The sequence below is a fragment of the Pistacia vera genome, unplaced genomic scaffold (assembly GCF_008641045.1).
Source record: "Pistacia vera cultivar Batoury unplaced genomic scaffold, PisVer_v2 Contig640, whole genome shotgun sequence".
Taxonomy (NCBI): Eukaryota; Viridiplantae; Streptophyta; class Magnoliopsida; order Sapindales; family Anacardiaceae; genus Pistacia; species Pistacia vera.
In genome coordinates this window covers 234549-306637 of record NW_022196491.1, presented here as the reverse complement: position 1 = coordinate 306637, position 72089 = coordinate 234549, and the positions used below count along the sequence as shown (strand labels likewise).

Genomic DNA, 72089 nt, shown 5'->3' with positions numbered 1-72089 from the left:
GGAACTCTTGAGGATACCATAGATCCTCGCATCCATAAAAAAGAGCCCGTAGCAGGGCCGATGGAAGAGCTGTGAGAAATATCCGTCAGCAAGGAAGATCTAACTTGCATATTGAAGGTCAGCAGCAATCTGAGCAAAGAAATGGCTAGACTAACGGGGCTCAAACCCGTAACTTCTGCCTTGACATGGCAGTGCTCTGACCGATTGAACTACAATCCCAGGAAAATTCGGCCTAAAAATTCTTATTATTTTTTCTTTCATTCAAACCATTCATTTCGTTTCGTTGAATCTGGTGGAGGTTCTAAAGAAAAACCTAGACGTGTTCATATGGGTGCATGCGGATATGGTAGGGATCAACCTTGAGGTAATGTGCCACAAATTTAAGATCAACCCAACAACTCGACCAATAAGACAAAAAAGAAGGTCTATGGATGCAGAACACTTTAAAGTGCTAAAAAAATGAAGCTAATAAACTCCTGAACATCAACTTCCTCAAAGAAGTAAAGCTCCCGAATTGACTCGCTAACCCAGTCTTGGTTAAGAAGTCGAATGGCAAGTGGCAGACTTACGTCGACTTCACGAATTTAAATAAAGCCTATCCCAAAGACAGCTTTCCACAAACCCGAATCGACCAATTAGTAGATGTGACAGTTGAAAATGCACTACTCAGCTTTATGGATGCATACTTGGGATACAACCAAATTCCGATGTATAAGCCCGATGAAGGACATACCTTCTTTATTATTGACCAGGGAATTTATTGTTACATGGTTATGCTGTTTGGCTTGAAGAATGCTAGGGCGACCTACCAGTGCTTGGCGAATAAGATGTTTGCCGACCAAATTGGTAAAACTATGGAGGTGTACATCGATGACATGCTCGTCAAGTCAAAAGTCATCAAAAGCCACATTGAGCACCTGGGAGAAATGTTTAACATCCTCGGTAAATACAGAATGAAACTCAACCCTTTAAAGTGTGCTTTCAGAGTAACCTCGAGAAAGTTCCTAGGGTTCCTTGTAAATTAGTGAGGTGTTAAAGCCAACCCAGAGAAGATTCAAGCTTCTTTAGACATGAAAAGCCTAACCAGCATAAGGCTGACTGGGCGTGTGGCCGCACTTAGTAGGTTTGTTTCCCGAGCCACGGACAGGTGCTTACCATTCTTTGAGACCCTGATAGGGAAGAAGGGTTTTAAGTGGACAGAGAAGTTTGAGAAAGCCTTGCAAGAATTGAAAAAACATCTATGACAACCTCCTTTATTGTTAAAGCTCGTCCAAGGTGAGCCACTGCTGTTATATTTATCGTTATCAAAGTCCGCCATTAGCGCAGCTTTGGTATGCAAAAAATGCGGAGTGTAGTAGTCAGTGTACTATGTGAGCAAAAGGTTGCTCGACACGGAGACAAGATAACCTGAAATGGAAAAGCTTCCCTATGCCATTGTCATTGCCACCAGGAAGCTGCGGCCTTATTTCCAAGCACACTCCATTCATCTACTGACAAACTTTCCATTGAGGAAGATAATGCAAAAGCCCAAGGCATCGAGCAGATTGATCCAGTGGACGATAGAAATGAGTCAACATGATATCAAGTACACCCCAAGAACGGTTATCAAAGCTTAGGCTTTGGCGGACTTCATAACAGAATTCTCTTATCAACCAGAAGGGGAAATAAGCCTGCCAAGGGCAAGCACCTCAGGGGAAGCAAACAGCAAAAGCCAAAGCTCGACAACCTATGGCAGTAGACTTTGTATGTACATGGGTCCTCGAATGATAAAAGGGTAGGAGGGTGGCTTTTACTCGAAAGTCCCGAAGGAAACCCGGTCAGAGCCACAGTAAGGTTCGGGTTCGCCGCTTCAACAACGAAGTTGAGTACGAGGCATTGCTCACGGGGATCTGATGCGTTGTAACTACAACATGCATAAATAGCAAGTGCACTTGTCACACAAAGTAATAAAGTGATGAGTGAGTATCATTCCCACGAGGATTGGTTGTTAAGCACTAAATTTCCTAACTATTTTCAAGTTGGAGGAACCGAATGTGTTTGGATTAATGGGAGAGATTAAATCTAAAACTAAAACAAAACTTACTAAGTATTAAAGACTAATTAATGGAAGCAAGAATTTAAACGCGAGAATAATATCAATTTAACAAACGGTTAGGGTTTTGACTTCATTCGAACTGAATGACACGATGGCAACGTGTATACTTATAAAGCACGGCTGGTTGCCAAAGGTTTCAACCAAATTCATGGCATTGACTATGAAGAAACCTTTTCGCCGGTTGCCATGATTAAATCTTCGGATTATGCTTGCATTGTTGCATATCATGACTATGAGATTTGGCAAATGGATGTCAAAACTGCTTTCCTGAACGGAAACCTTGAGGAGGATGTGTATATGACACAACTTGATGGTTTCGTTCTTGATAGTCAAGCTAATAAGGTATGCAAGTTCAGAGATCCATTTATAGACTCAAGCAAGCTTCAAGGAGCTGGAAAGTTCGTTTTCATGAAGCCGTAAAGAATTCAGTTTTATCAAGAACAAACAAGCCCGTGTTTACAAGAAAGTGAGTGGGAGCGCAGTAGCATTCCTAGTGTTGTATGTCGATGACATACTTCTGTCGGGATGATATATCGAACTTGCAGTCGGTAAAGACTTGGTTATCCAAGTGCTCTCTATGAAGGACTTAAGGGAAGCATTCTACTCTTTGGTATAAAGATCTATCGTGATAGATCGCGTAGGTTGCTTGGCCTAAGTTAGAGTGCATATTGTGACAAAGTACTGAATAGATTCGGTATGAGAATCCAAGAAGGGATTTCTTTCGATGTCACATGGTGTTTATCTCTCTAAGGAATTGTGTCCTAAAACACAAGATGAAAGATAGAATGAGAGGATCCCATATGCATCAGCAATTGGATCCATCATGTATGCCATGTTATGCCTCGGATTGATGTCTCATGTTTTTTTGAGCACTTGTGTAGATATCATCGGATCCAGGTGAGCGTCACTGGATGGCTGTCAAGAATATTCTTAAGTACCTGAAGAGGACTAAGGATATGTTCTTGGTTTATGGAGGGGAAGATGAGCTCACTGTTAGAGGAACAGTGACGCTAGTTTCCAAACAGACAAAGATTATTATCGATCGCAATTAGGGTTTGTATTTTGTCTCAATGGCGGTGCAGTGAGCTGGAAGAGCTCCAAGCAAAGCACTGTAGCAGACTCTACAATGGAGGCTGAGTATATTGCATTGCATAGCGGCCAAGGAGGCAGTCTGGATTAAGAAGTTCATTACTGAACTAGGTGTGGTTCCCACGATTGTTGATCCTATAAGACATCTATTGTGACAACAATAGAGCAATTTCTCAAGCCAGGGAACCACGGTCTCATCAGAAGTCTAGACACATACTCGACGATTCATCTCATCAGAGAGATAGTTGAGAGAAACACTAGCCTAACACAGTTCTTTTCAGAGTTGTCAATACAGTAGTGATTGGCTGCATCATGGAGTGTATCAAGACTATGTGGATAGAAAAGGATTCATCACTCCGGGTATGGGAAAATTATCTCACGGCGCAATTTAGTATAGGGCAATGACACTAAACTGTGGCCATAGTGGGATTGAGTTGTTGCTCATATCCAGTTTATAATACAGGTCATTGGTCCAAACTAAATACATAATCGAGAGTATCGAAGGTTGACACTATTTCTATGCCTTTGTCTCGTCGAGATAACGTATGATGAAAGGATCGAATTGTACGGTAACCATATCGTTGACAGGTAGCTACTTTGTTGAATCCGAATCTATCAGGTGGCCATGATGCCTTGTTAGGGGCCAATCTTGGTCTGTGTATTATGTGAGACGATAATTGGTGTTAATCACGATACTATACATTGCCGGTATATGAGGAGCCTATGGGTCACACACATAGAAGATAATTTAAACTCAGGAAGAAAGAAGGCGTTTTTGTCTTTTTGGCGCAATGGTATTTTGGTAATTTCATAGTGCAATTAATTTGCTGAGGTGGTAGCCTTTATTTAATTTGTTAGAAAAATTAAATAAGTGAAATTACATTTATAAAAGAAAAGTTTAATTGAGAGAAAAGTTAAGTCCTTCATTGTAAAAGGAAAAGCTACAGCCCCATTTCCTCTCCCATGCTATTTTTTGGTTTTTGCCTAAAAATCAAATACATTTCATTTTTCTTTCTTTGTTCTTAAGGCTAAGGAGGATTTAGCAAAACCCTATTTATTTCCTTTCGCTGAACAGTTGAGGCCAGAGGCGGATATTCATACTTCATCACATTTACTGATGATTTCAATAGATATGGTTATGTCTACCTTATGAGACATAAATCTGAAGCCTTTGATGAATTCAAGGAATTCAAGAATGAAGTACAAAATATGTTGGGCAAAAGTATTAAAGCTCTTCGGTCGGATTGAGGAGGTGAATACTTAAGCTCAGGGTTTTCAGAGTACTTGAAAGAATGTGGGACAGTATCACAACTCACCCCTCCTTATACATCCCAACACAATGGAGTATCTAAAAGGAGGAACATGACCTTACTTGACATGGTTAGGTCCATGATGAGTTTTAGTGATTTACCTGCATTGTTCTAGGGTTATGCCCTAGAGACTACGACTCACATTTTGAACTATGTGCCGTCAAAGTCTGTAGATAAGACTCCATATGAGCTATGGAGTTGGAGAAAGCCCAACTTGTCTTATCTAATGATTTCGGGTTGAAGCTTTTGTTAAGAAATTGACTTCAAATAAACTGGGCCCAAAATCCTGTAAATATATACTTGTGGGGTATCCAAAGGAGACCAAAGGATACTATTTCTACCACCCAGAAGAGCGCAAAATTTTTGTTGGTCGATCTGCTGTCTTCCTAGAAAAGGAATATTTTCTAAGAAGTACTAATGGTAGAAAAGTAGAACTCGATGAAGTTCTAGAACCACAAGATATACTTGACGAAGGATGGGATGATGTGCCACAAGAAGTGGTTGAACATCATGAGGAGGTTACTGCACAACTTGTGGATCAAAGTGAACCACCTCAAGTAGCACAGGAGCTACGTAGATCTGGGAGAGTACGCCATGAGCCCGAGAGATATGGTTATCTCGTGACTTAACATGGTGACGTACTAGTCTACCAAGACGATGAACCCAGAACCTACAAAGACTCTATATCGGATCCAGATTCTATTAAATGGCTTGAAGCCATGAAATCTGAGAGGGACTCCATATACCAGAACCAAGTGTGGTCTCTGGTGGAACCACCTAAANAAATGTCCATTTTGGCCTGAAACACAAAATGTAAAGAATTAAGTAGCAATTCAGGAAAAAATGAACTAAGAAGTATCTACAATCCGGCCAAAAAGTCTAATAAAAACAGTATAATTCTCGGATTATCAAATACCCCAAACTAAAGACATGCTCGTCCCTGAGCATCAGGTACAAAACACAAAGAAAGAAAAACAACAAACGCCCAAAACAACGCAAAATAATAAAACTGAAAATAAAATAAAACATTAGACTCAACTCAACACAACAAACTGCCTAGAATTTAAACAAGTCTCAAAGATCGTAAAAAAATTATTACTAGAAAAATGTCCAACACTCCAAGAAGTTATAAGTTGCATCAATTATCTTTCTCTATTGGTCCCTCGAGTAGGTAATCCCCACTTCAATCCATATTCCGACTTCCCGGACTATTTTTATGCAGAAAAACAAAGTTTATCAAATGGCGGCAGACTCCATAAGCCTAAGTATCGAACTACTCTCCACTAATGAGGATTAGACATTACGAATGATCAGAAGGTCTTTACAGGCTTGTAACGTTAGACTCGGTTAGTGGGCTTAAAAGAAACAGACAGGATTAACAAAGCAAGAAAACTCAGTTTTCTTTAAGCAAACATCAAGACTCAAATCAACTTCCATTTTCTTCCTCATCCACCCCTACAAAGTCAACCAATTTATAACCCTCAAGCATGTGGACTTCTCATTTTTTTTCAAGTGCATTGCAATTCTCAAATTCTGGTTTTTTTTTCCTTTGAAATAGCAATAATCATTTTATTGAGGTTAATTACCCCTTTTATTCTTCTTGCCCTTCTCACAACCCCCAAACTAATCTTTTAGTTCATTCACACAACTCTCCAAGCTCTTTGTGTTTGCATTAGGGTTAGAATTCTCTTAAAGGTTACATACGTGTTTAGGGTGAAAGGTTCAGGCATTATTGGTTGCACAAGAACACAAAAAGGGACAATGATGATTTCATAAGGTTCAAATGGATAATAGGGATAGAATTCATGATCGGCTGGAAAGGCTCAAACGTTCCGAAAATCGCCTAAATCACTTCCTTAATAATGTTTATTCCTAGAATTTCGCCTCAAGCATTTCTAAACTAGGTTCTAGAATCTACCAACATTATCAAGACTTTACCTAACCACATAAAATGAATCTAAGCATGCCAAAATAATGAAAATGGTGGCTGAACCACTCAACGAACCTCAATAAAAATTCAGTCAATCAACATAAACTTGAAGCAATGCTTAACATTTTTCAACAATAAAATCCCAACAATCCTATTCTCATCATAGACTTATGTAATTCATCATTGGCATACACAACAAAACATGACAACAACTAAACAAAAATAAAAAAAAATTCAAATTTTTCCCTACCCCTAAACTAAAGATGACATTGTCCCTAATGTCACATTATGCACGAATTAGGAATAGAAAAAAAAAAAAAATCTACAAAGGTACAAGATAGTTCCCTGATTAATCTGTGACGTTGAAGTTTCGCTCAACAGCATGCACACCCGGTCCTTAGATTCTCATCACCATATCTATAAAAACAATTGAAATACTGTGGTGTCCATTGTGTTAGAAAAATTCAATGACTCATATGAAAATATTACAATCCTAATCTCGCCTTTTCAACTACTAGGAAACAAAAACAAAATTTAAACAATCCAAAACAAAAAACAAATTAGTTCACTGTTTGAAATGAAAATACAAAAACAACTAAAACAAGGAAAAATAAAATACAAAAACAGCTGTTCAAGTTCATTCTTCGGCCTCCCCCTCTCCCTCGATATCATCCTCTTTTGAGTCGGAGCCCATCCATTCTTCTGAATCCCAGTCAGCCCATTGGAATTCCGAAGTATCAACATTGAGTTTGGTGAAGCAACTGTGCTGCATGTCATACATCATCTGGATCTACTTTGCTAGCCAATCCTGACATTTTGCCATCTGTTTCATCTGACCCGGCATCTGCTGCATCATTTCCTTCACAGTGGCTGTGGAATTGGATGACGTGGCAGTGCCTTGTGTGGTTCTCTATCGTTTTGTCCTGGCGCTTGGTTGCTCACTGGCTGGACGTTCAAGATGCTTGTGATGATAGTCTGAGTTGAGAACTGGGGCAGCATGGATAAGTGGCTCATCATTAGTTGCCTCGACTCCTGTTCGAGTGCACAACTCTGTAATGAGATGTGGGAAAGGGAAACTCCCTCGCCTTGGTTTGGCTACATGTTGAATGTTAGTCAGGATAATGTTCCCCACATCCATTCTCTTTCCTGTGGCAGTAGAATAGAGCAATAATGCCTTCTCATAAGTCACTATACTATAGTGTGTCTCTGGCATCATCCTCGCATAAATAAAGTACTGCCACAACCGAGCCACTGGTGTCAAATTAGTTCCGTTGATGCTCTTCCTGCCCTTTTTTGAAATCTCCCAAGTGGTATCTGGTTTTGTAATGACCGAAAGAATAATATCATCCTCAAATTGTGTCTTCCTAAATTCCACATAATCATCATGGTCAATGTGAGGAAAGTTATAAAACTCATTGATGACCTTCGCATCGAATGCCACATCAGTACCTCTCACAAACACATAACCAGATTCACACTCCGGGAGGTTGGCATAAAACTCTCTCACTATCGGCTCTACTGCTGCATGTGCTGGTTCACCCACAAACAGTTCCTAACGTCTCCCTCGACTCCACTCCTTAGCCTTGCTCGCGATCAATCCACCCTCAACAATAAATCCTTTGTCTTTCCTTTGGATTGCCCCTTCATATCGTTTCCGAGCCTTGTCATTCACAAATCGGTTGTCCACTTTTTTCCTTTTCCTTTCCCTTTCCCTTTAGACAACACTTTGAGCGGTATTTTTCCAACTTACAAATCAGCTCAATAATTCAACTCTAAGCACCCTACGAACAACCACAATCAATCCTGCAAAACCACAACACTTCCAAAAATCGCACCTAGACCCCCAAAATTACTCTTCTTCCAAAATCAACCAAACACTCCAAAATTCAAAACCCAAACTCCTCAACACCACAACAATCAAGATCTACACTTCTTAAATCACAATCAAAGCACAACCACCACAAAAAATTCCACAACTCACGCAACAATCAAAATCTCAGATTCAACTAAAAAAAAATCGAAATTGATCAAGAAAATGTTTGGAGAACTCGAAATCTTACCAATCCCAAGAAGTATCAATTTAACAACGGTTAGGGTTTTGACTTCATTCGAACTCTATGGCTGAATTCTACGGACTATGTTAATTCCACACTACATGCACAGATTGTAAATCGAATTCTCTAAGTTGTCAAACATACCTTCTCAGGCTATGAATTCCTACTTTTTCCTATAAACTCCGCACCCAACAAATTGAAGAATAATAGATCCAAGTTCATTAAGCTAATGGAATCCTAGATTGATTTCATTGATTCTCAAATCATCTCTAGCATTCAATACTACAATGGTGATTACCCAAGAAGCTCAACATGATTCATTTTTCAATCTATCATATTCATCAAATAAATTCCATTAAAAATAGAATAACCAACAATCTATGCACTAGAATATGGAAATAGCAATAATCAATTCATAACCCATAGAAATCCAAACTTAATCAAAACCTAACCCAAAATGGGTTATTTCATAACTAAATCAAAATCACAGCAAGAAAAACAATAAACACAATGTTCAACATATTGAAAGCAGAGAAAAGGTAGAGATCTCCCCTAGTTGAGAATCCACAAGATTCAAGCTAAATCTTCTATCTAAATATCAAATCTATTCCAACTCAATGAGAACAGACGAAAATTGGACGACCCCTATGAAAATGGTAAAGTTTTTCTTTTATACCTTGCCCAAAGACCTAAACTTTCCTAAAACAAGACTTGCGTTTTGGAGAAGCTAACATTCGTAGACTTCACCGGCGAACCTTCATGAAAAATTTGAAATTACGAATTGACCTCCACTTGCTTCTGTGCTTGAATCTTCGATCTTTGATGGTCTCCCATGGGAACAAGCTCATAGTGCCTTCACTTTGCTTCAGAACTTCTCAACTTCTGAGATCGCTTACTTCTGGGTCCAGAAACTCCAATTTGCTCATTATTTGCTCAAAATGTCCATTTGGCCTGAAACAAAAATGTAAAGAATTAAGTAGCAATTCAGGAAAAAATGAACTAAGAAGTATCTACAATCCGCAAAAAGTCTAATAAAAACAGTATATTCTCGGATTATCAAATACCCCAAACTAAAGACATGCTCGTCCCTGAGCACAGGTACAAACACAAAGAAAGAAAAACAACAAACGCAAAACAACGCAAATAATAAAACTGAAAATAAAATAAACGTTAGATCAACTCAACACAACAACTGCCTAGAATTTAAACAAGTCTCAAAGATCGTAAAAAAATTATTACTAGAAAAATGTCCAACACTCCAAGAAGTTATAAGTTGCATCATATCTTTCTCTATTGGTCCCTCGAGTAGGTAATCCCCACTTCAATCCACATTCCGACTTCCCGGACTATTTTTATGCAGAAAAACAAAGTTTATCAAATGGCGGCAGACTCCATAAGCCTAAGTATGAACTACTCTCCACTAATGAGGATTAGACATTACAATGATAAAAGGTCTTTACAGGCTTTAACATAGACTCGGTTAGTGGGCTTAAAAGAAAAGACAGGATTAACAAGCAAGAAAACTCAGTTTTCTTTAAGCAAACATCAAGACTCAATCAACTTCCACTTTTCTCATCCACCCCTACAAAGTCAACAATTTATAACCCTCAAGCATGTGGACTTCTCATTTTAAATCAAATACATTTCATTTTTCTTTCTTTGTTCTTAAGGCTAAGGAGGATCTAGCAAAACCCTCCTTATTTCCTTGCGATTGTCTTCGTGTGGACTACATCGGTTCGATCCTGCACTTGGGTTAGTAGCAAAACACGTTCAGAGACAAAGTTGGAGGAGCCTCCAAATGTGCGTATGGTTTCTTAAAACCTTGAACTGATTTTTTTTTCTGCAGATTTAATTTATATATTGTATAAACTGTGATTTTTGTACCCGGATCTTGGTTCTAAGGAACGATCCATGTTGTTTATGATTTTTGTTTTCCGCTGCGTAAATGGGTCATTTACTAACAAGGACAATGGTCGTTATAGAATCTGAGCCGCACCTCGAAACTCTTGAGGATACCATAGATCCTCGCATCCATAGAGAAGAGCCCGTAGCAGGGCCGATGGAAGAGCTGCGAGAAATATCCGTCAGCAAGGAAGATCTAACTCGCATATTGAAGGTCAGCAGTAGTCTGAGTAAAGAAATGGCTAGACTGACGGGGCTCAAACCCGCAACTTCCACCCTGACATGGCAGTGCTCTGACCGATTAAACTACAATCCCAAGAAAATTCGGCCTAAAAATTCTTATTATTTTTTCTTTCATTCAAACCATTCATTTTGTTTCGCCGAATCTGGTGGAGTTTCTAAAGAAAAACCTAGACGTGTTCATGTGGGTGCATGCGGATATGGTAGGGATCAACCCTAAGGTAATATGCCACAAATTTAAGATCGACCCAACAACTCGACCAATAAGACAAAAAAGAAGGTCTATGGATGCAGAACACTCTAAAGCGCTAAAAAAATGAAGCTGATAAACTCCTGAACATCAACTTCCTTAAAGAAGTAAAGCACCCGAATTGACTCGCTAACCCAGTCTTGGTTAAGAAGTCGAATGGCAAGTGGCAGACTAACGTCGACTTCACGGATTTAAATAAAGCCTATCCCAAAGACAGCTTTCCACAACCCCGAATCGACCAATTAGTAGATGTGATAGTTGAAAATGCACTATTCAGCTTTATGGATGCATACTTGGGATACAACCAAATTCCGATGTATAAGCCTGATGAAGAACATACCTTCTTTATTATTGACTAGGGAATTTATTGTTACATGGTTATGCTGTTTGGCTTGAAGATTGCTAGGGCAACCTACCAGTGCTTGGTGAACAAGATGTTTGCCGACCAAATTGGAAAAACTATGGAGGTGTACATCGATGACATGCCTGTCAAGTCAAAAGTCGTCGAAAGCCACATTGAGCACCTGGGAGAAATGTTTAACATCCTCAGTAAATACAGAATGAAACTCAACCCTTTAAAGTGTGCTTTCAGAGTAAGCTCGAGAAAGTTCCTAGGGTTCCTTGTAAATTAGCGAGGTGTTAAAGCCAACCCAGAGAAGATTCAAGCTCTTTTAGACATGAAAAGCCTGACCAGCATAAGGCTGACTGGGCATGTGGCCGCACTTAGTAGGTTTGTTTCTCGAGCCACGGACAGGTGCTTACCATTCTTTGAGACCCTGAAAGGGAAGAAAGGTTTTAAGTGGACAGAGAAGTTTGAGAAAGCCTTGCAAGAATTGAAGAAACATCTATGACAACCTCCTTTATTGTCAAAGCTCGTCCAAGGTGAGCCACTGCTGTTATATTTATCGTTATCAAAGTCCGCCATCAGCGCAGCTTTGGTATGCAAAAAAGGCGGAGTGTAGTAGTCGGTGTACTATGTGAGCAAAAGGTTGCTCAACACGGAGACAAGATAACCCAAAATGGAAAAGCTTCCCTATGCCATTGTCATTGCCACCAGGAAGCTGCGGCCTTATTTCCAAGCACACTCTATTCATCTACTGACAAACTTTCCATTGAGGAAGATAATGCAAAAGCCCAAGGCATCGAGTAGATTGATCCAATGGACGATAGAAATGAGTCAACATGATATCAAGTACACCCCAAGAACGGTAATCAAAGCTTAGGCTTTGGCGGACTTCATAACAGAATTCTCTTATCAACCAGAAGGGGAAATAAGCCCGCCAGGGGCAAGCACCTCAGGGGAAGCAAACAGCAAAAGCCAAAGCTCGATAACCTATGGTAGTAGACTCTGTATGTACATGGGTCCTCGAATGATAAAAGGGCAGGAGGGTGGCTTTTACTCGAAAGTCCCGAAGGAAACCCAGTCAGAGCCACAGTAAGGTTCGGGTTCACCGCTCCAACAACGAAGTTGAGTACGAGGCATTGCTCACGGGGATCTGATGCGTTGTAACTACAACATGCATAAATAGCAAGTGCACTTGTTACACAAAGTAATAAAGTGATGAGTGAGCATTGTTCCCACGAGGATTGGTTGTTAAGCACTAAATTTCCTAACTATTTTCAAGTTGGAGGAACCGAATGTGTTTGGATTAATGGGAGAGATTAAATCTAAAACTAAAACAAAACTTACTAAGTATTAAAGACTAATTAATGGAAGCAAGAATTTAAACGTGAGAATAATATCAATTTAACAAACGGTTAGGGTTTTGACTTCATTCGAACTCTATGGCTGAATTCTACGGACTATGTTAATTCCACACTCACATGCACAGATTGTAAATCGAATTCTCTAAGTTGTCAAACATACCTTCTCAGGCTATGAATTCCTACTTTTTCCTATTAAACTTCCGCCCCAACAAATTGAAGAATATAGATCCAAGTTCATTAAGCATGGAATCCTAGATTGATTTCATTGATTCTCAAATCTATCTCTAGCATTCAATACTCAAGTGTGATTACCCAAACAGCTCAACATGATTCATTTCAATCTCATCATATTCATCAAATAAATTCCATTAAAAATAGAATAACAAACAATCTATGCACTAGAATTGGAAATAGCAATAATCAATTCATAACCCATAAAATCCAAACTTAATCAAACCCTAACCCAAAATGGGTTATTCATAACTAAATCAAAATCACAGCAAGAAAAACAATACACCCAATGTTCAACATATTGAAAGCAGAGAAAAGAGTAGAGATCTCCCCTATTGAAGAATCCACAAGTTCAAGCTCAAATCTTCTTCTAAATATCAAATCTATTCCAACTCAATGAGAACAGACAAAATTGGACGACCCCTATGAAAATGGTAAAGTTTTTCTTTTATACCTTGCCCAAAGACCAAACTTTCCTAAAACCATACTAGGCGTTTTGGAAAGCTAACATTCGTAGACTTCCCGCGGCGAACCTTCATGAAAATTTGAAATTAAGAATTGACCTCCCTTGCTTCTGTGCTTGAATCTTCGATCTTGATGGTCTCCCATGGGAACAACTTCATAGTGCTTCACTTTGCTTCAGAACTCTCCCAACTCTAGAGATCGCTTACTTCTGGGTCCAGAAACTCCAATTTGCTCTTATTTTGCTCAAAATGTCCATTTTGGCCTGAAACACAAAATGTAAAGAATTAAGTAGCAATTCAGGAAAAAATGAACTAAGTATCTACATCCGCCAAAAAGTCTAATAAAACAGTATAATTCTCGATTATCAATACCCCAAACTAAAGACATGCTCGTCCCTGAGCATCAGGTACAAAAACACAAGAAAGAAAAACACAAACGCCCAAACAACGCAAATAATAAAACTGAAATAAAATAAACTTTAGACTCAACTCAACACAACAACTGCCTAGAATTTAAAGTCTCAAAGATCGTAAAAAAATTATTACTAGAAAATGTCCAACACTCCAAGAAGTTATATTGCATCATATCTTTCTCTATTGGTCCCTCGAGTAGGTAATCCCCACTTCAATCCAATTCCGACTTCCCGGACTATTTTTTATGCAGAAAAACAAAGTTTATCAAATGGCGGCAGACTCCAAGCCTAAGTATCGAACTACTCTCCACTAATGAGGATAGACATTCAATGATCAAAAGGTCTTTACAGGCTTTAACATTAGACTCGGTAGTGGGCTTAAAAAAGACAGGATTAACAAAGCAAGAAACTCAGTTTTCTTTAAGCAAACATCAAGACTCAATCAACTTCCATCTTCCTCATCCACCCCTACAAAGTCAACCAATTTATAACCCTCAAGCATGGGACTTCTCATTTTTTTCAAGTGCATTGCAATTCTCAAATTCTGGTTTTTTTTTTTTGCTTGAAAGCAATAATCATTTTTGAGGTTAATTACCCCTTTTTTCTTCTTGCCCTTCTCACAACCCCCAAACTAATCTTTATTCATTCACACAACTCTCCAAGCTCTTTGTGTTTGCATTAGGGTTAGAATTCTCTTAAAGGTTACAACGTGTTTAGGGTGAAAGGTTCAGGCATATTGGTTCACAAGAACACAAAGGGACAAGTGATTTCATAAGGTTCAAATGGTAATAGGATAGAATTCATGATCGGCTGGAAAGGCTCAAACGTTCCGAAAATCGCCTAAATCCCTTCCTTAATAATGTTTATTCCTAGAATTTCGCCTCAAGCATTTCTAACAGGTTCTAGATCTACAACTTATCAAGACTTTACCTACCACATAAAATGAATCTAGCATGCCAAAATAATGAAAATGGTGGCTGAACCACTCAACGAACCTATAAAAATTCAGTCAATCAACATAAACTTGAAGCAATGCTTAACATTTTTCAACAATAAATCCCAACAATCCTATTCTCATCTAGACTATGTAATCATCATTGGCATACACAACAAAACTGACAACAACTAAACAAAAATAAAAATTTCAAATTTTTCCACCCCTAAACTAAAGATGACATGTCCCTATGTCACATTATGCACAAATTAGGAATAAAAAAAAAAAAAAAACTCTACAAAGGTACAGATAGTTCCCTGATAATCTGTGACGTTGAAGTTCGCTCAACAGCATGCAACCCGGTCCTTAGCTCTCATCACCATATCTATAAAAACAATTGAAATACTGTGGTGTCCATGTGTTGAAAAAATTCAATGACTATATGAAATATACAATCCTAATCTCGCCTTTTCAACTACTAGGAAACAAAACAAAATTTAAACAATCAAACAAAAACAAATTAGTTCACTGTTTGAATGAAAATACAAAAACAACTAAAACAAGGAAAAATAAATACAAAACAGCTGTCAAGTTCATTCTGGCCTCCCCCTCTCCCCTCGTATCATCCTCTTTTGAGTCGGACGCCATCCATTCTTCTGAATCCCAGTCAGCCCATTGGAATTCCAAGTATCAACATTGAGTTGGGTGAAGCAACTGTCTGTCATGTCAACATCATCTGGATCTCTTTGGCCACCAATCCACAACATTTTGCCATCGTTTCATCTGACCTCGGCATCTGCTGCATCATTTCCTTCAGTGGCTGTTGAACTGGATGACTGGCAGTGCCTTGTGTGGTTCTCTATGTTTTGTCCTGGCCTGCTTGTTTGCTCACTGGCTGGACGTTCAAGATGCTTGTGATGATAGTCGAGTGAGAACTGGGGCAGCATGGATAAGTGCTCATCATTAGTGCCTCGACCCTCTCTTCGAGTGCAAAACTCTGTAATGAGATGTGGGAAAGGGAACTCCCTCGCCTTGGTTTTGCTACATGTTGAATGTTAGTCGGATAATGTTCCCACATCCATTCTCTTCGTTGGCATAGAATAGAGCATAATGCCTTCTCATAAGTCACTTACTATAGTGTGTCTCTGGCATCATCCTCGTAAAATAAAGTACTCGCCCCAACTGAGCCACGTGTCAAATTAGTTCCTTGATGCTCTTCCTCCCTTTTTGAAATCTCCCAAGTGGTATCGTGGTTTTGTAATGACCGAAAGAATAATTCATCCTCAAATTGTGTCTTCCTAAATTCCACTAATCATCAGGTCAATGTGAGAAGTTATAAACTCATTGATGACCTTCCATCGAATGCCACATCAGTACCTCACAACACATACCAGATTCACTCCGGGAGGTTGGCATAAAACTCTCCTCACTATCGGCTCTACGGCTGCATGTGCGGTTCACCCCAAAAACAGTTCCAACGTCTCCCTCGACTCCACTCCTTAGCCTTGCTCGCGATCAATCCACCTCAACAATAATCCTTTTCTTTCCTTTGATTGCCCCTTCATATCGTTTCGAGCCTTGTCATTCACAAATCGGTTTGTCCACTTTTTTCCTTTTCCTTTCCTTCCTTTGACAACACTTTGAGCATTTTTCCAACTTACAAATCAGCTCAATATTCAACTCTAAGCACCCTAGAACAACCACAATCAATCCTGCAAACCACACACTTCCAAAAATCGCACCTAGACCCCCAAATTACTCTTCTCCAAATCAACCAACACTCCAAAATTCAAAACCCAAACTCCTCAACACACAACAATCAGATCTACACTTCTTAAATCACAATCAAAGCACAACCACCACAAAAATTCCACAACTCACGCAACAATCAAAATCTCAGATTCACTAAAAAAAAACGAAATTGACAAGAAAAGTTTGGAGAACTCGAAATCTTACCAATCCCAAGAAGTATTACCACCAATTTCATCGATTGCGGCTCAAATGGAAAGATCCTCAAATTTTGAAAACCAAGGGTTTCCAAAATTTTTCTTTTCAATTTTTCGCAAAAATCATTGTTAAAATGAGTGGTTTTGGTGTTTGGAAGGGTTAAGAAATAAGGAAAAGTGATGGGAATTTGCTGAAGAAAACTCTGGATTGAAGTAGGAAAAATTTTGCTCTCAAATGGGTTTTGAACTTTGGCGTTAAAATGAAAAGTCGTGTGGGTATTTATAAAAAGCAGACTTCACGGCGGCAAAGTTCTTAATTCTAAAAATGAAAAAATTTCAACCTAGTCGATGCCACTGTGAAAACAAATTATTCGCCGCGCAAAAAAATACAAGGGTATCAAGTGTTTCAAATCTTGATAGTGAGAACTCTATGAGCACATATGGTGGCCATTCTAGAAACGTTCGTATCCCTAGTATTATTCTGAAGTAACGACACAGATAATACGATAAGGCTATCATAGTGTTGAACAACCCTGTCGAAAGGCAGTGCTGATCTCACTTGTCAAGGTTGTTTGGTGACAACCTGGTGCAACACATGGGTGCCTGTTGTAGGCGGATATACCGCAGCAAGTTCACTGGACTGACCCGCCAGAGGATTCCATATGGATGGTAACCCCAGTGTCTATGGAACAAATCCTCTAACGAATGGTGGTGCATATGATCCTTAGACTTAAGATCACCGGAGTGCCTTGTTGGGAGAAGTTGTCTCATGACGCAATTTAGTATATGGCAATGACACTAAAATTGTGGCCACAATGGGATTGAGTTGTTGCTCTATCCAGATTATAATACAGGTCGTTGGTCCAGAAACTAAATACATAATATCGAGAGTAACCGAAGGTTGACACTATTTATATGCCTTCGTCTAGTCGAGATAACGAATGATGAAAGGATCAAATTGTACGGTAATCATATCGTGGACAGGTAGCTACTTTGCTGAATCCAAATTTATCGGGTGGCCATGATGCCTTGCTAGGGGCCAATCTTGGTTTGTGTATTAGTGAGACGATTAATTGGTGTTAATCGCGATACTATACACTGCCTATATGATGAGGAGCTTATGGGTCACACACATAGAAGATAATTTAAGACTTAGGAAGAAAGAAGGGCGTTTTCGTCTTTTTAGGCGAAAGGGTATTTTGGTAATTTCACAGTGTAATTAAATTTGCTAAGGTCGAGCCTTTTATTTAATTTGTTAGAAAAATTAAATAAGTGAAATTACATTTAAATATGTGTTAGCATATATTTAAATAAATTATCATTATTGTTAAATGTTAATATATATATTAATTTATTTTAATTGAGATAATGATGGAATAAAAATAAATATCTAATTGGGAGTGTTTGGCAACATGGGGTGTTTGGGTTGTAGCCTAAGCCTATTCCATATGGGAATAGGGCAACTAAAATAACATTATAAAAGAAATGTTTTAGTTGAAAAAGGCTAAGGGTTTTTTCCATTATTTTCATTTTGATTAAAAAGAAAAATACAGTAGCCCCAAATACTTTCACTCTCACGCCACTTTTGCTTTTGCAAAGAATCAAAGTTCTTCTTTGGTTTTTCTTCTTGATTTCTTAAGGCCAAGGAGGATCTAGCAAATCCCTCCTTGGTTCTTGGTGATTGTCTTTGTGTGGACTTCTTGGTTCGATCCTACACTTGGATCGGTAGCAAACATTTTCAGAGACAATATTGGTGAAGCCTCCAACGTGGGTATGAATCTAAACTTTAGATTTACGTTTTCTGCAGATTCTTGGTGTAATACATAAACTGTAAAATTTGTACCTTGATTTTGGGCTTTAAGGAACGATCTATGGTTGTATAAATTTTTGTTTTCCGTTGCCCAACCGGATCGTTTCCTAACATATCCAACTATGCCAAACCCACAAAATAAACTCTAATCAACTCAAATAGGCATAAAACATAACAAAAAACATAATATGGAAGAATAAAAATATATAAATTACACTCTTATCAAATTCTCCCACACTTAGCTTTTGCACGTCCTCGGGCAAACTAATTCAAACATTAAAACAACCTACACTCAAGTCATATCAAGAACACCATCATGATGCATAAGCAACAATATTTAATCCATGCATATTCATACCTAACTTAGGAAGCAGCAAAATAAAATAAAGTAGAGTTAATGACATTCGTATCTCTTCATCATTTTCCATAATTACTCTTAATCAGTCAATGCAAACAAGGAAACACGGAAATTAATCATAACCAATTCATGTCCAACTCATCCTCAACTTTCCTCAACTGTTTCTCTTGCTACTACAAACTGGGTAGCAAACTAGAACTTTTTCTTCTCTTCTTTCTTTTTTTTTTTTTTTTTTTTTTTTTTTTTTGTTTTTTGAAAAAAATGATGCGCATTTTATGCCCATCTCATTTCATGGTTGTGTTTTATGAGTGAGTGCGTTTTACCGCTCCATCTCGACTCACCACACACCTTTCTTTCTTTCTTTTTTTCTATTTGCTTAAACCCAAATTTAGACTAGCTTAAGAACAATTGTTCTTTTTTTCTTCTTAAGGGTTGTTATATACTCCTCAATCATGCTTCGTCACGAAGTTCCACAACTTCTCAAGACATTTGTTTCAAAACTACAAAGATTCAAATATGATTAACTCTATTTTATGAATATTGCTACATCCTATGTAGGAATATGCTCAACACAAAGTCAAGTTATTATTTCATGATCACTAGACGTTCAAAGACATGACTTAAGCATAACCTCTACTAGACATAATTTTTTTTTTTTTTTTTTTTTTACAGAGACATACTCCTAAAAAAAAAAAAAACAGAATATAAAAAAACAGAATATAAAACCCATCCAAGCCTAACTTCTCCCCCACATTTAAAACTTACATTGTCCCCAATGTAATACCCCAAATGTAGAGACAAGCAAATAAACGAATAAAACTCAAAATATGGCAAAACTAAAGTCAAGGGAAAAGACAAATCAAATCTGATTCTTGGGTGCCTCCCAAGCAGCGCTTTGGTTAACCGTGTTGGCTCGACTTGCTGCATGGTCAACACTCATATCGAATCCTCCATTCCCACCTCCTCAATAATGTAAACTTGGAACCCTTCATAGTAGGCTTACCGATTGACCTTAAACACCTTGTTTGTTTTCAAACTCTGTATTTCTACTGCACCATGAGGAAAAACATTAGTCACAATAAAAGGTCCCACCCAATGAGAACGTAACTTACCCGGAAATAACTTCAGCCCTGAATGAAAAAGAAGAACTTTCTGTCCAACTGAAAAATGCTTCCTTGAGATCATCTTGTCATGAATGGCTTTAGTCTTTGCTTTGTATATGTGTGAACTCTCATAGGCATCATTCCTCAACTCCTTAAGTTCTTGCAATTGCAACTTCCTATTAACGCCAGCTTCCTTCATCTCCATATTGCAATGCTTGATTGCCCAATAAGCCTTGTGCTCTAATTCTACTGGAAGATGACACGACTTACCGAACACTAATCTGTATGGGGACATGCCAATAGGTTCTTATATGCTGTTCTGTATGCCCATAATGCATTGTCTAATCTCAAAGACCAGTCCTTCCTGTTTGGGTTTTGTAACACCTCCTCTTTACTACTATTCTTATAATACATACTATGCAAATTATAGATATACATAGCATATGAAAGATAGTGGGCTCAAATTTTTCTTTACTCATAAAAACATAATTCTTTACAAACTCAAAATACTATGTATTAAAAACTTTCTACTTAATACAAAACATCATAGCTGGTGGATAGTGGTGCCAATACTCTCCGCTACGCGACGTCCATCCGACCACTGCTTCTATTTCCTGTAAAACAGGGAAGAACAATGGGGTGAGCACAACAATGCTTAGTAAGTAAATCCTCTACTACCTGTCCCAGCAACTCACTCTTTGATTCTTTCCTTACTCTACGGTTCTTCTGTTTCTAATTCTCACTATTTTTCTCTTTCTTTCTAATACTTTTATTCTCCTTTAACTTTGTTCTGCTCTTTTTATTCTTTCTTTCTCTCTGTTCTTATTCTCTGTTCTTTTTCTCTTTTTCTTACTCACTGTGAAGGAAAATCATGGTTCTCTCTCTTATCCTCGTCATACTCACCATAAAGAAAAATCATGGTTCTCTCCTATTCTCATCATACTCTCACTAACTATGGAAGAAATCATGATGCATGCATGTATGAGATGTACATGCAATTAATGCAAAAGAATTGCATGTTTCTTTCTTCTACTCTCTATTCTTACTAACTCAAACTCTCTCATTCTTTCTCATACTCTCTCTTTCTATCTCATTCTTTCTCATACTCTCTCTTTCTATCTCATTCTTTCTCAAGCTTTCTCATTCATTCTCAAGCTTTCTCATCCTTCTCAAGCTTTCTCATTCTTTAATTCTCTCTATTATCTCTTTCTCCTTACTCATAATTCTTTTCTACTAACTCTCTCTTTGAATGTCACGACCTCATCTTATCAGAGGCACAGCCGGGACTTCTCCTGCTTTACGTGACTTCTACTGATTCTCTTTCTATCTCTCTTTCTCATAACTCTTTTTTGTTAACTTTTTGTTGTAGGTCACGGCCTCATCTTACCGGAGGCACGGCTGGGTGGAGATCACAAAGCACCAACCAACTCTTAGTGACTTCAACTCATTCTCTACCGAACAGACTAAGTCATGCATGGATTCGGAACCCTTGGCCATGTGAGTGTATTCTCTCTCTCTCTGAATGTCACGGCCCCATCTTACCGGAGGCACGGCTGGAACCTCATGTTCCACTCTTCGTGACGGTCACNCACAAAGAAAGAAAAACAACAAACGCCCAAAACAACGCAAAATAATAAAACTGAAAATAAAATAAAACTTTAGATTCAACTCAACACAACAAACTGCCTAGAATTTAAACAAGTCTCAAAGATCGTAAAAAAATTATTACTAGAAAAATGTCCAACACTCCAAGAAGTTATAAGTTGCATCGACTATCTTTCTCTATTGGTCCCTCGAGTAGGTAATCCCCACTTCAATCCACATTCCGACTTCCCGGACTATTTTTATGCAGAAAAACAAAGTTTATCAAATGGCGGCAGACTCCATAAGCCTAAGTATTGAACTACTCTCCACTAATGAGGATTAGACATTACTAATGATCAAAAGGTCTTTACAGGCTTCTAACATTAGACTCGGTTAGTGGGCTTAAAAGAAATAGACAGGATTAACAAAGCAAGAAAACTCAGTTTTCTTTAAGCAAACATCAAGACTCAAATCAACTTCCACTTTCTTCCTCATCCACCCCTACAAAGTCAAACAATTTATAACCCTCAAGCATGTGGACTTCTCATTTTTTTCAAGTGCATTGCAATTCTCAAATTCTGGTTTTTTTTTTTTTTTTGTCTTTGAAATAGCAATAATCATTTTATTGAGGTTAATTACCCCTTTTATTCTTCTTGCCCTTCTCACAACCCCCAAACTAATCTTTTACTTCATTCACACAACTCTCCAAGCTCTTTGTGTTTGCATTAGGGTTAGAATTCTCTTAAAGGTTACAGACGTGTTTAGGGTGAAAGGTTCAGGCATTATTGGTTGCACAAGAACACAAAAAGGGACAACGATGATTTCATAAGGTTCAAATGGGTAATAGGGATAGAATTCATGATCGGCTGGAAAGGCTCAAACGTTCCGAAAAATCGCCTAAATCACTTCCTTAATAATGTTTATTCCTAGAATTTCGCCTCAAGCATTTCTAAACCAGGTTCTAGAGTCTAACAACATTATCAAGACTTTACCTAACCACATAAAATGAATCTAAGCATGCCAAAATAATGAAAATGGTGGCTGAACCACTCAACAAACCTTAATAAAAATTCAGTCAATCAACATAAACTTGAAGCAATGCTTAACATTTTTCAACAATAAAATCCCAACAATCCTATTCTCATCATAGACTTATGTAATTCATCATTGGCATACACAACAAAACATGACAACAACTAAACAAAAATAGGGAAAATTTCAAAATTTTCCCTACCCCTAAACTAAAGATGACATTGTCCCTAATGTCACATTATGCACGAATTAGGAATAGAAAAAAAAAAAAAAAAAAGAACAAAATCTACAAAGGTACAAGATAGTTCCCTGATCAATCTGTGACGTTGAAGTTTCGCTCAACAGCATGCATACCCGGTCCTTAGCTTCTCATCACCATATCTATAAAAACAATTGAAATATTGTGGTGTCCACTGTGTTAGAAAAATTCAATGACTAATATGAAAATACTACAATCCTAATCTCGCCTTTTCAACTACTAGGAAACAAAAACAAAATTTAAACAATCTAAAACAAAAAACAAATTAGTTCACTGTTCGAAATGAAAATACAAAAACAACTAAAACAAGGAAAAATAAAATACAAAAACAGCTGTTCAAGTTCTTCGGCCTCCCCCTCTCCCTCGGTATCATCCTCTTTTGAGTCGGAGCCCATCCATTCTTCTGAATCCCAGTCAGCCCATTGGAATTCCAAAGTATCAACATTGAGCTTGGTGAAGCAACTGTGCTGCATGTCATACATCATCTGGATCTGCTTTGCCAGCCAATCCCAACATTTTTCCATCCGTTTCATCTGACTCGGCATCTGCTGCATCATTTCCTTCATAGTGGCTGTGGAACTGGATGACATGGCAGTGCCTTGTGTGGTTCTCTATTGTTTTGTCCTGGCACTTGATTGCTCACTGGCTGGACGTTCAAGATGCTTGTGATGATAGTCTGAGTCGAGAACTGCGGCAGCATGGATAAGTGGCTCATCATTAGTTGCCTCGACTCCTACTCGAGTGCAAAACTCTGTAATGAGATGTGGGAAAGGGAAACTCCCTCGCCTTGGTTTGGCTACATGTTGAATGTTAGTCAGGATAATGTTCCCCACATCCATTCTCTTTCCTGTGGCGTAAATAGAGCAATAATGCCTTCTCATATCCCCTACGAAGTGGGTCTCTCGCGGCACATCCTCCGCATAACTAAAGTTGGCCACAAAACCGAGCCACTTGTGTCAAATAGTTCCGGTGTGATGCCTTCCGCCCTTTTTTGAAATCTCCCAAGTGGTTATCTGGGTTTTTGTAAGCCGAAAGAATATATCATCCTCAAATTGTGTCTTCCCTAATTCCACATATCATCATTGCCATGTGAGGAAAGTTATAAAACTCATTGATGACTTGGCGCAATCGAATCCACCATCGTACCTCTCACAACAAAACCAGATTCACACTCCCGGTAGGTTGGCATAAAACTCTCTCACTATCGGCTCTAACGCGGCATGGGCTGGTTCACGCCAAAAACATTCCTAACGTCTCCCTCGCCTCCACTCCCTTAGCCTTGCTCGCGCTCAATCCACCCTCAACAATAATCCTTTGTCTTTCCTTTGGATTCGCCCTTCATATCGTTCCGAGGCCTTTCATATCACAATCGGTTGTCCACTTTTTTTCCCTTTTCCTTTCCCTTTCCCCTTTAGACACACGTTGGCGGGTATTTTTCCAACTTACAAATCGCTCATAGATTCACCTCTAAGCACCCTCCGAACAACCACAATCATCCTGCAAAACCACAACACGGTCCAAAAAATCGCACCTAGAACCCCCAAAACGACTCTTCTTCCGAAAATCACCCACCACTCCAAAATTCAAAACCCAAACTCCTCAACCCACAACAATCAATATCTACACTTCTTAAATCAGATCAAAGCACACCCCCCACAAAAATTCCAGCAACTCACCAACAATCAAAATCGCAGATTCACTAAAACCAAAATCGAATTGATCAGAAAATGTTTTGGAGACTTCGAAATCTTACCATCCCAAGAGTATTTTACCACCAATTTCATCGATTGCGCTCAATGGAAGGATCCTCAATTTTGAAAACCAAAGGTTTCCAAAAATTTTCTTCAATTTTTCGCAAAAATCCATTGTTAAATATTGTTTTGGTGTTTGGAAGGGTAATAATAAGGAACAGTGCTGGGAATTTGCTGAAGAAAACTCGGATTGGTAAGTAGGAAAAATTTTGCTCTCACATGGGTTTTGAAACTTTTTTGGCGTTAAAGAAAAGTCTTAGTGGGTATTTAAAAAGCAGACTTCACTGCGGCAAGTTGTTCTTAATTCAAAATTCAAAGTTCAACCTAGTCGATGCCATGTGACCACAAATTATTCGCCGCGCAAAAACTCCATTGTCTCAAGTGTTTCAACATCTTGATAGTGAGAACTCTATGAGCACATATCGGGGCCATTCTGAAATCGTTCGTATCCCCTATATATTCTGAAGAACGACACAGATAATATATAGTATCATATGTTGAACACCCCTGTCGAAGGCAGTGCTGTATTCTCACTGTCAAGGTTGTTTGGTGACCCAAAACCTGTGACACATGGGTGCCGTAGTTGTAGGCGGATATACCGTCAAGGCAATTCACCTGGTGACGCCGCCAGAGGAGTCCATATGGGATGGTACCCCATGTCTATATGGAACAAGCCTCTAACGGACATGGTGGGGCATATGCGCCTTAGACTTAAGAATCACCGAGTGCCTTGTTGGGTAAAGATTGTCTCATGCGCAATTAGTATACATCCATGACCTAAACTGGGCCACAATGATTGAGTTGTTTCTCTAATCCAGATTCTAATCAGTCGTTGGTCCAGAAACTAATACATATATCGAGAGTAACGCGAAGTTGACACTTATTTATATGGCCTTCGTCTGTCGAGATAACGAATGTAACGTATCCAATTGTACTGTCAATCATATCGTGGACAAGGTACTACGTTGCTGAATCCAAATTTTTATCGGGTGGCCAAGATGCCTTTGCTAGGGGCCAATCTTGGTTTTTATTCGTGAGACATTAATTGGTGTTAATCGGGCGATACTGATACACTGCCTCTTGATGAGTAACTTATGGGTCACACACATAGAAGATAATTTAAGACGTAGGCCGAAAGAGTGCGTTTCGTCTTTTTAGGCGAAAGGGTATTTTTGGTATTTCACAGGTGTAATTAAATTTGCTAAGGTCGACTGTTTATTTAATTTTTATAAAAATTAAATAAGTGAAATTACATTAAATAGTGTTAGCATATATTTAATAACTTATCATTATTGTTAAATGTAATATAATATAATTTTTTATATGGTGGAGATTAATGATGGAATCAAAATAAAATCTAATTGGGAGTGTTTGGACACATCGGGTTTTTATGTGGTTGTAGCCTAACCTATTCACATATGGATAATAGGCAACTAAAATACATTATAAAAGAAATGTTTTAGTGAAAAAGGCTAAGGGTGTTTTTCCATTATTTCATTTGGATTAAAAGAAAATACAGTAGTCTCCCCAAATACTTCACTCTCCGCTCACTTTTGCTTTGCAAAGAATCAAAGTTCTCTTTTGTGTTTTTTTCTTGATTTTTAAGGCCAAGGAGGATCTAGCAAATCCCTCCTTGTTCTTGGTGGATGTCTTTGTGTGGACTTTGGCTATCACGATCCTACACTGGTCGTTAGGCAAACATTTTCAGAGGACAATATGGTGAAGCCTCCCAGATGGGTATGAATCTAAATGTAGATTTACGTGTTCTGCAGATTTATGGTGTATCCATAAACTGTACAATTTGTACCTTGATTTTGGCTTTAGGAGACTCATCGGTTGTATAAATTTTGGTTTTCCGTGCCCCAACCGGATCGTTCCCTAACAACCACACTATTGCAAAACCACAAAATAAACGCTACATCAACGCAAGATACATTAAAAACTAACAAAAACATAATATGAAAATAAAATAGTAAATTAAACACTCTTATCAATCTTCCTCACACTACTTTTGCACACGTCCTCGGGCAAATCTAATTCAACAGTAATAAAACACCTACACTAAGTCATATCAAAGAACACATTCATGATGCATAAGCACAGATCATTTCACCTGCATATCATACTAACTTAGGAACAGCAAAATAAAATAAGTAGAGTTAATTACATTTCCGTATGCTCTTCTCCTTTCATAATTCCTCTACTCGTCAATGCAAACAGGACTTAATCATAACCACATTTCATGTACAACTCTCCTCAACTTTCCCTCAACTGTTTCTCTTTGTACTACAAATGGGTAGCAACTAGCACTTTTTTCTTCTCATTTTTCTTTTTTTCTTTTTTTTTTTTGTTTTTTTTTTTTGTTTTTGAAAAAAATGAGTGCATTTTAATGCTCCATCTCATTTCAGGTTTTGTTTATGGTGATTGCGTTTTCCGCTCCATCTCGACTCACCACACACACTTCTTTCTTTCTTTTTTTCTATTTGCTTAACCCAAATTTAGGACCTAGCTTAAGGAAACAATTGTTCCTTTTTTCTTTCTTTTAAAAGTGTTGTTCAGTACCTCCCAATCGGCTTCGTCACGAAGTGCACACAACGTCTCAAGACTATTGTTTTTCAAACTACAAGATTCAATATGATTAACTCTATTTTAGGAAATTTGCTAACATCCTATGTCAAGGAATATGCTCAACACAAATCAAGTTATTAGTTTCATGTATCACCTAGACGTTCAAGACACTTACGTAAAGCAAAACCTCACTACATGAATTTTTTTTTTTTTTTTTTTTTTTTTTACAGAGACCTCCTTAAAAAAAAAAAAAAAACGAAATATAAAACCCATCCAAGCCTAACTTCTCCCCCACATTTAAAACTTACATTGTCCCCAATGTAATACCCCAAATGTAGAGACAAGCAAATAAAACAAATAAAACAAAAAATATGGCAAAACTAAAAAACTAAAGTCAAGGGAAAAGAAAATCAAATCTGAATTCTTGGGTTGCCTCCCAAGCAGCGCCTTTGGTTAACGTCGTTGGCTCGACTTGCTGCATGGTCATCACTACTCATGTATCGAATCCTCCAATCCCACCTCCTCAATAATGTAAACTTGGAACCCTTCATAGTAAGGCTTAAGCGTATGTCCATTGACCTTAAACACCTTGTTTGTTTTCAAACTCTGTATTTCTACTGCACCATGAGGAAAAACATTAGTCACAATATAAGGTCCCACCCAACGAGAACGTAACTTACCCGGAAATAACTTCAGCCCTAAATGAAAAAGAAGGACTTTCTGTCCAACTGAAAAATGCTTCCTTGAGATCATCTTGTCATGAATGGCTTTAGTCTTTGTTTTGTATATGTGTGAACTCTCGTAGGCATCATTCCTCAACTCCTCAAGTTCTTGCAATTGCAACTTCCTATTAACGCCGGCTTCCTTCATCTCCATATTGCAATGCTTGATTGCCCAATAAGCCTTGTGCTCTAATTCTACTGGAAGATGACACGACTTACCGAACACTAATTTGTATGGGGACATGCCAATAGGTTCTTATATGCTGTTCTGTATGCCCATAATGCATCGTCTAATCTCAAAGACCAATCCTTCCTATTTGGGTTCTGTAACACCTCCTCTTTACTACTATTCTTATAATACATACTATGCAAATTATGGATATACATAGCGTATGAAAGATAGTGGGCTCAAATTTTTCTTTACTCATAAAAACATAATTCTTTACAAACTCAAAATACTATGTATTAAAAACTTTCTACTTAATACAAAACATCATAGCTAGTGGATAGTGGTGCCAATACTCTCCGCTACGCGACGTCCATCCGACCACTGCTTTTATTTCCTGCAAAACAGGGAAGAACAACGGGGTGAGCACAACAATACTCAGTAAGTAAATCCTCTACTACCTGTCCCAGCAACTCACTCTTTGATTCTTTCCTTACTCTACCGTTCTTCTATTTCTAATTCTCACTATTTTTCTCTTTCTTTCTAATACTTTTATTCTCCTTTAACTTTGTTTAGCTCTTTTTATTCTTTCTTTCTCTCTATTCTTATTCTCTGTTGTTTTTCTCTTATTCTTACTCACTGTGAAGGAAAATCATGGTTCTCTCTCTTATCCTCGTCATACTCACCATGAAGAAAAATCATGGTTCTCTCTTATTCTCATCATACTCTCACTAACCATGGAAGAAATCATGGTGCATGCATGTATGAGATGTACATGCAATTAATGCAAAAGAACTGCATGTTTCTTTCTTCTACTCTCTATTCTTACTAACTCAAACTCTCTCATTCTTTCTCATACTCTCTCTTTCTATCTCATTCTTTCTCAAGCTTTCTCATCCTTCTCAAGCTTTCTCATTCTTTAATTCTCTCTATTATCTCTTTCTCCTTACTCATAATTCTTTTCTACTAACTCTCTCTTTGAATGTCACAACCTCATCTTATCGGAGGCACAGTCGGGACTTATCCTGCTCTACGTGACTTCTACTGATTCTCTTTTTGTCTCTCTTTCTCATAACTCTTTTCTGTTAACTTTCTGTTGTAGGTCACGGCCTCATCTTACTGGAGGCACGGCTGGGTGGAGATCACAAAGCACCAACCCACTCTTCGTGACTTCTACTCATTCTCTGCCGATCAGACTTAGTCATGCATGGATTCGGAACCCTTGGCCATGTGAGTGTATTCTCTCTCTCTCTGAATGTCACGGCCCCATCTTACCGGAGGCACGGNGTCACCAAGTTCACACAACTTCTCAAGACATAGTGTTTCAAAGATTCAAATCTAATTAACTATATTTTATGAAATATTGCTAACATCCTAAGTCAAGGAATATGCTCAACAACAAAGTCAAGTTACTATTTCATGCATCACTAGACGTTCAAAGACGTGACTTAAAGCATAAATCTTCCTAACAACAAAAACTCCTTTTTTTTTTTTTTTAACATAAACATACTCATACAAAAACAGAATATAACACACATCTAAGCCTAAAAAAAAAATAATAATAATAATATAAAACACACCTAAGCCTAACTTCTGCCCCACACTTAAAACTTACATTTTCCCCAATGTAAGACCCAAATGTAGAGACAGTAAATAAAAAAAAAAAAAAATTGCAAATAAAAAAAAAACTAAATTCAAAGGAAAAGAAAATCAAATCTGAATTCTTGGGTTGCCTCCCAAGCAGCGCCTTTGGTTAAAGTCGTTAGCCCGACTCTCTGCATCGTCTTTACTACTCATGTATTGACTCCTCCAATCCCACCTCCTCAATATTGCAAACTTGGAACCCTTCATAGTAAGGTTTAAGCCTATGTCCATTGACCTTAAACACCTTGTTTGTTTGCAAACTTTGGATTTCTACTGCACCATGATGAAAAACATTAGTCATAATAAAATGTCCCACCCAACAAGAACGTAACTTACCCGAAAATAACTTCAGCCTTGGATGAAAAAGAAGGACTTTCTGTCCAACTGAAAAATGCTTCCTTGAGATCATCTTGTCATGAAAGGCTTTAGTCTTTGCCTTGTAGATGTGTGAACTCTCGCAGGCATCATTCCTCAACTCCTCAAGTTCTTGCAATTGCAACTTCCTATTAATGCCAGCTTCCTTCATCTCCATATTGCAATGCTTGATTGCCCAATAAGCCTTGTGCTCTAATTCTACTGGAAGATGACACAGCTTACCGAACACTAATCCGAATGGAGAAATGCCAATAAGTGTCTTATATGCTGTTCTGTATGCCTATAATGCATCGTCTAATCTCAAAGACCAATCCTTCCTGTTTGGGTTCACAATCTTTTCCAAAATTGACTTGATCTCTCTATTTGACACTTCCGCTTGGCCATCGGTTTGTGGGTGGTATGATGTGGAGACCTTGTGTTTGACATGGTATTTCTTAAGCAATGCCTCTATTTTTCTATTGCAAAAATGAGTGCCCTTATCACTGATTATGGCCCTTGGTATCCCAAACCTGACAAAAATGTTAGTTTTAACAAAATCTGCAACAACATTTGAAGTGTCAGTTCTGATGGCTTTCGCCTCCACCCATTTGGAAACATAATCAATAGCTAACAGAATATAAACATTACCAAAGGAAACAGGAAATGGACCCATAAAATCAATGCCCCAAACATCAAAAATTTCAACAATAAATATAGGAGATTGTAGCATTTGATCTCTACGAGAAATATTTCCTACTCTTTGGCAATTATCACATGACTTACAGAACATGTAGGCATCCTTGAACAATGATGGCCAATAAAAACCGCATTCTAATACCTTACGAGCTGTTCTCTGTGGTCCAAAATGTCCTCCACATGCATAGGTATGATAGAAGGTTAAAATAGGAATAAATTCATGTTCAGATATGCACCTTCTTATCACTTGGTCAGCACAATGCTTCCACAGATATGGATCGTCCCAAGCATAATACTTAGCATCACTCTTGATCTTGTCCTTTTGAGCTCTAGTCAAATCATTTGGCAACACGTTAGTAGCTAAAAAATGGACAATATCTACATACCATGGTGACGCCATTTCAATGGAAAACAATTGCTCATCCGGAAATGTTTCTCACAAAGGAAGCTCATCGCTGTCACGAACCAAACGGCTAAGGTAATCTGCTATAACATTCTCTGCTCCCTTTTTATCTTTAATCTGCAAATCAAATTCCTGGAGTAGAAGAATCCATCTAATTAGCCTTGGTTTTGAATACTTAATTATGAGCAAGAACCTAAGAAATGCATAATCAAAAAAAACAATGACTTTAGCACCCAACAAATATGACCGAAATTTTTCTAAAGCAAAAACAACAGATAAAAGTTCTTTTTCAGTCGTAGAATAATTGAGCTGGGCACCATTCAAGGTCCTGGATGCATAATAAATGGCGTGACACGCTCTGCCAACTCTTTGATCCAAGACAGCACCTAATGCGTAGTTGCTTGCATCACACATAATTCCGAAAGGTAGATCCAATTAGGTGGTTGTATCACTGGTGTTGTCGTCAACAATGTCTTCAACTTGTCAAATGCCTCCTTGCACTTCTCATCAAACTGAAAATCCACATCTTTTTGTAACAATCTGCATAAGGGCAATGCAATTTTTGAAAAGTCCTTGATAAATCTCCGATAGAAACCTGCATGGCCAAGAAAAGATCAAACTTCCAGCACGCTGGCGGGGTAAGGTAAAGCTATAACCAAATTTATCTTAGACTTATCAACCTCTATTCCCTTGGATGAAACAATATGCCCCAAAACTATACCTTGCTCTACCATAAAATGACATTTTCCTAGTTATACAAGGTTAGTTTCCATGCATCTGTCTAGAATTAGTGTAAGGTTATGCAAGCATTGATCAAATGAATCACCAAAAACAATAAAATCATCCATAAAGACCTCTATAACTGACTCAACATATTCTGAAAAAATACCTACCATACATCACTGGAATGAGGCTGGAGCATTGCAGAGACCAAACGACATTCGGTGATAGGCGAAGGTACTAAATGGGCATGTGAATGTCGTCTTCTCTTGATCCTCCGGTGCTATGACAATATGGTTATACCCTGAAAATCCATCAAGAAAACAGTAATAAACATGACCAGCTAACCTCTCAAGCATTTGATCAATAAAGGGAAGTGGAAAATGATATTTTCGAGTTGTTGAGTTCAACTTCCTGTAATCAATGCACACACGCCAGCCTGTTTGAACACGTGTAGGGACCAACTCATTATCTTGATTTTTCAACACTGTAACACCAGATTTCTTGGGGATAACTTGTACTGGACTTACCTACTTACTGTCGAAAATCGGATAAATTACCTCAGCATCTAAAAGCTTTAGGACTTCTTTTTTCACCACATCCATCATTGGGGTATTTAATCTGCGTTGCTCTTCCCGTGTCGGTTTGGCACCTTCTTCAAGCAAAATCCGATGCATGCATATGGAAGGACTAATCCCTTTAATGTCAGCTATGGTCCAGCCAATCACTTCCTTATGCTTCCGCAACATTCGAACCAATTTCTCTTCTTGATTGGGTGTTAACTTCTTCGACACAATTACCTTTCTCATTCTCTCCCAAGTACACATGCTTCAAATGGCCCGGTAATGGCTTCAACTCTAGTGTAGGGGCCTGCAAAACAGAAGGCAATAATTTCTGGTGAGAATCAGGCAGCTTTATAACAGAAACTCCATACCTTTCTGGAATCAGTTTTAAAGAACGTAAAGCTGCCACTGTCTCCTTCAATTCTTCACTGAGCTGTATCTCTCATTTCTCCTCTGATTCCACATGTTTGAGAAGGGTAACCTCTAACTCGTCTGCATTATTTAGCTCAAAGATCTCTTGCACTATGGAATCAACAAGATCAACAACATCAATAGCAAAAATAGACTGAACATCAGTTGGATATTTCATGGCATCAAAAATATTAAAACAATTACTTCACCATCAAATTCCATCGTGAGGGTACCATCATAAACATCTATTTTTGTCCGAGCTATATTTAGGAATGGTATTCCCAGTAAGATAGGTACAGGGTAAGGAGAAGAAGAATCATCCATATCCAGAATGTAGAAATCAGCCGGAAACACTAACTTGTTGACCTGCACAAGAACATCTTCAACTACCCCTTCAGGGTATGCATTAGTGCGATCAGCCAATTGGATAATAACACTAGTATCTTTCACAGGACCTAGATTTAATGAAGCATAAATAGATCGTGGCATAACATTAATCGAAGCTCCTAAATCTAACATAGCTCTCTCAATTCTGGTGTTACCTATCTTACAAGGAATTGTGAACATACCTGGATCCTTGCACTTGGGAGTAAGTTTTCTTTGGAAAACAGCTGACACATTTTCTCCCATTATTATCTTCTCATCACCGTTCAACTTCCGCTTGTTGGTGCATAGCTCCTTAAGAAATTTTGCATACCTTGGCACTTGCTTAATTGCATCCAATAGAGGTATATTCACTTCCACCTTGCGAAACATCTCCAAAATTTCTTTATCCTTCTCTTCTTTCTTTGACTTCACAAATCTGCTAGGAAAAGGTAAAGTATTAGATTGAAGTTGAATTGAAGAGTTAGGAATTACCTTTGATTCAGTTGTACCCTCTTCTTTCTCAATTTCATCTTCAATTTCTGCTTCTTGCGCTACACTTGGAATGTTCAGCTTTGGTTCTCCCACTTTCTTGCCACTTCTTAGCGTCACTGTATTCACATTTTCCTTTGGGTTCACCACTGTTTGAGAAGGCAACTTCCCTCCAACTTGAGCCTCTAAACGACTTATAGCAGTTGCCATTTGACCCATCTGATTCTCCAAACTTTGAATACTAGATCTTGTATCTTGTTGAAACTGTTTGGTATTCAAAGCAAAGGACTTCACTATATGTTCCAGGGATGAGTTTGAACTCTGTGAGGCAGGTTGCTTCGGTTGAAAACCTTGTTGTCTATTCTGGAAGAAATTCTATCCAACTCCTACTTGTCTATTTCCTCCATAACTGAAATTCGAATGATCCCTTTAACCTGGATTGTATGTGTTGGAGTAAAGATCATGCTGCTTCGGTGGTCCAGGAAAGCTTCCTACTGCATTGACCTGCTCAGTCCTTTCCTCTTGAAGTGTTAGGCACATGTCTGTTTGGTGTCCCATTGTCGAACATATCCCACAAGCTTTTACCTGTTACGCATTCCCTACAGCCAATTGTATAACAAGAGAGGTAAGATCAGATAATTGTTGTTCAATGGAAGATGTACTTACCTCATTCACCCTTTTGGATGGTGCATCATTTCTTGTACTAAACTGTTGGGAATTGGCAGCCATGTTTGAGATTAATTGTTTGGCAGCTTTAGGAGTCTTATCCACCAACGCACCTCTACTTGCTGCATCTATCATGTTTCTTTCCATAGGCAACAATCCTTCATAGAGATACTGAATTAGCAATTGATCACTTATCTGGTGGTGAGGGCAGCTTGCACATAGCTTCTTGAATCGCTCCCAATATTCATACAATGTCTCTCCATTATATTGCCCTATACCACATATCTCTTTCCTAATGGTGGCAGCTTTGGATGCTGGGAAATATCTTTCTAAAAACATCTTTTTCATCTCGTTCCATGTTGTGACTATCCCCGATGGTAAATAATAGAGCCAATCCTTTGCATCATCCCCCAATGAAAAATGGAAAGCTCACAACTTAATCTGCTCCTTTGTCATCCCTGTCGGTTTCATGCTTGAACAGACTACATGGAACTCTTTTAGATGTTTATTTGGATCTTCACCTACGTGACCATGAAATGTAGGCAACAAGTGAATTAGACCAGACTTAAGTTCAAAAGCAACATCTAAAGTAGGGTACTGAATACACAAAGGCTGTTGATTAAAATCAGAGGNAAGCATAAATAGATCGTGGCATAACATTAATCGAAGCTCCTAAATCTAACATAGCTCTCTCAATCTTGGTGTTACCTATCTTACACGGAATTGTAAACATACCTGGATCCTTGCATTTGGGAGGAAGTTTTCTTTGGAAAACTGCTGACACATTTTCCCCCATTATTATCTTCTCATCACCGTTCAACTTCCGCTTATTGGTGCATAGTTCCTTAAGAAATTTTGCATACCTTGGCACTTGGTTAATTGCATCCAACAGAGGTATATTCACTTCCACCTTACGAAACATCTCCAAAATTTCTTTATCCTTCTCTTCTTTCTTTGACTTCCCGAATCTGCCAGGAAAAGGTAAAGTATTAGATTGAAGTTGAATTGAAGGGTTAGGAATTACCTTTGATTCAGTTGTAGCCTCTTCTTTCTCAATTTCATCTTCAATCTCTGCTTCCTTTGCTACACTTGGACTATCCAGTTTTGGTTCTTCCACTTTCTTGCCACTTCTTAGCGTCACTGCATTCACATTCTCCTTTGGATTCACCACTGTTTGAGAAGGCAACTTACATCAAACTTGAGCCTATAAAAGACTTATAAAAGTTGCCATTTGACCCATCTGATTCTCCAGACTTTGAATACTAGATCTTGTATCTTGTTGAAACTGTTTGGTATTCAAAGCAAGGGACTTAACTATATCTTCCAGGGATAAGTTTGAACTCTGTGAGGCAGGTTGCTTCGGTTGAAAACTTTGTTGTTGTCTATTCTGGAAGAAATTCTGTCCACCTCCTACTTGTCTATTTCCTCCATAACTGAAATTCGGATGATCTCTCCAACCTGGATTGTACGTGTTAGAGTAAGGATCATGTTGCCTCGGTGGTCCAGGAAAGTTTCCTGCTGCGTTGACTTGTTCAATCCCTTCCTCTTGAAGTGTTGGGCACATGTCAGTTTGGTGTCCCATTGTCGAACATATCCCATAAGCTTTTACTTGTTGCGCATTCCCTACAGCCAATTGTCTAACAAGAGAGGTAAGATCAGATAATTGTTGTTCAATGGAAGATGTACTTACCTCATTCACCCTTTTGGTTGGCGCATCATGTCTTGTACCAAACTATTGGGAATTGGCAACCATGTTTGAGATTAACTGTTTGGCAGCTTCAGGAGTCTTATCCACCAATGCACCTCCACTTGCTGCATCTATCATATTTCTTTCCATAGGCAGCAATCCTTCATAGAGATACTGAATTAGCAATTGATCACTTATCTGGTGGTGAGGACAGCTTGCACATAGCTTCTTGAATCGCTCCTAATATTCATACAACGTCTCTCCATTATATTGCCTTATCCCACATATCTCTTACCTGATGGTGGCAGCTCTAGATGCTAGGAAATATCTTTCTAAAAACATCCTTTTCATCTCATTCCATGTTATTACTGTCCCCGATGGTAAATAATAAGCCAATCCTTTGCATGATCCCCCAACGAAAAAGGAAAAGCTCGCAACTTAATCTGCTCCTCTGTCACTCCAGTCGGTTTCATGCTTGAGCAGACAACGTGAAACTCCTTTAGATGTTTATTTGGATCTTCACCTGCACAACCACGAAATGTAGGCAACAAGTGAATTAGACCAGACTTCAATTCAAAAGCAACATCTAAAGTAAGGTACTGAATACACAAAGGCTGCTGATTAAAATCAGGGGCAGCCAACTCCTTTAATGTTCTGCCAGCGGCCATCTCTTCTTCTATCTCTGAATCCGGATCACTGGATGAATTGTGGGATGCAGAACCAAGGGCTATATTTAGATCAGGAGATGAAGAACTTGCTTGACGTGACTCTTTTCGCAACTTCCGTAAACTGCGTTCGATTTCTGGATCAAATTCCAACTCTCCTGTAGAATTGGATCGAGTCATAAACCATTAAAATCACCAAATTAAGCCTAAATAAATAAATACAAAAATAAAAAAATAAAAAATAAATTTTTTTCTTGATAGCAATGAAAATTGGCTAAAAACCCTATTAAATGATCGAATTTGAGAACGACAGGGTGGGGCTAGAAAACTTCTAGTCTTGCTCAGAATGTCGTTTTCTTCGAAACGGGTACTCACAGCACTCCTAGTTCAACCAAAATTTCTCTTAGGAATAATACTTAATAGTACTACTGTTCATGTTGAATAGTGCTACTATTAAAAAAAAAAAAAAAATTCTTTCTTTTTTTTTTCTTCAAAAACCTAAAAATCACAATTAAACAAAACAAAATAAAATAAAATAAACAACTAAGCACTGATTAAACAAAATCACAAAAAAAAAAAAAAAAAAAAAAAAAAAACGTAGAAATATATAAAAAAAAGACAAATACCACTCCCCGGCAACGGCGCCAAAATTTGGTAGGTGCCGAATGCACCAATTAAAACCTTACTAACCTAACTACTGCATTGTATAAAGGGCAAGTAAGGGTCGATCCCACAGGAATGACTCGTTAATTTCTATATTTTAAAATAATAAAAAACAGAAAACACAATTAAACTCTAAACAGTAAACCTGACAATAGTAATGGGGTGTTGTAATCAAGGCAAATAAAGTAAACCAGAGAAAAAAAATCAGTGTAAACAATCAGTTCTCGGTTCAATATCCACTAACATGTATTGGACATAAGTAACCGTAAATTGTTCTATCTAATCATTATGGAACTACTGACCCTAGGAAACAACAAGCTCTGTTACCCGAATTCTCCCTTAGTTTGTCACTACTGAAACAAGCTCTTCGAGTAGATACTAACCCTTGAACAACCTAGAACAAGCTCTCTAAATTTAATTCAATGGCAGCCTTAAGAATTAGGAGAATAGATCAATCTAAGCAACAATCACGCAAGCTCGGATTATTTAACTTAGGTTATGTTATTCAAGACAATAGACCGAAAACTTGTCCATAATCAGCTATCATCATGTGTCACTCGTTGAATAGAAAAAGGACGATTACGTATCACAATTCCTAATTCTAGCAGGTAAATTCTGATTAAACAATTTAGCAAGCCAAAACTAAATCACTCAAACAAGAATCACAAACAATTAAATCAGAATAACATAAACAATTCTAATAAAAATGAGACTGAGAACAACGCTACTGAAGTTAAGTTACACCAATGACATGAAATTAGGCTTCAAAATCCCCTTGAATTGAAGAAGGAAATTAGCCGCACATCTTGATCTAGAAAGCAAAAACTCTGAAAAATAATACTCTACTGTCCTCTCCCCCCGTTTCACCTACAAACTTCTAATTAAATAACATGTGTTTTCCTTAATTCTTCCCCAAGAATCACGGAATTTCTTTCCTAGACGTTTCCTAGAAGATAGACTTCCAGATTTGACAAAATCTGATCAGATATGGATTCCAGAATTCGTCTCCAGCTTGCACCAGGTTCTTGCAATGTAAAAGATCTTTTCTGGGCTCCATCACTTCATAAAAGTTGTATTCCAGGATGTGTAGATGAATCTGGGATTTTGAATAACCCGTTTTCGATATCTGACACTCCAGTTAGGCCCATTCGAAGATTCAATACTCAGCTAAGGAATCCTTCTACAACTAGGATTCCAGGTCCGGTTTTACAACAACTACTGAGAACCGAAACAAACTCAGATTCTCGTCCATAATACCTTCCTGAAAAGCTTGATTCGTCTACTTTAATTTCTCTGAAGAACACTTTTGCAATCGAGGAATCTGGCTCCCTGAAAAACCTGAAAAACGTAGCACTGGTCAGAATAACGAAATATCTGGAAAATCTGGAATTTCCTAATCTTTTCTCAATTATTTCCTAAAGTCTATCCAACTATGCAAACCTTACAAAATAAGCTCTAATCAGCTCAACTAGGCATAAAACATAACAAAAAACATAATATGGAAGCAATAAAAATATCTAAATTACACTCTTATCACCTGTGCGGGAGCAGAGTTGTCAATATACTCTTTGAAATGCCCCTTCTTGATGAGTTCTTCGATTGCCTGTCTGAGAGATCGGCACTCATCGGTATGGTGCCCATTATCCCGATGAAAGCGACTGTACTTTTTACTATTTCTGGCTGACGAGGGATTTTTCATGGGCTCAAGCTCTCCGAGCAGGTTGGCCTCCTCTGATTTATCAAGGATGGCCAATACAAATGCATTCAAAGGCGTATATTGATCGCGACGAGGGGCGGGAGCATAAGACTTTTTGGGCTCGTAGCGAGATTTCTTTCCTTTTCGCTGATCGTCAGTAGCTCATCTGCAATCAGTTCTCCTACTTTCCCCCCGACTAGACGAACTGTCTGATGCACCGGGATTGCGGTGGTAGAGCGCCGCCACTGAATTTTCAATCCAAAGGTACTTCTCCGCAAGGTTATAGAATTGGGTGAGGGAAACATCATCCTCAGCCTGTAGCTCTTTCCACAAGTCGGTTTGTAGAGGGACCTTCGGGAGTATGAGCTACCTTGTTGAGTTCTCTGTGGAATCGGTCAATGTAAGACTAGAGGGATTCATCCCTTTCTTGAATTATATTGCTGAGGTAACTCAAAGGCATTGAGAACTTTCGGTTCGCTTGAAAGTGCCTTAGGAATATCACGCTCATCTGAGGCCACGAACTGATCGATCCCGGTGGGAGCAACCTAAACCACCGTTTGGCATGGGAGGTTAACATCACTGCCAAGCAACGGCATTTTGCTAAATCTGAGACCTGGTGAAGCTCCATCAGGTCGTTGAATTCATATAAACGATCTTGCGGATCAAAATTTCCATCAAATACCCGCATGTCGGGCATCCTGAATCCCAATGGGAGTGGAGCGGCTAGCACTTCGGAAGAGAAGGGGGACGCGGTCGCGACCTGCCCTTACTCATTTTGCTGAGCTCTTAATCGGTCTAGAGCTCGTTGTAGTTCTTCAATCTGAGGCAATGGAGCCACTTGGGGATTACTTTCACCCATACGAGTTCGACTCTCGGGATTATAGTTGAGGAAAGTCCGGAGGTCGGATTCCTCTTCGCCTCGACTGACGGCCCTGGCCACTCTCGACACACGCTGGCTAGAGGCGTGTGATAGCGATGGATGATACAGGGTATTTTCACGACCTTCGTAGTGGTACGAACTGCCCCGCAAAGTGTGGGAACCTCCCCGATGACGATCAGAATGGTTTTGCTGGCGATGATAAGAATCGCCCTGCCCAGCACTTTTACGGGGATGTACCTACGACATGGCATGGGAAAGCTCGGGCTGCATCCTTTCACCGAGTCTTAACGCCACTGGTATTCTGCTCGGGAAGCGGTCGGAGTTCGCTAGCCCTTTGGAGCCCGTAAGCCCCTTTTTTGCCACTTGCTTACCTTTTCGTCGACGCACTGCAGTGCTTACGGCACAGGTTATCTCTCTTTGCTGCACTTTCACACGACCTGCAGGTATTTTTGGCGGTTGCACCGCCCCAGCTGATTTGGTTGGCACGCCTTAGTCCAAATGGTCCAACCTTTGGTTGACCGTCTGGAAAGTATTGTCAAACCTCTCCAGGTAGCTTCTAATGGCAGGGTCAAGTTGTGAACTTGATGGGATATCCCCTACAGCATTTTGCAAAACTGAAGGTATTTTGGAAGAGGTGTCCCCTTGGACTTGGGGGATCCCCTCAGCACCCTGGTTGGTTCGCTCAAGTTCAGGTTGGCGGGCCATTTGCTGTTGTAGGACCAATAAGTTAGAGATTCTCCTGATGAAGGATGAACACTAAATCAGGCCCTCCTTCTAGCGACAAACTGTTGATGCGTGATTTTTACACCAACTAAACGCACTTGTGCAATGCTGAGCTGACCCAGAAGACACACGTGAATGCAAGAAAAATGAGAATAAATGCAATGGGAACAGCTTTTAAAGTGGTTCGGATGCTAAGGAAGAAAATCCTACGTCCACTGATGTTAGTATTAATGATAGAGGTCAGATCACATTAGCGGACTGACTTACAAATGATAGTACAAGAGAGAGAATGCTATATATTCTTGGGAGAGAATAGCGAATCCCCTTAATGAGAAAGGAGCTCTCAATTTATAGTGGGATGCATTAAGGTTATCATTACTGAATCTGTGAGTTTGTGGGATTATCCGTGCAAATCCCTCTTTATGTCACATTGCCCACCTTCTAGAGTGATTTACGAGATTTGGAGCAGGGATTGGACACGTGGGAGCACCACAACTTTTGGCTGGTCTGGCACGCACCCACTATTCTGACAAAAGCATGCTGCTCCTTTTCCTACGCGACTCGATTGCGGGTGCACCCATGCTCTGACTTTTTGCACGCTGACTGGACCTTACGTCAGCCCTGCATTCTTTAGGCATAACAGATAATAACTATAATTATTTCTAGTATTTTTTTTGTTCTTTCGATTATAAAAGTTCAATCTTCAACCGAATCAATTTTTTTCTCATTTAGATAACTTTCAATCATTTTTAATAAATATTTATTGTCATTTCCAAATTGTGAATTTTTTTTTATCATTATACAAAAAATCCCATTAGTTTATCATCGATTTCGAATTAAATTCTCACTAATTGACACAAAAAAAAAAAAAAAAANTGCTCATTACTGGGAACATATTTGGTAGTTATAAGACCAGCTTGAAGTTTCTCTTGAAAGAGATGACAATCAATGTCAATGTGCTTGGTACGCTCATGGAACATTGGATTGGAAGCAATATGAAATGCAAATTGGTTGTCACAAAATAGGGGAACAGCGGAAGAAGGAGGATAACCCAGTTCTAAAAGTAATTACATTATCTATACAATTTCATAAACTACAGAGGTCATTGCCCTGTATTCAGCTTCTGAAGAAGACCAAGAAACAGTGATCTGTTTCTTAGATTTCCTGGACAAAAGTGAATTCCCCAAAAATACACAAAAACCAGTAACAGATCTTCTAGTAAGTAAACAAGAGGCCCAATCTGAATCAAAATAAGCAGTGAGATATAAAGAACTATCAGATGGAAAGAACAAACCTAAACCGAGAGCAGATTTTATATACTTCACAATCTTTAAGGCTGCCTGCATATGAGATTCCTTGGGTGCATGCATAAACTAACTTAGTAAGTTTATTGAATAACTCAAATCTGGTCGAGTCATGCATAGGTAAAGAAGCTTGCCTATGAGTTACTGATAAATGGAAGCATCTACCAACAAAGCGTCTCCAAAAATGTCAAACTGTTTATCATAATCTGATGAAGTAAACTTCACATGTTGGTCAAGAGGAATGATGGAAGGTCTAGCACTAGATAAACCTGTACTAGAAATCAATTCCAAAGTATATTTATGTTGGGAAAGAGTTATATCTTTGATTGACCTGGCAACCTCTAGACCAAGAAAATACCTAAGTAGTCCTAAATCTTTGAGCTTGAAATTGGACTGAAGCAACTGCTTAGCAGCATTAATCAAGGCTAAATTACTACTAGTGATAACTATGTCATCAACATATACTAGGACCACCACAATTTGAGTACAATGTCTATTAGGGCATCTCCAACCCAACACCATTTTGGTGTAAAATACCAAAATGGTGTAGAAATTTTCCTCCAATCCAACACCAAATTGGTGTGAATGAATAGTATCACACCAAATTGGTGTGGAATCCACACCAATTTGTGGATTTTTTTTTTTTTTTTTTTTTTTTGGGTGGCATTTTATGTTAGATGTAATGTTTTTTTACATTAATTATAATGTTTATTTGATTAAATAAATGCTTAATTTTATTAAATTAGTATAATTTTCAAAGTTATTATTATTTAATAAAAATATCATTCCCAATATTTAATTAATATATACACAAATAATTAGTGAAATAAATTAATTGTTGATTATTAATAGAAAAAAAAAATATTCTTTTTAGTATAATATTTGGTGCAATGGATTGGAGATGCAATAGTGAAATACACTAAAAGCCATACCAATTTGGTATGAAAATTGTACCAATTTGGTGTTTATGGTTAGAGATGATCTTAGTTAACAAAGAATAATCTGATTTTGATTTAATAAAACCACCTTTAATCAATGCAGAAGTCAGTTTGAAATTCCAAGCCATAAAGGCTTATTTTAAACCATATAAGGATTTGTTGAGTCTGCACACAATATGTTGTCTTGCTGGTTTATGGAAACCTTGAGGCAAAGACATATAAATTTCTTTAGTTAAATCACCTTGCAAAAAGCATTGTCAACATCAAGATGGTATAAAGGCCAATCATGAATTGAGGCTATGGACAATATGGTTCTCACTATCACCATCTTAACCACAGGGGAAAATGTTTCCTCATAATCAATGCCTGCTTGTTGTGTGTAACCCTTAGCCACCAACCTGACTTTATACCTTTCTAAAGTACCATCAGCATTGAATTTCAACTTGTATACCCATTTACATCCAATTGGACTTTTTCCAGGAGCCAAAGTAACCAAAGACCAAGTGTGATTGTCCTCTAAAGCCTTTATCTCCTTTGACATAGCTTTAACCCATTTTGGATCTTTAGAAGCTTGGTAAAAACTAGTAGGTTCAGTTAAGGAGGATATTTTGCTAAGACAGACTTGATACTTGGGTATTGTACACGATAAGTTTGTGAGGTAGAGGAAATGGTTGGACAATGAAAATCAGTAGTCCAAATAGGTGGTTTTGTAGGCTTGTTTGATTTTCTTAAGGGTGCAAGATTAGATTGCACTAAGGGTTCGGGTTCAATAGGATTAGATGGACTTAATGCTTTAGGTTCATTAAGAGGATGTGGTATAGATTGTGAACTAGAAAAAACAGATTTTGTGCTAGGACTTAAACCTTTATTTATTACTGCATTACAAACTACATTTGAGGAAAGTATTTTTGCAAGTGCATGAACATCCAGAGTGTGTGATAAATGTTGTGTAAGAGGAACATGGAAGTACAAGCCTTAGAATTTTGTACCAATCCCCTCCAACTTGCCACTCCAGAGGTCCTAGATTAAGCAGAAATCAGGGTAAAATGTGACAACACAATTATTGGATGAAGTAAATTTCAAAACTGAAAAATTGTTATATTTAAAATTACGTAAATGCAAAACATGATCAAGACTAATTTTGTCATCCAATTTAACAGAACCAATGTGCCTAATCCTAGTTTTGGTTCCATTGGGTAGGCCAACATAGACATTTGGGTTGGATTCCATATCAATAGGAGAGTTTAGACTATATAATCTACTGGTCATATGGTCAGTTACCCTTGAGTCTATTATCTAACTATCAGTTTCATTTAAGCAGGACAAAAGTGAAGTTGTATTACCTGCTATGTTTGCTAAGGCTGGCATATTTTCTTTGCCAAGTAACTGGAGAAGTTGAGAGTATTTTTTAGCTGAGAGAATGGTTCCAAAAGATCCTTTTGATGAATCTGTAGGAGTATTCGAAACAAGAGTTCCTTGAACAGCAGATTGCACCTGATTTGCTAATGATTTGTTCTTGGATTCATTCATTTTCCCTTCGTTAAATGTTGGATACCCATGGACTTTGTAACAAGTATCATGTTTATGCCCTGGCAAATGACAAAAGTCACATTCTATGTAAGGCTTCTTGCCTTTATATTTTGGATTATGATTTTGCGCCTTCTGCGTGTTCTGAGCATATAAGGCAGTAGTCACATCTGGACCAACATTGTTGGCCCCTGTTAAAATCCTTTGGCTTTCATCTTGGTTAACAACCGAGTAAGTTTGCTTCACTGAAGGCAATGGTGACATCAATAATATTTGGCTTCTTACCATAGAGTAAGTGTCATTGAGCCCCATCAAGAACTACAACAATTTTTGTTGATTCAAGTGATCGAGATAAGCCTTGGCAACTACACTGTCTGGAGGTGGTAAGCTTATCAATGAACTCAACTCATCCGACAAGGATTTCAGCTTATCATAATAGATTGCCACTGACATGGTTCCTTGTGTCAGGTTAACTATCTCCCTCTGTATTCCATAAATTCTAGTTCCACTGATTTTGTAGTACTACTCTTGAAGATCCTGCCACACTTGATGTGCACTAATGGGATAAACTATTCCATTGAAAATCTCTTTCGACACCGTATTGAAAATCCAAGCTAATACTAGTGAGTTACATCTTTCCCATTGCACACCAAGGGTTAAATCTGTTGGTTTTTTACATGAACCATTGACAAATCCCAATTTATTCTTGGCTCAGAGTGATACTGTCATGGCCCTACTCTAGATGCCATAATTTGCAGTTCCTGTGAGCTGCTCTGTCACTAATACTGATCTTGGAGTATCCGATGAGTGGATCTATAGTGGAGAGTTTGAATCTATAGGATTCATTGTCATCTCACTACTAGGGTTCATTATTTCGTGTAATTTCTTCTACAATAGCGCAAAAGAAACAAATCTTGTAGCCAAACTTGTAAACTAAGTTCGANCTTGAACAATGATGGCCAATAAAAACCACATTCTAATACCTTACGAGCTGTCTTCTGTGGTCCAAAATGTCCTCCACATGCATAGGTATGACAAAAGGTTAAAATAGGAATAAATTCATGTTCAGATACGCACCTTCGTATCACTTGGTCAACACAATGCTTCCACAGATATGGATCGTCCCAAGCATAATACTTAGCATCACTCTTGATCTTGTCCTTTTGAGCTCTAGTCAAATCATTTGGCAACACGTTAGTAACTAAAAAATTGACAATATCCGCATACCATGGTGACGCCATTTCAATGGAAAACAATTGCTCATCCAGAAATGTTTCTCGCAAAGGAAGCTCATCGCTGTCACGAACCAAACGGCTAAGGTAATCTGCTACAACATTCTCTGTTCCCTTTTTATCTTTAATCTGCAAATCAAATTCCTGGAGTAGAAGAATCCATCTAATTAGCCTTGGTTTTGCCTCCTTCTTTGTGAGCAAGTACCTAAGAGCTGCGTGATCAGAAAAGACTGATTTTGGCACCCAACAAATATGACCGAAATTTTTCTAAAGCAAAAACAATAGATAAAAGTTCTTTTTCAGTCGTAGAATAATTGAGCTGGGTGCCATTCAAGGTCCTAGATGCATAATAAATGGCGTGACATGCTCTGCCAATTCTTTGACCCAAGACAACACCTAATGCGTAGTTGCTCGCATCACACATAATTTCGAAAGGTAGATCCCAATTAGGTGGTTGTATCACTGGTGCTGTCGTCAACAATGTCTTCAACTTGTCAAATGCCTCCTTGCACTTCTCATCAAACTGAAAATCCACATCTTTTGTAACAATCTGCATAGGGGCAATGCGATTTTTGAAAAGTCCTTGATAAATCTCCGATAGAAACCTGCATGGCCAAGAAAAGATCGAACTTCCCGCACACTGGTGGGGTAAGGTAAAGCTGTAACCAAATCTATCTTAGACTTATCAACCTCTATTCCCTTGGATGAAACAATATGCCCTAAAACTATACCTTGCTCTACCATAAAATGACATTTTTCCTAGTTAAGTACAAGGTTAGTTTCCATGCATCTGTCTAGAATTAGTGTAAGGTTATGCAAGCATTGATCAAATGAATCACCAAAAACACTAAAATCATCCATAAACACCTCTATAATTGATTCAACATATTCTGAAAAAATGCTTACCATACATCGCTGGAATGTGGCTAGAGCATTGCAGAGACCAAATGGCATTCAGCGATAGGCGAAGGTACCAAATAGACAGGTGAATGTCATCTTCTCTTGATCCTCCGGTGCTATGACAATCTGGTTATACCCTGAAAATCCATCAAGAAAACAATAATAAACATGACCAGCTAACCTTTCAAGCATTTGATCAATAAAGGGAAGTGGAAAATGATCTTTTCGAGTTGTTGAGTTCAACTTCCTGTAATCAATGCACACGCGCCAGCCTGTCTGAATACGTGTAGGGACCAACTCATTGTCTTGGTTTTTCACCACTGTAACACCAGATTTCTTGGGGACAACTTGCACTGGACTTACCCACTTACTGTTGGAAATCGGATAAATTACCCCAGCATCTAAAAGCTTTAGGACTTCTTTTTTCACCACATCCATCATTGAGGTATTTAATCTGCATTGTGCTTCCCGTGTCGGCTTGGTACCTTCTTCAAGCAAAATCCGATGCATGCATATGGAAGGACTAATCCCCTTAATGTCAGCTATGGTCCAGCCAATCGCTTCCTTATGCTTTCGCAACATTTGAACCAGTTTCTCTTCTTGATTGGGTGTTAACTTGTTCGACACAATTACCGGTAGTTTCTCATTCTCTCCCAAGTACACATACTTCAAATGGCCCGGTAATGGCTTCAACTCCAGTGTAGGGGCTTGCAAAACAGAAGGCGATAATTTCTGGTGAGAATCAGGCAGCTTTATAAAAGAAACTTCATACCTTTCTGGACTCGGTTTTAAAGAATATAAAGCTGCCACTGTCTCCTTCAATTCTTCACTAAGCTCTATCTCTCATTTCTCCTCTGATTCCACATGTTTGAGAAGGGCAACCTCTAACTCATCTGCATTATTTAACTCAAAAATCTCTTGTACTATGCAATCAACAGGATCAACAACATCAATAGCAAAAATAGATTGAACATCAGTTGGATCTTTCATGGCATCAAAAATATTAAAACGAATTGCTTCACCATCAAATTCCATCGTGAGGGTACCATCATGAACATCTATTTTTGTTCGAGCTGTATTTAGGAATGGTCTTCCCACTAAGATAGGTGTAGGGTCAGGAAACGAAGAATCATCCATATTCAGAATGTAAAAATCAGCCAGAAACACCAACTCATTGACCTGCACAAGAACATCTTCAACTACCCCTTCAGGGTATGCATTAGTGCAATCAGCCAATTGGATAATAACACCAGTATCTTTCACAGGACCTAGATTTAATGAAGCATAAATAGATCTTGGCATAACATTAATTGAAGCTCCTAAATCTAACATAGCTCTCTCAATTCTAGTGTTACCTATCTTACAAGGAATTGTAAACATACATGGATCCTTTCACTTGGGAAGAAGTTTTCTTTGGAAAACTGCTGACACATTTTCTCCCATTATTATCTTCTCATCACCATTTAACTTCCACTTATTCTTGCACAACTCCTTAAGAAATTTCCCATACCTTGGCACTTGCTTAATTGTGTCTAACAGAGGTATATTCACTTCCACCTTGTGAAACATCTCCAAAATTTCTTTATCCTTCTCTTCTTTCTTTGACTTCGCGAATCTGCTAGGAAAAGGTAAAGTATTAAACGGAAGTTGAATTGAATTACTTTTGATTCAGTTGTAGCCTCTTCTTTCTCAATTTCATCTTCAATTTCTGCTTCCTTTGCTACACTTGGAATGTTCAGCTTCGGTTCTTCCATTTTCTTGCCACTTCTTAGTGTTACTACATTCACATTTTCCTTTGGGTTCACCACTGTTTGAGAAGGCAACTTCCCTCCAACTTGAGCCTCTAAATGACTTATAGCAGTTGCCATTTGACCCATCTAATTCTCCAAACTTTGAATATTAGATCTTGTATCTTGTTGAAGATGTTTGGTATTCAAGGCAAGGGACTTCACTATATCTTCCAGGGATGAGTTTGAACTCTGTGAGGTAGGTTGCTTCGGTTGAAACCCTTGTTGTCTATTTTGGAAGAAATTCTGTCCAACTCCTACTTGTCTATTTCCTCCATAACTGAAATTCGGATGATCCTTCCAGCCTAGATTGTATGTGTTAGAGTAAGGATCATGCTGCCTCGGTGGTCCAGGAAAGTTTCCAGCTGCATTGACTTACTCAGTCCCTTCCTCTTGAAGTGTTGGGCACATGTCTGTTTGGTGTCCTATTGTTGAACATATCCCACAAGCTTTCACCTGTTGTGCATTCCCTACAACCAACTGTCTAACAAGAGAGGTAAGATCAGATGATTGTTGTTCAATGGAAGATGTACTTACCTCATTCACCCTTTTAGGTGGTGCATCATGTCTTGTACCAAACTGTTGGGAATTGGCAGCCATGTTTGAGATTAATTGTTTGGCAACTTCAAGAGTCTTATCCACCAACGCACCTCCACTTGCTGCATCTATCATGTTTCTTTCCATAGGCAACAATCCTTCACAGAGATACTGGATTAACAACTGATCACTTATCTGGTGGTGAGGACAGCTTGCACATAGCTTCTTGAATCGCTCCCAATATTCATACAATGTCTCCCCATTATATTGCCTTATACCACATATCTCTTTCCTAATGGTGGCAGCTTTGGAGGCTGGGAAGTATCTTTCTAAAAATAGCCTTTTCATCTCGTTCCATGTTGCGACTATCCCCGATGGTAGATAATAGAGCCAATCCTTTGCATCATCCGTCAACGGAAAGGGAAAAGCTTGTAATTTAATCTGCTTCTCTATCACCCCAGTTGGTTTCATGCTTGAACAGACTACATGGAACTCTTTTAGATATTTATTCAGATCTTCACCTGCACGACCACGAAACGTAGGCAACACGTGAACTAGACTAGACTTAAGTTCAAAAGCAACATCTAAAGTAAGGTACTAAATCCACAAAGGCTGCTGATTAAAATCAGGGGCAGCTGGTGTGATGTCGTAGGCAACCAAGATTAAAAACCTTCATAACCTAACTACTGAACTGTAAATAGGGTAAGCAAGGGTTGATCCCACGAAGAGTGTCTAGCCAAATTTTCGATGATGTGAACAAGGCTAGGGGGTTTTGAGTAAAACAGAAAACAATCTTAGCAAAAACAAAAACAAAAACAATTCAAATCGAAATCAATTAATATAACGAAACTTGGTCTCAGTCAACATCCACCATCGGAATCTTACAACTGATCATTGATGCAAAATTAAATCAATTCATACCTAAATATTCACCATTGGAACTATTTTCCTATCTCTCCTTAATTGTAATTAATTAAGAAACAAGCGATCTTAATTAATCTTACCACTAAACAACCCTAGACAAGCGCTCAAGATTTAATCTAGTGGTAGCCTTAAGAATTAGAGAAATCGATGAAGCTAAACAACACAAACTCAAGCGGTTGTATTTAATTTAGTTGAGTGTTCTTCTTAAGATTACTAATTCCTGACGCAGCAAATTATTAACCCTAATTGCTTCACAAGTTAGAGGGATCAAACAATTACGGATTTGATATCTAACTTAGCAGTAGATTGCAACAATTAATAAACTAGTAGGCCTCCCTAGTAATTAAACGAAACAATCATAAAATTAGGCATAGAAAAACATCCAATACTCAAACACGAAAATTGAACACTAAGAAAAATATATTAGATCTCACAGTTTATTGATTCCGAGGCCTCCGTTTCCTTCGACCAAGTTACAAAAGTTCTAGCCGCTCATGGCCATCATCAAAACTCAAAAGAGAAAGAAAAATTCCAGAGAAGAGAAGAGAGAGGCGTGGTCCCCCTCAAAAACCCTAATCTGATCCCTTTAGCAAAAATCCAGATTCAAGTGTTTGAATCCCACTCAATCTCCTAAAAGAAATATTCTAATATCCTAAAATAACATTAATCCTAATTTGATTCTAATTAATTAAAAATAAGATAAAGTCCTAAAATAAAATAGGAAAGTGGTGATTCTGAGCTGTAACTTGCGTGCCACATGTCCTCAAATCTTCCAATAATAAACTGCCCAATTGATTTGCATGACAAGGCAGAATGCTCCAGGACGTCCAGTGCAGATGCGTCAACTTCAAGCTCGATTACAACCTTGATGCAGTGAGTATATCTCCAAACTCAAAACATGAAAGTTGTAGATATATTTCTTAGCGTTACACAGCATTTTGAATCATCTCAATCGGAGCTCGGATGAGAGAGTTATGCCCAGATTACGAAACAACGTCGAAACTGTCCGAATTCACTTAATTAGTTCCGTTTTGCAATTAACGCCTCCATTTGCATCCTAAATCAAAATAGAATAATAATGAGTATATTTAGGCAGAAAATAAGTATAAAAGACTAGACATTAAGGGGGGTAAATATGACATTTTGCATTCTCATCAGCAGCCAACTCCTTTAATGTTCTGCCAACGGCCATCTCTTCTTCTATTTCTGAATCTAGATCACTGGATGAATTGTGGGATGTTGAACCAAGGGCTATATTGAGACCAAGAGATGAAGAACTTGCTTGACGTGCCTCTTTTCACAACTTCCGTAAACTGTGTTCGATTCCTGGATCAAATTCCAACTCTCCTGTAGAATTGGATCGAGTCATAAACCACTAAAATCACCAAATTAAGTTAAATAAATAAAAAAAATAGATTTTTTTCTTGACAGCAACGAAAATTGGCCAAAAACCCTATTAAATAATCGAATTTGAGAACAAGACGGTAGGGCTAGAAAAACATCTAGTCTTGCTCAGAATGTCGTTTTCTTCGAAATGGGTATTTGCAGCACTCATAATTCAACTAAAATTTCTCTTAGGAATAGTACTGAATAGTACAACTGTTCAAATTTTTTTTTCTTCAAAAAAAAAAAAAAAAAAAAAAAAAAAAAAAAAAAAAAAAAAAAAAAAAAAAAAAACCACAACTAAGCACTGATTAAATAAAATAACAAAAAACGTAGAACATAAGAAAAAAAATCGACAAATAACATTCCCAAGCAACGGCGCCAAAATTTGGTAGCGTGCCGAATGCTCCAAATTAATAACCTTCCTAACCTAACTACTAAATTGTATATAAGGTAAGCAAGGGTTGATCCCACAGGGAATGATTCGATTAATTTCTATATTCTAAAACAATGAAAACAATAGAAAAATAGAATAAAACCCTAAACAGTAAACATGACAACAGTAATGAAAGGGGGTTGTAGTCAAGGAAAACTAAATAAAACAAAGAAATCTCTAATGGTAGAAAATATCAGGTTAAAAACAATCAGTTCCCAGTTCAAGATCCACCTAAACATGCATTGGACATGAACTAACCTTAACACTATTCTATCTCGTTATTATGGAACTACTGACCCTAGGAAACAACAACCTCTGTTACCGAAATTTTCCTTTAATTGTAACTACTAAAATAAGCTCTCCAAGTAGATCCCAACCCTTGAAAAACCTAGAATAAACTCTCTAAGTTTAATTCAATGGCAGCCTTAAGAATTAGGAAAATAGATCAATCTAAGCAACAATCTCGCAAGCTCGGATTATTTAACTTAGGTTATGTTATTCAAGATGACAGATTGAAAACTTTTCCATAATCATCTATCATCATATGTTACTCATTGAATAGAAAAAGGACAATTACGTATCACAATTCCTAATTCTAACAGGTAAAATTCAGATTAAACAATTTAGCAGGCCAAAACTAAATCACTCAAACAAGAATCATAAACAATTAANAAAAACCCACAACTAAGCACTGATTAAATGAAATAACACAAGAACGTAGAACATAAGAAAAAAAATCGACAAATAACACTCCCGGGCAACGGCGCCAAAATTTGGTAGTGTGCCAAATGCTCCAAATTAATAACCTTCCTAATGTAACTACTGAATTGTATATAGCGTAAGCAAGGGTTGATCCCACAGGGAATAATTTTATTAATTTCTATATTCTAAAACAATGAAAACAACAAAAACAACAACAAAAAAAAAAAAAAAAAAAACCTAAACAGTAAACATGGCAACAGTAACGCAAGGGGGTTTTAGTCAAGGCAAACTAAATAAAACAAAGAAATCTCTAATGGTAGAAAATATCAAGTTAAAAGCAATCAGTTCTCGATTCAAGATCCACTTAAACATGCATTGGACATGAACTAACCGTAACACTATTCTATCTCGTTATTGTGGAACTACTGACCCTAAGAAACAACAAGCTTTGTTACCCGAATTTTCACTTAATTGTCACTACTGAAATAAGCTCTCCAAGTAGATCTCAACCCTTGAACAACCTAGAATAAGCTCTTTAAGTTTAATTCAATAGCAGCTTTAAGAATTAGGAAAATAGATCAATCTAAGCAACAATCATGCAAGTTCGGATTATTTAACTTAGGTTATGTTATTCAAGATGACAGATTGAAAACTTGTCCATAATCATCAATCATCATATGTTACTCATTGAATAGAAAAAGGACAATTACGTATAACAATTCCTAATTCTAATAGGTAAAATTCCGATTAAACAATTTAGCAGGCCAAAACTAAATCACTCAAACAAAAATCATAAACAATTAAAATAGAATAACATAAACAATTCCAATAAAAGGGAGATTAAGAACAATGTTACTAAAGTCAAGTTACACCAATGACATGAATTTAGGCTTCAAAATCCCCTTGAACTGACGAAGAAAGATCAGCCGCACATCTTGGTCTAGAAAGTAAAAAAAACTGAAAACAAAAATCCACTACCATCTCTCCCCTTGGTTAACCTAACACTCCTCAATAAATAACATTTTGTTTTCTTAATTCTACCCTAGGAATCACAGAAAATCTTTCCTAGACGTTTCCTAAAAGATAGACTTCCAGATTTGTCAAAATCTTATCAGATATGGAAAACAGAATTCATCTCCAGCTTGCACTAAGATTCTTGCAATGTTAGTCCCGGATGTGTAGATGAATCTAGGCTTTTGAATCACCCACTTTTGATACCTGACGCTCTAGTTAGGCCCGTTTGAAGATTCAATACTTAGCCAGGAAATCCTTCTGCGACTAGGATTCCAGGTCTGGCTTTGCAACAACTAATGAAGACCCAAACGAACTCGGATTCTCGCCCATAATACCTTCCTGGAAAGCTTGATTCGTCAACTTTACTTTTTCTGAAGAACACTTTTGCAATTGAGAAATATGACTCCATGAAAAACCTGAAAAAGGCAGCACTGGTCAGAATTATAAAAATCTGGAATTTCCTAATCTTTTCTCAATTATTTCCTAAAGTCTATCCAAATATGCCAAACTTATAAAATAACCTCTAATCAACTCAACTAGGCATAAAACATAACATGAAAGGAATAAAAAATATATAAATTCCACTCTATCATTCAGTTAAGATTAAGATTGTCAAAGAAAGCACTACCTGCAGGGGACAACTTAGTACCAAGACCCATAACAGTAACACAAGGATGAGCTGCTGACATTTGAGTTTTAGACAATAAATATGTAGCATATTTGGACTGCCTAAAATGAATGCCAGTTGGGTTCCTAGTCACTTCCAAACAAAGAAAATAATGCATAGCTCCAAGTGTTTTAAGTAAAAACTGATCATTGAGATTTTGTACCAAGTGGTGAACGAATTCACTATCTGATCCAGTAAGTAGAATATCATCCACATAGATGAGCAATGTTTTAAAAATCAGACCGCTCCTTCTCAGGTTGAACCGGTCAGGCTAACCGGTGTACAATAGTCGCATCTCTAAACAAATACATATCAATCCTTATAAGTTTGAAAACTTACAAATACACCCTTACAATTTACCCGTAAGTCTCTGTAAATTTGAAATAAAGAAACGCACTCTATAGCTTTTATTATTAATTAATTTTTTCTCTTTCCTCGTCACTGTCTTCTTTTTTCTCTCTCCCCATCACTTTCTTATTTCTCCTCATCTCCTCCTCTTTCTTCTTCCTTCCCCTCCCCCTTACTTCACTTGACGGCCAAGAAGGCCTTGGCCAAACGAGGTCCAAATCTGGCCAAACGAGGTCCAAATCTGGCCAAACGAGGTCCAAATCGGACTAGCCACTTCTTCCTTCCTCTTCCCTTACTTCTTCTTCTTCATTTTAACAAAGAATGAACCCTAAATCAGAGAGCCAAAAACCATGGTCCAAACGTCATTAGGGATTTGGAATATAGGGGAATAGTTAACCCTGTTTTCCTCTAAAACTGGTTGGACCAACGTTTGCTACAGTATCATCAGTCCAACTGTGGGTCATTCCGGGTGAATTCATATTACTGGCTTTTTACCCTAACTGGTCTGGCTTAGTGACCAGTTCCTGGTAGCACCGATTAAACTGGCCGGGCTGGGTCGGTTTTGAAAATATTGTAGATGAGTACATATGTAACTTTGCCTCCTTGCTTATGAATATACAGGCTAGTATCAAAAATAGAATTTTGAAATCCTTTCCCAAGTAAAGCTTCTTTCAACTTGTCAAACCAGGCCTAGGGGCTTGTTTTTGGCCATAGAGAGCCTTAAGAAGTTTGCATTAAGAAGTTTGCATACATAAGTGGGCTTAGTATGATCAATGAAACCAAGAGGTTGGAACATATAAACAGTTTCATGAAGTTCACCATTTTAAAAAGCATTATTTACATTTATTTGTTGAATATCCCAATTGTAAGTAACAGCTAAGGTGAGTATAATTCTAATAGTGGAAGGTTTGATGATAGGGCTATAGGTCTCAAAATAATCCAGTTGAGTAGTTTGTTGGAACCCCTTTGCAACTAACCTTGCTTTAGACTTCTGCAATGTCCCATCAGCATGAAACTTGGTTCTAAAACCCCACTTATTCCCTAGTACATGCATACCAGCTGTGAAAGGGACAAGGCACCATCAATTATTGGCCAGCAAAGCATCAAATTCAACCTTCATATCCTGTTTCCATTATGGTGAAGTGAGAGCCTTAGAAACTGAAAGTGGCTCAAGAATAGTAGTAATTGTTGCTGAACAGGCAGTATGATCAGAATAGATTGTTTTGGCTTTAGTAAGAGCTACTAATTTTGCTCTAGTAATCATGGGATGGAGATTAGGACAAACAACTGATTTCTCAAGAGAAACTGAGGACTATAGGTGAAGTAGATCAACTTCAAGAGGACTATAGGTGAAGTAGATCAACTTCAAGAGGACTATAGGTGAAGTAGATCAACTTCAAGAGGACAAGTGGAGAATGACTAATTTGAGGGAACATATTGTGGAGATTTAGGAGATTTGTATGATGGACCAAGTTGGGAAGAAATAGGGGATTGTGAATAAGGGACTAGGATATCATTTGGTGGTGAAATAGGTGAGTTTAAAGGATAAGAGTGAGGTGACAATGGTTGAGTTTGAGAGGAAGAACCAGGTTCAGGGACTAGAATATAGTTTGATGTTGAAATGGATGGGTTTAAAGGATGTGAGTGTGGTGATAATGGTTGAGTTTGAGAGGAAGGATCAGGTTCTGTATTATCAAAAACAGATATAGGATAATAAGATGCAGTAGGAATATGAGACTAATGCAATGATGAAAAAGACTTAGTATTAGAGCATGGTAATGCAAGGGAACTCACATTAGGCACAGTTTCAAAAGGAAAATGTGAATTAGAAGGATGGCAGGAGTCATCTGAAGAAGATTATAAAGGTATAGAAGAAGTAAGAAAACCATTTGAAAAAGGAAAGACAGTTTCATTGAACTTAACACTAGGTGTAATGATGATTTTTCCTGCAGAAGTCAAGCATGTAACGCCCCACTTGAGGTACGTAGTTATTGTTTCTTCTTTTGCTCTTATTTGAGTTGGTTTCTTGGTAATATTGTTTGGTTGACCTTTGATTGAGTGTTATGTTGAATACTTGCCCTGAAATTGGTTGAAAATAGAAGAAGTTCAGTGTGCCAAGCTTCGCCGGGGCGAAGAAGAATCTTCGCTGTAGCGAAGAGGTGTTGAAGCCACGGGGGAAACATTCTGGATAGTTTCGCCGCGGCGACAGAATCTTCCTTGCCGCGACGACAGTCCAACCAAAATGTTTGTTAAGTTTTAGATGTTCTCTTCCCTAAGGGCAATTTGACCATTCTACCCCTAATTAGCAAGAAAAGTGGGGAGTAAAATGTAAGGAATTTTCATGGAGAATATGTTGCTGTGGGGGTGTGTTTGTAATGAATCAAAGGATATAGATAGAATTCCCAAAGAAGAGTAAGGGCAAAATGGGAATGCTTGTGTATAAATTTCATTAAAAGGAATTAAGACATTGCAAACCCTTCATTCTTCTTCTCCAACGCCACTCTCCTCTCTTGCTTCCTCTCAATTTCTCTTTCTTTTAATCAAGGGGTTTTAAAGGGCTTTTGGAGTGATTTGGGGTAGAAAATCAACCTAAGGCATCCTAAGGTAAGGATTCTTACTTTGGTTGTGAAGCTTTGTGAGTTTTAGTATATATTGAATATTGAGGGTTTTTGTTCTTTTGTTTAAGAGTAGAGAAAAAGTCAAGCAAACCAAGTGAAAGGAAGAGTTAGTGAAATCTCTCCATAACAAGGTAAGTAAACCCCAACCCAAGTTGAGATTTGGGAATTTTCTTGATTAGGGTTTTGATAGCACTTATGTATGTATGTTATATACATGTTATATGCCATGTTATTGAGGCTTAAATAGAGATTTCTAGTGCTTTGTGATTGTTTATACCTTTCAAATGTAAGAAGTGAGATGTGGGTTGGAAAGGTAGTTTGAGATGGAATTGAAGGGTATTGAGGAATCTTTTTGGAAGTGTCTTTCTTTGGCAGGTTATGTGGCTATGTGAGGGGGTTTCTCCCCATTTTGGATGGTTAGAGAAAGATTTAGAATTATTGTTATAGTAGAGTTTTATGATGCACTTGAGTTGTTTGATGAAATGCCTAATAGAGGTTTGAGTATGAGTAGTGAACCTTAATTCTTGCAACATTGCATGTTGGCATTTCATAAGTGCATTAGTGGAGATGAACCATCCATAGGCATTAATTGTGCATTGAGAAGTGACCTAAGAAAGAGTAGGAAACTTTGTGTATGCACTTGCTCTATGAGTAGAGAACTTTGTGGATGCAACTACTCTAAGGGTAGAGAGAATGAGAAGTGCTAGAGTAGAGTGAATGAGAAGAGTATTAGAAATGGGTTGATGCTTTGTGATCATCACCCGATAGTTATTAGAAACGGGTGGATGCTTTGTGATCATCACCCGGTTAGTTATTAGAAAAGGGTTGATGCTTTGTGATCATCACCCGATATTTATTAGAAATGGGTTGATGCTTTGTGATCATCACCCGACAGTGATTAGAAACGGGTGGATGCTTTGTGATCATCACCCGGTTAGTTATTAGAAAGGGGTTGATGCTTTGTGATCATCACCCGACATTTATTAGAAATGGGTTGATGCTTTGTGATCATCACCCGACAGTGATTAGAAACGGGTTAATGCTTTGTGATCGTCACCCGAAAGTCATGAGGAACGGGTAGGTGCTTTGTGGTCTCCACCCGATAGTTACGAAAACCGGGTAGGTGCTTCGTGATCCCCACTCGGTAGCCACTAAGAACGGGTTGGTGCTGTGTGAATTCCACCCGATAGTCATGAAGAGTGAGATGGTGCTGTGTGAACGCCATCCGGCCGTACCTTAGGTAAGATGAGGCCATGACGTTTAGTAGAAACAGAAATAGTGTAAGGAAAGAATTAAGAGTAATACATACGGGGACAGACAGATAGAGCGTTTTACTTACTGAGCATTATTTTGTGCTCACCCCGTTATTTTCCTTTGTGGATGCAGGATCTAGGTGATGATGCTCGTCGAGGGGCGTTGGCAAGCGAGGAGCAATAGCTACACTGTTTCCCCTGTTTGTCTTTTAAAATGATTTTTGTAAACAACACTCTTTGTGTATAAAAAACTATGACTTTATGAAAAGAAAGTTTTTGGGCCCAATTTTCTATTGTTATTATGCATGTATTGTATTAGTTTATGTAGTTGTTACAAAGCACTTATAACTTTGTGAATTAGGCTATACCCCACAAAAACACTTTGGATGAATGACAATCAAATTTGTGCTTATTGAAGACTCTTAAAAAAGGAAAACATGCATAGCCAAATACCTTTAGAGTAGAATAAACAGGGGTTCTATGAAAAAAACTTGATATGAGAAAGAAAATAAAAATTCAAAACTGATGAAGGCATTCTATTTATAAAAAATAGAACAGTTTCAAATGAAAGCCACCAAAAATTTAAGGGCATAAATGCACGCGCAAGAAGAGTTAATCCTGTTTCAACTATATGCCTATGTTTTCTTTCACTTCGACCAATTTGTTGGTGAGTGTATAAGCATGAATGCCTAAATTGGATACCTTCAGTAGCGAGACAGGGTATAAGACTTCTATATTCAACTTCTTGGTTAGATTGAAGACATTTTAATTTGCAATTAAATTGTCTTTCAACAAAGTGATGAAATTTGACAAAGATGGATTTGACTTCAGCTTTTGTTCTAAGGGGAAACAACCAGGTATATCTATTAAAATCATCTAGGAATTGAACATAGTCCCTAAATCCTTTAGTGGGTGCTAAGGGAGAAGGTCCCCAGATGTCACTATGTACAAGCTCAAAAGGTGTTGTTGCTCTGATGCATTTTGCCTAAGTGGCAAGCATCATAGAAATCCACAGAAGAAAGTTGTTTAATTGAAGATGAATCAAATTGAGACATGCTATGTATAATCTTCCTAAAACCAATAGCATGAAGATGTCCTAGTCTCTTATGCCAAATCATAGGATTAGTGTTATTGAAATTAGCTAAGTAAATAGAAGGTTTGTCACATGTAGAATTTGTAACCTTACAAAAAGTAAAGTCAGGAATATGAGACAATGAGCAATCAGAATGATAAGGAGAATAAGCAATGCCAGCAACAGAATTAGTAGAACCAGTACTCGTAATAGCACATTTAGTATTATTGCATTCAGAAACAATTTTAGCACAAACATCACAAGCACTGGATACTGCTGAATTAAAAATAGAAACATCATTATTCTGGGAAAGCATATTTGAAACTACATTATTCTTGGGAATTGCATTCGAAACTGCACTATTGTTATTACAAATAGAATGTTTTGGTAAATTTTCAGAATATGTTGATGCAATATAAGAGCTATTCTTTGAAAAGGTATGTGAGTTTGGAAAACAAGAAGGAGATGGTAATTGAGATGTGAGAGTCAATTGGTATAAGCCTGCATTAAGCTCTCCTTATAGTAAAATTGCTCTGGTGACTTTGTCCTTGACAACACAACAATCAGAATTAAATTCCACTACAACATTATTATCTTCACTTGGAAATGCTAAGAAAGTTTTTAGTTATTCTAGGAACACAAAGAACATGTTTTAGGTGTAGACATTTAGTTTGTAGTTTGCTAGGTAATAATGTAAAACTAGTATGAGAGATATGCAGAAACTCACCACTACCCACTTGAAGTTAACTTGTTCCATCATAGTCATGGCTTGTATATAGCTGAGTTAGATCAGATGTAACATGATCAGTGGCTCTGGAGTCCATGTACCAAATAGGGCCTTGTGGTGTAGAAGATGAAGTTGTCATGACAATCCTATTAGGTCCCTGATTTGCACTTGATGAATGTCATGAAGTTCCCAAAGAAGATATGTTCACATATGGACCAGAACTATGTATTCGACTGGGAAATGGGACAGCTTGGGCAGAAAAGTGAACTTGATTAATGCCACCAGAGTGCTGAGGAAATTGCAAAGTAGAGTGTTGGGGAAATTGTTGAGATTTCTGAGATGGTGGTGCTGACATAAAACCAAAATTGTAAGATTGATTTGGGTAATCAAAGTCCCTATAATTCTAGGGTGTAGGAGGCAAGTTAGGTCATTGATAGCCTTGGTAGCTAGGCACATGAAAGCTATTTGATCCTTGACTAGAACTCGAGTAACTTGGACCATGAAAACCACCATAGTGCTGTTAAGCTAAGCCACTGAAAACTCCATATTGACTTTGTAGTTTAGGTAGTGAAAAACCACCATTGTAGTTAGAATTAAAACGGTGATAGCACTAAACAATAATGTGGCATGTCTGTTGCAAACTTGACACACAGGTTTTCCTCTACCATTTCCTCTACCATGACCTCTTCCAAATTGATCATAAGAAGTAGGTCTATCAGCTCCTAAATTGTATCCAAATTGTTGAATGAAGGGAGGTTGTGAGTGAACATATTCACCAAATTGATTAGGAAAGGCAACTTGTCCATATTAAGAACCAGAAACAGGATAGGTACTACTTATCTTGTGATGGCCAATTGCATCAAGAGAATGACCAGCAACTTGAGACACAATATAGGTACTGTTAGAAGGTAGAGAAATAGTGTTTGATGCTACTAAATCTTTAGTGTCAACTGTTGCTACAGAGTGTGCTGAACTGTTGTGAAAATCCATAGAATTAAACTTGTCCAGTGGAATTTCATATTTTTGAAGTAGAAATTGTGCTTCTTACAGTGACAGAATCATTTGGTGACTCAATTCTTGATGTAAGATTAACCACTATGATAATCCGAGGATTATACTATATTATTTAAGCTTTTAGGCCGGATTTTAGATACTTTTTAGTTCATTTACGCCTAAATTGCTACTTAATCCTTAAATTTCGTGTTTCAGGTTAAAATGGGCAATTTGAGTGAATAAAGACGGAATTGGAATTTCTTGACTCAGAAGTAAGCAGATCTCAGAAGTTGGGAGAGTTCTGAAGTAGAGTCAAGCACGATGAAGCTTGTGCCCAAGGGAGAGCACCGAAGATCGAAGATTCAAGCAAAGAAGCATGCGGAGGGCAATTATGTAATTTTAGAATTCTTCAGGAAGCTTCACCGTGGCGAAGGTGCACCGATTCAGCTTCTTTTGTTGTCGCGGCGAAATTTCTTCTTCGCCGCGGCGAAGTCTGCATTTTCCAGTTTTTGTAAAATGCACAGTTTTACTTTTTAGTGTTTTCTGAGGATTTTGGGCAAGGTATAAAAGAAAAACTTAGTCTTTTTGCTAGAGGTTCATCTTCGAGTAGGTTTTTGGAGCTTTCGGACGAACTTAGATCTAAAGAGGGTAAAGATTCGAGATTAAACCAGTGGATTTGTCAATTGGGGAGATTTCTTTTCTCTTCTCTTGTTTAAATTATGTTGAACTTCGGTCTTTTCGTTTCTTTTGTTTGTATTGTTGATTTAGCCATGAACTAACCTATTTTGGGTTAGGGTTTTGATTGTAATTCGGAATTTCATGGGTTAAGTGATAGATTGTTTTCTTTTCATATGATTTTGCTTTGATTGTGTGTTTACTCTGAATTTAGTGTTTATATGTGATGAACATGATGAGATTGAGAAATGAATCACGTTAGGCTTCTTGGGTAATCGCCATTGTAGTATTGGATGCTAGAGATAGATTCAAGAATCAATGAAATCATTCTAGGATTCTTGTACTTAATGAGCTTAGATTTATTTACCTTCAATTTGTTGGGTGCAGAAGGTTAATAGGGAAGAGTAGGAAAACATAGCCTGAGAAGGTATGGTTTACACTTGAGAGAATTCGATTTACAATCAATGCATTTGAATATGAATTTAGTTTAATTCTTTAGGTTTAACCCATAGAGTCCGAATGAAGTCAAAACCCTACCCATTTGTTTAAATTGATTTTATCCGTGTTTTAAATCTTGCGTTCATAGTTAAATTTTAGTTTTAGTCTCAGTATAAATTGCTCCCATTAATCCAAGAGAATTCGATTGCTTCAACTTGAGAACAATAGGAAACTTAGTGATTAGCAAACAATCCTCGTGGGAACGATACTCACTCATCACTCTATTACTTGAGCGACTAGTATACTTGCTACATATTGCATGTTGTAGTAACAACATATCCAGTTTTTGGCGCCATTGCCGGGGATTAAGTTTTAAGTTAACATTGAGTTTTTCTATGGTTAGCTAGATTGGAGTTTTAATTTTTGTTATCATCATTGTCTGTTTTACTCTTGTTTTTTTCAATTTTCAGTTGGTTTGTGATCTCACTTTCTTTCGTTTTATTTTGTGCAGTTTATGCAAAGAGCGAGACGTCAACCATTGGTTCCTGTTGATCTTGAGATTGAGAGAACAGTCAGATGACTTAACAGAGAGAAAAGAGAAAGAAAGGATTTTGTGGTTGATTTAGAAGAAATAGCTGTTGAAATGGCAGAACCAGAAAATTGGACACTAAGGGAATTCTTAGTTCCCACAGTTAATAGCAGTGGGTCGAGTATTACTAGGCCTACGGTGCAAGCCAACAACTTCGAGATTAAGCCGGCAATCATTCAGATGATCCAGCAGTTGGTAAGGTTTAATGGTGATTTGAAGGAAGATCCGAATTAGCATATTGCGAACTTCTTGGAAATTTGTGACACCTTCAAGTCGAACGGAGTGTCAGATGACGCCATTAGGTTAAGGTTATTCCCATTCTCATTAGGGGATAACGCAAAGGAGTGGTTAATGGCACTACCATCGGGAACTATCACAACATGGAATGATCTAGCACAGAAGTTATTGACCAAGTTCTTCCCTCCAACAAAATCAGCAAAACTGAGAAATGATATCACATCATTTCTACAAGATGAATCCGAGTCATTGTATGAGGCTTGGGAGAGGTACAAGGAATTAATGAGGAAATGTCCACACCATGGGTTGCCAGTTTGGCTTCAAGTCTAAACATTCTACAATGGACTAATGGGTAACGTGCAAACCATGGTGGATGCAGCATCAGGAGGAGCCTTGCAGAATAAGACACTAGAGGAGGCTTATGAGTTGCTTGAGGTTTTGGCAAGCAACAACTATCAGAGACCAAATGAGAGAGTAATATCAAGAAAATATACGGGTCTTCATGAAGTTGATGCCTTCACAACCATCTCAGCCCAACTCACAGCACTTCAGAAACAGTTGGGAAGTATGCAGGTAAACTCTATTTAAGCACCTCAACTAACTTGTGATTTTTGTGCAGGAAACCATGTGAGCAGCGAGTGTCAAGTGGGGAACACATTTGCTTCGTCATCTTCATCATCGGAGCAAGTGAACTACTTGGCAGGAAATCAGAGGTAACTAAACAACCCGTACTCCAACACATACAATCCGAGGTGAAGAAATCATCCAAATCTGGCTTGGGGCAATCAGAACTAGCAAAATAATCAATGGAACCAAAGGACATTGCTAAATAAACAACCAGGGGTGAATAATCAATTGGGAGATCCAAGAGTGACAAAATTAGAGGACATGTTTGGGAAATTGATGCAGGAGAACACAGGTCTTATGAATGAGACGAGGACGAATTTTAGAAATCAAGGGGCGTCCATTCGAAATCTTGAGGTACGGATGGGCCAATTGGCCGAGAAGCTAAATGAGAGACCGCAGGGTTCTTTACCAAGCAACACAGTGACTAACCCACGTGGGCAAGTAAATGCAATTACATTGAGAAGTGGGATAGTTTTAGAAGAGGTGGAAAAATCAAGGGAAGAGCATAGTCTATCAAAGAAAAATGAAGAATCTGATGAGGAAGTTGATAAAGAAATCATTGCTGAAGAGAAACCACCCAGCCCAAGGAAAGATGAACAGAAGCAGGAAGAGGGGAAAAAGAAAAGGAAAGAGAAATTGCCATTCCCCAAGATACCACCAGAGTTGGTGCATCACACACCACCCGTGCCTTTTCCTTAAAGACTCAGAAAAGAAAACCAGGATAAGTAGTTTATTAAATTTCTTGATGTTTTTAAGAAACTACATATTAACATTCCTTTTGCAGATGAATTGCAACAGATGCCGAGCTACGCAAAATTTCTTAAGGAAATCTTATCAAACAAGAGGAAGTTAGAAGATGAGGAAACGGTGATGCTGATGGAGGAATGCAGTGCCATCTTACAAAAGAAGCTGCCCCCGAAACTCAAAGATCCAAGGAGTTTTACTATTCCTTGCACTATAGGAGATATCACCTTTGATCGAGTTTTATGTGACCTAGGTTCTAGCCTTAACCTTATGCTTTTTTCTGTTTTCAGGAAGTTAGGAATTGGTGAAGTGAAGCCGACAACCATATGCTCGCAACTTGCAGATCGATCAATAAAGCATTCGAAGGGCATTGTAGAGGATGTGTTGATTAAGGTGGACGAGTTTATTTTTCCTGCGGATTTCTTTGTTTTGGATATGGAAGAAGACAAAAAGATTCCTCTTATCCTACGACGACCATTTCTGGCTACCGGAAGAGCTTTAATCGATGTGCAAGAAGGGAAGTTGATCATGAGGATGCAAGATGAAGAAATAACATTTAATGTCCTTGAATCAATGAGAACTCCACCTAAACAAGAGTCATGTTTAAAAATCGATGTGGTGGACCAAGTAAAAATTGAAACCTTCCAACAGGACAATCCTAAGGTGGAAATTAAGAGCTGCATTGTCAAACCGAATCAATTCGAGAGTGACTACCGTAACAGAAAGGGTTGCATGAAATTCTAAGATAAGCCACAGTCGAGATTGTGTTTTCACAAGGAATGGATATCTCAGCTCAAAAAGGGTAAGGGAAAGTCAAGAAAACGGAAAGCAGTCGGTGAGAAGAGTCGAGCAACCAAAGTAATGACCAAGGGATGGAAATGGGTGGTGAAACTCCCAACAAGGACCTTGTGTGAAAAAGATCATCAGCAAAAGAAGCTCAAGCACAAGGGAAAATTTTGGGATGTGATGTACTTGGATAATCCGGACTGACGTGAAAAACTGAGAGAGTCGAGCTTTCCGACTATAAACAAGCGCTTCTTAGGAGGCAACTCAAGAGTTCTCAATTGTTTTTCATTTTATTGTGTTTGAATTTGTTTAATTTTTTTTTTTTTAATGAGTTTGAATGATTTTTAATTTGTGTGTTTTTGGGTGTTTCAGGTGAAGTTTTCAGATGAGGCAAGGAAAAAAAATGCTCCACACTTTGCCGAGGCAAAGAAGTATTCTTCGCCGCGGCGAAGCACATTGTATGAAATGAGTTTTTAAAAGTCTCAGACTTCGCCGCGGCGAAGATTGTTCTTCACCGGGGCGAAGAACCCTGAAAATTGTTGCAGCTCCTGTAAGTTTTCGCCCCGGCGAAGAATTTGTCTTCGCCGCGACGAAGAAGGTTGGACGAAATTTTTCTAAGGCAATTTCGCTATGGCGAAGAGTTTCTTCGCCGGGGCGAGTAGCCACAGTAAGTTTTCGCCGCAGCGAGACCTGGGTTTTGAATTTAGGGTTTTGAACGAAGAACTTCGCCGCGGCGACGACGGTTTTATATAAATACTCACTTTCATTTTTCATTTTCACGCAACTGCTCAAACCCATTTCAGAGAAAAAAATTCAAACTTCAATCCAGAGCCTCCCCAACAATTTCCAAACAAAATTTCTCACTCCTTAACCTTCCTAAACACCAACCCAACGCATTTCAACACAGATTTTTGCGAAATTTTTTTAGTTCAACGATTTGGGGGTTTTGCATTCTAGATTGATTTTGGCTCAATTGGTGGCAAGTACTCTTTACTTTGGGTAAGATTTCACATTCTCTAAGATTATTTCTCAAAAATTTCGAGTTTTGGTTTGTTAGATCTGAAATTTGTGGATTGTTGGTTGAGTTGTGAATTTTTGGTTGGTGTGAGCTTTGATTTTGTTTGAGAAAGGATTGTTTGGGTGTTGTGTGATTTTGAGGAGTGGGAGTTTTGAATTTTTAGAGTGGTTGGTTGAATTTGAAAAATTGTAGTTTGGGGGTTAAAGTGCGAATTTTTGGAAATGTGGTACATTTTTGCAGGATTGAATTGGTTGTTGTGGGGAACCTAGGTTTGAATTTTTGGGTTGTGCTGTGAGTTGAATTATAGAAAATTTTACCAAAAGTCAAGGTACCATCCAAGGCCAAGAATAAGGGAAAGAAGGTTGATGACCATTTTGTTAATGATGCGGCAAGGAAACGCTATGAAGGGGCAGCCTAAAGGAAAGATAAAAGCTTTATCCCTGAGCGTGGATTAACTGCAAATGAGGCAGATGATTGGAGTCGAGGGAGACAGTGGGAAGGTTTTAAGAGCGAACCTGAGCATGTGGCTGTAGGACCCCTAGTGAGAGAGTTTTATGCTAACCTCCCTGATTGTGAGGAGGGGGCTGTTTATGTGAGGGGTATTGATGTAGCTTTTGATGCGGATGTCATAAATAAGTTTTCCCATTTACCTCAGGTTGACTGAGATGAATATGAGGAGGTTAAGAGGTCACAAATAAGGGATGAGGTGATACTTAGTACCATAGCACGACCAAATGCCTCTTGGGATATTTCAAAGAAGGGCAAGAAAACCATTAGGGGGACTAGTTTAACACCAATGGCTGGATTGTGGCAGTATTTTATTTGTGCTAGAATGATGTCGGAGACACACTACAGTACAGTGACGCGTGATAAGGCAGTTTTGTTATATTCTATTTCCATAAGGAAGAGTATGGATGTGGGGAACATCATCCTGACAAGTATTCAAGCTGCAGCCAAACCGGGGCGAGGCGGTTTTCTGTTTCCCCAACTTATTACCCAGTTGTGCACTAATGCAGGAATCGAGGTCAATAAGGATGAGCCACTGATCCATGCTGCTCCAATCCTCGACGCAGCCTACTTCTGCAAACACCTTGTATCTCAACCAAACAAAGGACCTAGATCAAGTACCAAGAGGAGGAGAACCATAGTAGTTGCCACCGCATCCGGTTCAACAGCCCCAATGAGAGAGATGATACAAAAGATGATGGGTGAGCTAAAACGGATGGGGTGACATCAAGATTGGTTGGTAGAGCAGACCCAAAAGACACATGATCTGCAAATGAGCTGCTGCAACCAGTTCAGGATTGATACTTTAGGAAACTAATGGGATGACTGGGATTCAGATGAGTGGATGGGCTCCAAGTCGGAAGAGGAAGAAGAGGAAGACGAAGGAGGCGAAGAATGAAGCACCGGAGCACCTGTTTTGTTGTTCTTTATTTTTATTTGTTTTTAGTTGATTTTGTTTTTCATTTCAAACATTAAACTCAGTTTATATTTTTGTTTTGGATTGTTGTAGTTGTTTTCGTTGTTTCATTTTCTTTTAATTTGCAGTTGTTGCAAGGACGAGATTAGGTTGTAATATTTTCAATTTAGTTGGTGAATTTTTGCTAACACAATGGACACCATAGTTTAAATTGTTGTTTTGACAGATGTTGGGTGATGAAAAAGTCAAAGACCGGGTGTGCACTATGGAGCTATACATCACGGATTAACCAGGAAACTATCTCATACCTTTGTTATTTTTAATTTTCTATTCCTAATTTATGCGTAACGGGACATTGGGGACAATGTCACCTTTTGTTTGGGGTCGAAAAATTAGAAATTTTTGAACTTTCGTTTATTTTTCCTTAGTTTGATTGTTTTATTTTTTTGCCGATGATGAATTATATAAATCAATGATGAGAATAGGGTTGTTGCGATTTTATTGTTGAGAAATGTTAAGCATTGCTTCAAGTTTATGTTTATTGACTAGATGTTGATTGAGGTTTGTTGCGTGGTTCAACAACCATTTTCACTTTTTCGGCATGCTTAGATTCATTTTATGTACTTAGGTAAAGCTTTAATAATGTTGGTGGACTTTAGAATCTAGTAGAGAAGTGCTTGAGGCGAAATTCTAGGATTAGACATGGTTGAGGAGATGATTTAGGCATTCTTTTTGGAATGTTTGAGCCTTTCTAGCCGACCCATGAATGAAATTGTCCCTAGTCACCCATTTGAGCCATTTGAATTATTATGACTTTATTTTTCTTGGCAAACCAAAAATTGTCCGATCCTTATACCCTAAACACTTTGTCGCACACTTAGGAGAATTCGATCCTAATGTAAACACAAAGAACGGAGAGTTGTACGAATAAACTACAAGAATAGTGTGGGGGTTGTGAGAAGGGCAATAAAAACAAAAGAGGTAGTTCACCTCAATTCAATTGATTTGTTTTCTTTTCCAAAAAAAAAAAAACCTGCCTAGTTTAAAGGTATCTCGGCTTGAAACCAGTAACCGCCTTAAAAACTGCCTAGCAGTACTTGGTGACCTCTGGTATAACAACGCCATGTACACCTTAGACGCATTCCCCCACCGCATATATGGTATCAGAAATAAGAAAGATGCAAATTTTAGGGTTGTAAATTAGTGGACACGTTGATTGGTGGTTAAGAAGAAGTGGAGTTCAATTTTATTTTAGTGTTTGCATGAGGAAAACCGAGTTCTCTTACTTTGTTATTCCTATCCTTTTTCTTGGAACCCACTAATCGAGCCTAGCGTTACAAGCTTATAAAGACCTTTTGATTCTTATCTTTGTCTAGTCCTCATTAGTGGAGAGTAGTTCGATATTTAGGCTTATGGAGTCTGCCACCATTTGATAAACTTTGCATTCCTGCATAAAATAATCCGGGAAGTCGGAAGGTGGATTGAAGTGGGGATTAGCTACTTGGGGGACCAATTGAGAAAGAAAGTCGATGTAACTTATAACTTCTTGGAGTGTTAAACATTTTTCTAATAATAATTTTGCAACAACTTTTGAGATTGGTATAAATTCTAGGTAGTCGCTTTGTGAGTCGAGTCTTTCATTTTTCTTTTTCATTTTTTTGTTAATTGTTGTTTTATGTTTTTGAACGTTTGTGTTTTTCTTTTATCTTGTTTTGTACCTGATGCTCGGGGACGAGCATGTCTCTAGTTTGGGGGTATTTGATAATCCGAGGATTATACTATATTATTTAAGCTTTTAGGCCGGATTTTAGATACTTTTTAGTTCATTTATGCCTGAATTGCTACTTAATTCCTTACATTTTGTGTTTCAGGTTAAAATGGGCAATTTGAGCGAATAAAGACGGAATTGGAATTTCTGGACTCAGAAGTAAGCGGATCTCAGAAGTTGGGAGAGTTCTGAAGCAGAGTCACGCACGATGAAGCTTGTGCCCAAGGGAGAGCACCGAAGATCGAAGATTCAAGCAAAGAAGCAAGCGGAGGGCAATTCTATAATTTTAAAATTCTTCAAGAAGCTTCACCGCGGCAAAGGTGCACCGATTCAGCTTCTTTTGTCGTTGCGGCGAGATTTCTTCTTCACCGCGGCGAAGTCTGCATTTTCCAGTTTTTATAAAACACACAGTTATACTTTTTAGTGTTTTCTGAGGATTTTGGGCGAGGTATGAAAGAAAAACTTAGTCTTTTTACCAGAGGTTCGTCTTCGAGTAGGTTTTTGGAGCTTTTTACATTTTCTTAGATTCATTTTGGGCGAACTTAGATCTAAAGAGGGTGAAGATTCGAGATTAAACCAGTGGATTCGTCAATTGGGGAGATTTCTTTTCTTTTCTCTTGTTTTATGTTGAACTTCAGTCTTTTCATTTCTTTTGTTTGTATTGTTGATTTAGCCATGAACTAACCTATTTTGGGTTAGGGTTTTGATTGTAATTCGGAATTTCATGGGTTAAGTGATAGATTGTTTTCTTTTCATATGATTTTGCTTTGATTGTGTGTTTACTCTGAATTTACTGTTTATATGTGATGAACATGATGAGATTGAGAAATGAATCACGTTAGGCTTCTTGTGTAATCGCCATTGTAGTATTGGATGCTAGAGATAGATTCAAGAATCAATGAAATCATTCTAGGATTCTTGTGCTTAATGAGCTTAGATTTATTTACCTTCAATTTGTCGGGTGCGGAAGGTTAATAGGGAAGAGTAGGAAAGCATAGCCTGAGAAGGTATGATTGACACTTGAGAGAATTCGATTTACAATCAATGCATTTGAATATGAATTTAGTTTAATTCTTTAGGTTTAACCCATAGAGTCCGAATGAAGTCAAAACCCTACCCGTTTGTTTAAATTGATTTTATCCGTGTTTTATATCTTGCGTTCATAGTTAAAGTTTAGTTTAGTAAATTTTGTTTTAGTCTTAGTATAAATTGCTCCCATTAATCCAAGAGACTTTGGTTGCTTCAACTTGAGAATAGTAGGAAACTTAGTGATTAGCGAACAATCCTCGTAGGAACGATACTCACTCATCACTCTATTACTTGAGCAACTAGTATACTTGCTACATATTGCATGTTGTAGTAACAACGCATCACACTATAGCATCATATTCTAGAACTAATCCGTCCAAGATAAGTTGCAATAAATCATCTTTAGAAATAATTTGGCTACTTGCCGAAAGACTATCTGCAATTCCTTTTATTTTTCTGACGTAATCATAGATACTAAGATTTTCTTTGGTTGTGTTCTGAAGTTAGTTTTTCAAATGCAAAGCCCTAGCCTTTGAGTCAATACTAAACTTTTTCTCAAGAAAAAACCGAATTTCTAAAGCAAACTGACATTTCGAAATAGACCTAAACATTCCTTCTGAAATTAAGGCAAGTAACCAGCTAACTAAGAACTTGTTAGTTCTTTTCCACAATAATAAGCTGGATTTATTCTTTCACTTACCAAACAATCATCAATTTGATCAACAATTCTACTTTTCGAGCTATCTATTTAACATGTAATAAGAGGAGATAGGCATGGAACAAGACCTATTAGATGATCCTCAAGGTCATATGCTCCTACAGCAAACAAGATTTGTGAGCACCAGAATCTATAATTGTCTTTGGTTAGTTTTGGATTGATGACTTGAAGACTTGAAGAAATAGCTGAGGTTGTTGGGAAAGGTGAGCTAGATGAATTATGGATGACATTTTCAAGATTGTTAGATCGAAAGGTTTCAGTATCATCTGCCATGTTCAACATTAGATAATGGTGCTGTGAAACCATGTGAGATTAGATTTTGAGAGAGAAAATCAGAAAAGAACTTTTCTGGATTTTTCTTAACTGAATCAGTGAGTACAGAGGACTGACTTTTAATCACTCAACTAACATAAGCAAAACAGCACCGTATAGACTACAGAATGAGATAACTTTCCTGGGGTAAGGTGCCCTTTCTTTTAAGGGGGCGTTTGGTTCAGGAATGTTAGATTACTGGGAATGTTGGATTACTGGAAAGATAGATTACCTTAGAAGATTGCTGGGAATCTTTAGAAAAATGTGTTTGGTTAGTTTGAATAAATTGATGGGTATGTTTTATTAATATGTTTGGTTAGAAGGAATAAATTGGTGGGTATGTTGTTTAAATTACTAAATTGTCCCTTAATTAAATATTTTTATTATAATATTATTTATATTTTATAAACTCCGATCGTTTAAAAACCTCGGCAAAAACAGGCCTTCCTAAAATGAACAATACACACCCACCCAAACCCAGCACTGTCGGCCGCCGGCAACCACCGCCGGTTGCCGAAATCACAACGTAACGGCATATGGACAGCAGTTTCTGGCTTTTGTGGGATTTATGGATTTAACAATCCTGATTATTTGCTTTCTAATTTATACTTGCTGTTCATAAGGAACTGAAAGGGTGTTCCGACGCCGACGCCTTTCTCGCCCATCGGCATGATGACTTCAGCATGGCTGGCTACCGGCCTCCAGAGTTGAGAACTCTCAGGAAAATCAGCAACTCGAATTTTCAATACTCAAAAACGGATGCTAATCAACACCTCCGGCGGCGCAAGAAAGTGGTACAGCTCATTTCTTATGTTCAAG

General features: G+C 38.1%; 5 protein-coding genes and 2 non-coding genes across 7 annotated transcripts; 1 reads left to right on the top strand and 6 right to left on the bottom strand.

Moving 5' to 3' along the window:
- Nucleotides 1–27519: 27519 nt before the first annotated feature.
- LOC116111506 lies at nucleotides 27520–27906 on the bottom strand. Its single transcript, XM_031397687.1, has one exon. The coding sequence runs from the start codon at nucleotides 27904–27906 to the stop codon at nucleotides 27520–27522; it is 387 nt and encodes a 128-aa protein (XP_031253547.1).
- Nucleotides 27907–29707: 1801 nt separating this feature from the next.
- Nucleotides 29708–30094, bottom strand: LOC116111505. Its single transcript, XM_031397686.1, has 2 exons — nucleotides 29899–30094; nucleotides 29708–29835 (listed from the first exon to the last, which is right to left on the bottom strand). Exons 1-2 carry the CDS (start codon nucleotides 30092–30094, stop codon nucleotides 29708–29710), a joined length of 324 nt encoding a protein of 107 aa, XP_031253546.1.
- Nucleotides 30095–31048: 954 nt separating this feature from the next.
- Nucleotides 31049–34578, bottom strand: LOC116111504. Its single transcript, XM_031397685.1, has 10 exons — nucleotides 34231–34578; nucleotides 33999–34149; nucleotides 33279–33857; nucleotides 32914–33164; nucleotides 32780–32863; nucleotides 32536–32605; nucleotides 32274–32444; nucleotides 32084–32174; nucleotides 31468–31555; nucleotides 31049–31147 (listed from the first exon to the last, which is right to left on the bottom strand). The coding sequence occupies exons 1-10, from the start codon at nucleotides 34576–34578 to the stop codon at nucleotides 31049–31051; spliced, it is 1932 nt and encodes a 643-aa protein (XP_031253545.1).
- On the top strand, nucleotides 34424–34530 carry LOC116111515. Its single transcript, XR_004125084.1, has one exon. It is a non-coding gene; the product is annotated as a small nucleolar RNA R71 (small nucleolar RNA).
- A 7042-nt stretch (nucleotides 34579–41620) lies between the features above and the next one.
- Nucleotides 41621–43327, bottom strand: LOC116111503 (uncharacterized mitochondrial protein AtMg00810-like). Its single transcript, XM_031397683.1, has 3 exons — nucleotides 43028–43327; nucleotides 42014–42406; nucleotides 41621–41884 (listed from the first exon to the last, which is right to left on the bottom strand). The coding sequence occupies exons 1-3, from the start codon at nucleotides 43325–43327 to the stop codon at nucleotides 41621–41623; spliced, it is 957 nt and encodes a 318-aa protein (XP_031253543.1).
- A 755-nt stretch (nucleotides 43328–44082) lies between these two features.
- On the bottom strand, nucleotides 44083–48322 carry LOC116111502. The gene is given in 7 exon segments (XM_031397682.1): nucleotides 44083–44631; nucleotides 45297–45783; nucleotides 45785–46088; nucleotides 46091–46781; nucleotides 46875–47177; nucleotides 47328–47713; nucleotides 48088–48322. Coding segments are annotated over 7 exon segments (2955 nt in total).
- Nucleotides 48323–63046: 14724 nt separating this feature from the next.
- On the bottom strand, nucleotides 63047–63153 carry LOC116111513. The gene has a single exon (XR_004125082.1). It is a non-coding gene; the product is annotated as a small nucleolar RNA R71 (small nucleolar RNA).
- Between the last annotated feature and the right edge of the window lie 8936 nt (nucleotides 63154–72089).

Bases quoted from the DNA above. Each gene is read 5' to 3' on its own strand.
- LOC116111506 (XM_031397687.1), bottom strand. From the start codon at position 27,906: ATGGAGATGAAGGAAGCCGGCGTTAATAGGAAGTTGCAATTGCAAGAA.
- LOC116111505 (XM_031397686.1), bottom strand. From the start codon at position 30,094: ATGGAGATGAAGGAAGCTGGCATTAATAGGAAGTTGCAATTGCAAGAA. The intron at 29,836-29,898 runs GTAAGTTACGTT...ATCATGGTGCAG, and splicing joins AAGGCTGAAGTTATTTTCGG to TAGAAATCCAAAGTTTGCAA.
- LOC116111504 (XM_031397685.1), bottom strand. From the start codon at position 34,578: ATGAAAAAGATGTTTTTAGAAAGATATTTCCCAGCATCCAAAGCTGCC. The intron at 33,165-33,278 runs GTATGTTCACAA...CATTAAATCTAG, and splicing joins TCCCAAGTGCAAGGATCCAG to GTCCTGTGAAAGATACTAGT. The intron at 32,606-32,779 runs GTTACCCTTCTC...TCTGTTTTGCAG, and splicing joins ATAATGCAGACGAGTTAGAG to GCCCCTACACTAGAGTTGAA.
- LOC116111503 (XM_031397683.1), bottom strand. From the start codon at position 43,327: ATGTCAAAGGAGATAAAGGCTTTAGAGGACAATCACACTTGGTCTTTG. The intron at 42,407-43,027 runs GTGATTTAACTA...GTTGGATTGGAG, and splicing joins TTGACAATGCTTTTTGCAAG to GAAAATTTCTACACCATTTT. The intron at 41,885-42,013 runs GTAGATGCTTCC...TCTCATATGCAG, and splicing joins TTTTTGGAGACGCTTTGTTG to GCAGCCTTAAAGATTGTGAA.